The 64703-nt window shown below is 34.6% G+C and overlaps 6 protein-coding genes across 6 annotated transcripts; 2 read left to right on the top strand and 4 right to left on the bottom strand.

Moving 5' to 3' along the window:
- Nucleotides 1-22814: 22814 nt before the first annotated feature.
- On the bottom strand, nt 22815-23267 carry LOC111377882. The gene has a single exon (XM_023001028.1). The coding sequence runs from the start codon at nt 23265-23267 to the stop codon at nt 22815-22817; it is 453 nt and encodes a 150-aa protein (XP_022856796.1).
- A 6324-nt stretch (nt 23268-29591) lies between these two features.
- Nucleotides 29592-31535, top strand: LOC111377865 (AAA-ATPase ASD, mitochondrial-like). Its single transcript, XM_023001001.1, has one exon. It carries the CDS (start codon nt 29798-29800, stop codon nt 31385-31387), a length of 1590 nt encoding a protein of 529 aa, XP_022856769.1. The 5' UTR covers nt 29592-29797; the 3' UTR covers nt 31388-31535.
- Nucleotides 31536-31637: 102 nt separating this feature from the next.
- Nucleotides 31638-37018, bottom strand: LOC111377866 (calcium-dependent protein kinase SK5-like). The gene is made up of 7 exons (XM_023001003.1): nt 36160-37018; nt 35234-35377; nt 34953-35105; nt 34728-34843; nt 32928-33095; nt 32612-32836; nt 31638-32059 (listed from the first exon to the last, which is right to left on the bottom strand). The coding sequence occupies exons 1-7, from the start codon at nt 36776-36778 to the stop codon at nt 31919-31921; spliced, it is 1566 nt and encodes a 521-aa protein (XP_022856771.1). The 5' UTR covers nt 36779-37018; the 3' UTR covers nt 31638-31918.
- A 1974-nt stretch (nt 37019-38992) lies between these two features.
- LOC111377864 (VHS domain-containing protein At3g16270-like) lies at nt 38993-45272 on the bottom strand. The gene is made up of 5 exons (XM_023001000.1): nt 44757-45272; nt 42224-42976; nt 41900-42055; nt 40673-41608; nt 38993-39381 (listed from the first exon to the last, which is right to left on the bottom strand). The coding sequence occupies exons 1-5, from the start codon at nt 44961-44963 to the stop codon at nt 39340-39342; spliced, it is 2094 nt and encodes a 697-aa protein (XP_022856768.1). The 5' UTR covers nt 44964-45272; the 3' UTR covers nt 38993-39339.
- Nucleotides 45273-47753: 2481 nt separating this feature from the next.
- Nucleotides 47754-50672, top strand: LOC111377863 (serine/threonine-protein kinase SAPK7-like). Its single transcript, XM_023000999.1, has 9 exons — nt 47754-48204; nt 48283-48357; nt 48620-48721; nt 48863-48916; nt 49341-49433; nt 49548-49640; nt 49922-50026; nt 50107-50205; nt 50284-50672. The coding sequence occupies exons 1-9, from the start codon at nt 48085-48087 to the stop codon at nt 50587-50589; spliced, it is 1047 nt and encodes a 348-aa protein (XP_022856767.1). The 5' UTR covers nt 47754-48084; the 3' UTR covers nt 50590-50672.
- LOC111377881 (TOM1-like protein 5) lies at nt 50670-59994 on the bottom strand. Its single transcript, XM_023001027.1, has 9 exons — nt 58583-59994; nt 58086-58164; nt 57851-57949; nt 57661-57774; nt 56274-56425; nt 56049-56124; nt 55318-55404; nt 51444-51506; nt 50670-51355 (listed from the first exon to the last, which is right to left on the bottom strand). The coding sequence occupies exons 1-9, from the start codon at nt 58705-58707 to the stop codon at nt 50942-50944; spliced, it is 1209 nt and encodes a 402-aa protein (XP_022856795.1). The 5' UTR covers nt 58708-59994; the 3' UTR covers nt 50670-50941.
- Nucleotides 59995-64703: the final 4709 nt, after the last annotated feature.

Below are 64703 nucleotides of genomic sequence, written 5' to 3'. Positions count from 1 at the left end.
GATGGATCATTGGAAGGCAGCCAAAAGGGTTATGAGGTATCTAAAGAGGACAAAGGATTATATGCTCACATATAGCAGATCAGATCAGTTAGAGATCATAGGGTACTCCGATTCTGATTTTGCTGGATGCCAAGATAGTAGAAGATCCACATCAGGTTATATTTTTCTGCTAGCTGGAGGAGCTATTTCCTGGAAGAGTACCAAACAGACACTCATAGCTTCTTCTACCATGGCAGCAGAGTTTGTAGCATGCTATGAGGCATCTAATCATGGAATATGGCTGCGAAATTTTGTCACTGGGCTGCGCATTCTGAATGGCATAGAAAGACCACTAAAGTTGTATTGTGACAACAACTCAGCAGTTCTATATTCTAACAACAACAGGAGCTCATCTAAGTTAAAATACATTGACATTAAGTTCCTGGTTGTGAAGGAAAGAGTACAGAGTGGACAGATTTCTATAGAGCACATTGGAACAAACTCCATGATTGCGGATCCGCTTACTAAAGGATTACCACCCAAGGTCTTTCATGAGCACACCGCTCATATGGGTGTTGCATTTTTTGAGGATATCATGTTTTAGTGGGAGTTTGTATTCTTATTGCTTTATATATGTTTAGTTCTTTGAACACATTTATGTATTTGGATATTTTCTGTACAGAAGTAAAGTATTCAGTTCATTCCACTCTGTTATTATATTCAATATTGATCTCACTTATGAAATAAGGTTGGACCAATTGGAAATAGACATGTTCGGATCACATAACATGTAATTTCCATGCTACACTCCCATAATTGATCTATGTCATTTGGTTGTATGGGTGTACGTGACCATTGATGGATTTAGTCACGCTAAATGTGACGAAAATCGCTTTGATCCTACATCGATGTAACTAATGGACGAGATTGTTTGGAAATACCTTTAATAACTATAGCACAATTTTGAGCTCATAAGTCTGTGCATATTTATAATGTAACATGTTTGGCCCAGTGGAAGATTGTTGGAAAAAATTCCAACTTTGGGGCCACACATGTACATTTATTAGAATGTGTATATATATGTTTAGTTCTTTGAACACATTTATGTATTTGGATATTTTCTGTACAGAAATAAAGTATTCAGTTCATTCCACTCTGTTATTATGTTCAGTACTGATCTCACTTAAGAAATAAGGTTGGACCAGTTGGAAATAGATATGTTCGGATCACATAACATGTAATTTCCATGCTACACTCCCATAATTGATCTATGTCATTTGGTTGTATGGGTGTACGTGACCATTGATGGATTTAGTCACGCTAAATGTGACGAAAATCGCTTTGATCCTACATCGATGTAACTAATGGACGAGATTGTTTGGAAATACCTTTAATAACTATAGCACAATTTTGAGCTCATAAGTCTGTGCACATTTATAATGTAACATGTTTGTCCCAGTGGAAGATTGTTGGAAAAAATTCCAACTTTGTGGCCACACATGTACATTTATTAGAATGTGTGGTGCTATTTTAAAGTAAATATAGTCGATAAAGTGATCCATTGGATTTAATTTTGGACTAATGGGTATTAAATTTTATGGGATTAAAGTGTAGAGACCAGAATGTGTTATTTTGAATTGATGAGGGGCCGATTTGAAATAACTTAAAGTTAATAACTGCCAATAGCAGTTATTTTAAAAGTGGTTATGGTTCCCAATTTGAACGTGATTTTCTTTTGATGATATCTCTGCATCCCCATCAACAGAGATTTTTCAAGAAAACCAAAAGGAAGGAAAATCACGTATCAATTGGAAGATCAAAACCCAATTAAAGCAGTAAAATTCATGGATCAAGGTATGTTTCCGCACTTTTTGTTGTCTCTTTGATTTCAACATGGAATTTATGATTTTATGAATATGGTTCCTTTCAAATTTATGCAACAGGTTTTTCATAGATCAACCCACAACCCGACCCGCTTCCCTATAAAACAAAGCGAACCCAACAGTTTTTTAAGAGAAAATCGACCCAAACCGGTCGGTTCGGTTTGGGTTGGTTCGATTTTTGCCCACCTCTACATCTATACTTCCCGTTATGTAATCTAGGACATTGGCTCGCAGTTGAGATTGACTTTTGCAAAGTGACAATATTTGTGTACGATCCTAATAAGGGTTATATTATGAGCGATCAGCTCAGCAACAAACTTTCTTGGCTTTATCAACAATCTTACGCAATTTCTCTTCAATTATTGGAGTTAGAGTACTTGTACAATTTTGTGTAGGGGTGGGTGCGGATCGGTTCGGTTCAGTTTTTTTTGTTCAGTTTTCTTTAGAACTGAACCGAACAAAACTTTTCGGGTATCTAGTAAATGGAACCGTCGGGTCCAAATATAATTATGGAACCGTTCGGGTTCGATTTCGTTCGGTTCGGTTCGGTACTATAATTAAATTTTTTAACATTTATAACAACGTTATATAAATACGACTAATGATACATTCAATAATTTTGGAATGCCAGATATTAGTAAACTACCTTGTTCAAATGATCGCTACGATCCAAGTTTCGGTCGGCGGAAGTCACAGTTTCGATCGAAAGTCAGAGTGTCGGCCGACGATTGTATAGGTTTTGAAATATTAGCGAGGCTGTGAGAGTGAGTGCGAGAGTCGAGACAACGTTATACATTTTAGTGTAGGTGTTTAGGGTTATTTAGTGGATTTGATCTTGTTTGGCTAAGAAATGAAACAATAAAATGGGTAATTGGGCCAAAAATTAAAAAATTAGAAATGAAACAAATTATTGGGCCAAAAATTTGGATTTAGAAATCATTAATTTGTTAATTTGTTTAGAAAAAAATTAAAATAAAAATAATTTGATTTACTCAATATAAAAAAAAATTAGAAAGATTCGGTTCTTTGGTTCTTGGTCTAGAACCGAGAATCGAACCGTACCCGTCGGTTCTCAATTCAGATACCCGTTCGGGTATTTAATTTGACAAGAACCGTCGGGTTTGGTTTGGGTTCGGTTCGGTTCGGGAGATTTGCCCAGCCCTAGTTCTGTGCATTCACACGCCTCTCCTAAAACCATTTATGCAATCTTTTTCTAATACTATCAATCAACGCAGGTATCGAATTTTGTTGATCTTTCTTAAACACCAAATTCAGTGACTCTACATTATTCGATGTCATGATATTGTAACGGTTCCTCTGAAAGTGTGACCTGGCGCAAGTATGGAAGTGTACTTTGACTAAATAATTCCAAGCTCTAATATCAATTATCTCAATTTTGCTCATATATTTTCCAAACTCTTCTAAAGTATATATTTCTGCTGATTTCTTAAGAAGTAAGAAAATCTTAGTTTTTCGAGTTACCATCCTTAAGTTACCTTTTATATGATATATGCAATGACCATAATGGACATTTTGATAGACAGCTTGAACTCCATTGAAAATACTTGGATGTCGATCAGATATAACAACAAGATCTTCGGTATCCCCCATTACTTTTTCAACTTCATAAAAACCCAAGTTCACGATGCATCATTCTCAAAATCAACTATATCCTAAGAAAGAAGATAAATCATAATATTTGTATCTTAACAAGTAGCAACAATTAGTGTTCTTCTATATTTCACGGTAAAAAATGTTCAATCAACGACAACTACCTTCCACATTGAAGAGCAAAATCTGCGAATGCAAGGTCCGAGAGCTATAAAAAAGTACTCGAAGCGGTTCTCACTGTCAATCTCTAAGGACAATGCTGTTCCAGGATTAGTTCTAACCAAATTATGCGAATATAAGCCCAATTTAGCTTAACTATCCTCAGGGGAACCTTTTAAAACTTCTAAAGCAAATTTCGTGACTTTTGTGCCCTATGATAACCCATTTTTATACCAAATTTTCGATTCATGTCATTAATGACGTCTGCAGGTCTATATACACTGTTGGGATTTTGGAATTTAGGCATTATATGTCTTCCAACAACCCACAATCTTGCCTTTTTATGATCATTTCGATGAATATTCACAGAGCAAGTATGTTCCCGTACATACTTGCAATTTGAAAATAATCACAATATTTGAATTTAGTAGCTCGTAAATACCATTTGCAATTTTCATCTATGCAAATAATTGTATGGACATCCTTATTTGATTTCTTCACTCGAAATTCAAAGTTTTACTTTATTGCAAGCATGTGGACTTCCATCATAAGATTTTTTTGGTGTTGAAAATTTGACTATATTCTAAATCTGCATCTTCGGGAATCACATGTGATGAAAGAATTGAAGTTGCAATATGCTCATTATTTAAAAAAAATTATTCTCTATTGTTTTGAAGCATCTCAGATCCATGTGTAGAAAAAACAATTGTGTTATATCCACATTATTGTCTTCGACTATTTCCAACTCATCCCAATTAATATTCTCAGTCAGATCCACTTTATCGTTGTCATCTACTTGCATTTCACACTGAAGATTGCTGCCTTCATTTTGTATTTCACAATGAACTTCACCGTCTTCCACTTCCTAAAATGAATCATTGTCTTCTTCTTGTGGATGGTGCCACGCGATTATATAACGTGATTTAACCGTAAGTGTAAGGTGTCAAGTTTGTAATATAGTAAAGAATTTAAAAGTGTCGAACCCACAAGGATTGATATTCAAATTCAACTGAGTACTATAATTGTTTCGATTTTCACTTTATTTAGACAATCCCAAGTTTTAAATGATGTTTTTATGATAACCTAATTTAAATGGAATAAAGAATGCAAGTAAAGTGAGACAATTTCTAAGTGAGACAATTTCTAAAAATCAAATCAAATTATGGATATCTAGGGATTGATTGTACCATATTATCAACATGATCTCAACTTCTATAGCCATTTCCATCGAATTTTCCCAATTTGTAGGCAAAAACCCTAATTTAATTCTATCCCTCCTCTCGAGTGCCAATTGAACCTATCTTTATATTTATACTCCTATAACTCTATTCCGAATTAAACTTATGAAGATTATTAAAGCTCTTGGTTCTTGTTTTACCCCTCAAAGATTTGTACTTTCTCTCAAAACCTACAAATCTAAGTTATGTTGTTCAAGATAATGTCTAAATTTCCCTCTCTAGAGCATCAAATTTAAAGCGTCGATTCATTCAATTTTTGATCAGGCAATTAAAAGCATTAAATACAAAATAACACAAATAAATTCTGGAAAACTGAAAGAAACAACTATATTAAAATCAAATCACGTCTCAAATAGGTTACATCAACCATAGATCTACAAATTTAGTTCATAACTGAATTGATTGACATAATGAAATACATAATAAAAAACATGGAGAAGAAGTAGAGAATAAGAGAAAAAACCAGTTGTGTTGCGTGAATTCTTCCCCCAATTGTTGTTAATCTTCTTGCAATTCCTTATTGATTTTTGCCTCTTAGAGTTTCTCTCCTTACAAGCCTCTTTTTTTGTCCAGCAATTGAAGGAAGCGTTCTGGTAATCACCCTAGGTTAAATAGCATGATGAATTTTGTTTCCATAAGGGTTTGTGTCAAAAAAGGAATCTGCCCATTTTTTCTTCGAAAAGTACCTGCGCGAACGGGGTATGTTTCATTGTGCGCGCGTCACCTATGGGTTTTATGTTCTACTTATGAAATTCAACCCCTTGCGTGTACGAGAGTTTTGGCTTGCTCTCGCGCGCGCGATGTTATGAAACATTTCCATGTGTTGCACTTTGGTCCCTACATTTCATTCTTCGTTCCTTTTGATCCATATCTTACCTCTTCTCGGTCATTTATCTTTTAACATCATTTAATTGCCTCTTGCTCTTCTTCAATCATTAACATCATGTTCAAATCAACTTTTAGTACTTTGCGATTTAGTCCCCAAACTTTTGCTTAGGCCCAAATTAGCAAAATTTTCGCTCTTCTATCCAATTTCGTTGTTTTACCTCGAGTTATACCTAACAAATGAAATATGTATGAAATTAAGCATCAATTCATCCTAAATAATAAAAATTGCTCTAGTTTAATAAATGAGATAAGTGTATAAAATACACATATCAAATACCCCCAAACTTGAATAATTGTTTTTCCTCAAACAAAAGTTAGGTTGAATAAATCATTAACATTTACACAAACACAACTAAAACACACAAAATTACTTAAAACAAATTTCGTTAGATATCTTGCCTATATAGCTCGGGATTGAAACCATAACATCGACTCTATCAATCACTTCAAAGTTATAATGTACAAGCTAGAATTATTATGTATTCAATGTAAAATGGGTGCGTATGTGTAGAGAGAGGTGCAACGCTGTACAAGAATGAGTTAATCCAATTCCCAACCTTAAAAGCCAACTATTTCCTTACTTCGCTTGTGGGATTCACGCATCCCCCAAACTTATTTAATTTTCTCTTTCCCATGGTGTAATCTAAGGTTAATCTTCAGTACTAGTCTCTTATACCACTCAAATTTGGTTAGATTTTACTGATTGTAGTTCCACATGTTAACAAATGATGATTCTTCTTATTTTTGACTGCTTCAATCTCTAGGAATTAACCAAGTTACTAACCTCTCGTTAAAGGATCAAATTCTCTAAAATGAATGTTCGGGGCTTAAGCAATGCTTTTTTTTTTCTTTTTTTTTTTACCCTTGTGCGGACGTCCCTTCCTTAAACTTTCTATATGACCCCTGTAGCGAGTTTTAGACCGATGACTCCTAAATCAGATGACTTTAGGGCATCAAGTTTTAAACCCTTACATGTTTAATCATTCGAGTCATAAAGGCTACGAATAGATGATTCACAATGAGATTATTAAAGCTGTCCTCATTGGGAATATATATTCAATGCTTAGTGCAATATCCCTTATTAAACACGCATTCTCGAAAATCGACTTCTAACTTAAGGTTTTCATCCAATTTTCATCATCTCAGTCTCAGACAGTCCATGCAGTAATCGACACACACAGAATCCACATTTATCTCCAAGTTTCTCCACAATAGTACGATCTTCCAAACATCTTAGATTTGGTTTAAAGATATACTAATGTTTAATGGTTGTTTGGGTTTGACAAATCTAAGTTCTCTAGTCCAACCTATAAGCATGATCCACCCATTCATGCACAACGCTACAACCAACTCACGTGCAAAATAATTTTCGCTTCACATGAATACGTAAAAAATTCGGCTCACACAGATAACTTGTCCACAATTCATAGACTCATGCATGTTCTCAATAATAAACATCATCACCGGCAAGGCTATCTAACACACACAAGCATGTAAAATCGATAAATATAATTTTTTTTAAACACACAAACAAAAGAGAAGTTGCACACAAATCACACAAACGAAATTGAATTTAGGCAAATGGACAATATACAATACACTCTAATACCTCCCAAACTTGAACTAAACATTGTCCCCAGCGTTAAGAAATAATGCAACTAAAAATGAGAAGTGACGAAAAGGAATTAGAGACTCCCCTAGTATCAATCTGCGGACGGTGGATGGAATGGCATGAACGCTCCTGAACCAGACGGGTCTGATGTAGATGGTGGCTGATGAGTGGATCTAGAGAGGTCTTTCATCAAAGCACATAACTGATCAATTTGTCTATGTGTATCCTCTGACCTGCTATACATTACCTCGTCCCTTGTATTCATGTCTTCCAATATGCTATATATGGCCTCATTTCTAATGTGCATATCCTCAACTCGTCCTGTGCATCTGTCTAATTGTCTCCCCATGAAGTCATGTTCCCTACGCAATGTCAACATGTCACCTGAGAGCCTACTGATATCTCGCTCCATAGCCTGCAGCCTGATATTCCTAGCATGCTCTTTATCATCTCGGGCTTGCTCTCTGGCTTGTAAAGCAGTCATCATCTGCTCTAGACGCTGCAATATCCAGTTAGTCTCTGGCTTGCAAATTAGGTGTGGGCTTTGGCTCTACGGGGTGTGGAATATGATCATCTGCCTCTGGATCCTCCTAGTTATGTTGCTGCACGCTTCGCTGTCTCTGCAGCCTAATCGATTTCCATGTCTTGGTAGCCAACGATACATTAATCGGAGCAACAACTCTTATCGATAATTTCCCTAGTAAAAATTGAATCCCCAACGCACGACATATGCCAGTAATAAGACTAGGGAAGATCAAAGTATGTCTAGGGTCGGGATTCGTGGCCACAAAGCATATGAGATCATAAATCAGGGATCCTAAGTCAATCTTAAACCCACGTACAAGATGATAAAGTTGGGTGGCTTTGGGTTAACTGATAGTGGTGCGATGAGAACTTGGATTAATGTTGTTATTGATGAATTTATACAACATCATAATGGAATCTGTTAGGTGTCGGTACTTAAAGTCCTGTCCTAAGAGTGGCCATGCATCTTCTCTCCCATATGGCAGCTGCGCGACGACTGACATGTCTGCATCCATTGGCACTGGCACAATATTATCTCGAGTGAGTTCGTAGTAGGTCAATCACTTTGGGAGAGAACATTATCCATTTTTCTCGAATCCATGTCTGATGCATGTGCTCAGTCTCCTGAGTGTCCAAATCTACATAAAAATTGGCATAGAACTCCTACACCAAAGTAGGATATATCTTCTGAGATTCGCCTGCAACTTTCTCCCAACCTGCTAACCAAATTAACCAGGTCAATTCAAACCCCCAAAGTCTTCCAATATCACTTGGCATTCTGGCCAAACATTCCATCTTGAGACCACGTTGTCAAATCTGGCTTTATGCTCAATTGTTAGAAACCTTCTCAAACCCCCTTCATCAAGTCGTGTTAAGGCTATGCTAGAAGATCCTGTAACCCTTCCCTTGTCTTTGGAGGTGAAAGGAGCAGTCTTTCGTTTTGGAGCCATATCTGTCAACATGTTGGAAAAATCGCAATTAGTAACATGATTTAGTAAAACAAACAGGAAGGAGCAACATATGTTGGTGTTTAGTAGCCCTCATGCTTCATAACATACCCACAAGATGAAGAGTGCAACAATAGGAAGTGTTAAAGTGTATAAGAAGTACATGAGGTATTAAAATCATGCCAAAATTGAAATAGAATGCCATTAAGGCAATCAGTTGAACACCTTACGTGCATAGGTCTAAAAAGTGGTGAAAATTTCAATGTACTTATGCACACTCCACATATTCCACAAGCAAATCATCGACCACCATATAACAATGATTATATTCCAATAAAACTCAACAATCTCCAACAAAATGCAAGAGTGTAACAATAGTTCGAAATGGTAAAGACATAACAAACTTGCTCTTGAGGAGTGTAGGTGGGGTAACAACACGAAAGTGGTAATGTATATGTAGTCTATGTGGAACACGAAATTCAGGCCAAAATTAAGACAACAATGCCTTAGGGACAATTTATTAAACACATTATGGGTGAACCTTAAGACACAGTCAACATGGAAGTGTCCGCAAAATTATTTCTTTCGATTTAAAACTACCGCAAGTGTACGGTTCGTTAACAAGTAATAAAGTGTATTAAATGAGACCGAATATCGTTCCACAGAGATTGATTAGTTCAATTTTACCTATCGTCTCCTTAACCGAAACAATAGAAATTCTTGATATTTTCACTAACTAAATTATGATTTAATAACCTACTTATAAATATAAAGCCTAAATTAACTAGATTAAATGCGTGATTATAACTAAATGCAAGTTTTATAAAAATATGATAACGAAATGCGTACTAGAATCCCGAATCCCCTTATATCAATCCTCTTTAATCCGAATTTTATAAAATTGACAACACGATTCAGTTATAAAGACCAATATTCCTAATTTGTTTAACAATCTCTCTCGAGTAGAATTAAACCTATTTTCACATGCGATCCAACTATATTTCTATGACGGATGCGAACATATAAAAATGCATTAAAGATTTATGAATACTTAAAGATCACGTAAAACATAGCGGTATATCTCTATCCCTTATCGAACTTTACGACAATTAACATAATGTCTAACTTATTTTCCATCTCTCGAGGGTAAAACAAGCCACAAAGCTCATACAACTACTGCGCACATAATTGTAGAGAAAATAAAATCTATGCCAATCATTCAATAATTAAAAACATGTTTTAACGTCAAATTAATAAAATTCAAGATTAAGGGTTCAGACTATAAGGTTCATCGCAAATCCTAGAATATGAAAATCAAGCCTAACATAATGAGAAATAAAGAAAAACAATAATTAAAACCAAGGAAGAACATCACCTAATTGATTCTTGAAGTGAAATCTTGAATCTTGGATTGCCTTGTTGTTCCTCTCCAAATCCTACAAAATTCAGTATATTCCCCCCTCTTTATGTTTCAGGGTCGTCTGGTATTTATTGGGGGCGGAATTAGGTCAAGGAAGTCGCCCAAAACCTTACTAAATCGTGTTGAGTCGAATAAGGAAACCTGAGATTTCGTCACATTTTTATACCATGTGACCGCATGGTATAAAGCCATGCTACTGCATGGTTCAAAAGTTTCAGCCCAGATTTTTCCCTGTATTGCCTTGTGCAACCGCAAGAAATTATAAACATGCGACCGCATGGTTATAGAAATTTTTCCGTCGGATAGCTTTTAGTATTTTGATCATATCTTCCTATCATGATATTCGATTGAGATAATTCAAAGTGTGTTGGAAAGAGAACTCACAGATCTATATTTTGATAGAAATAGGCTTCCTCAAATTCTGATGTTTACTATACCAAAAATGGATCTCAAGTAGAGACTAAAAATCACGAGCATAGCTTTTTCGCCTGAAAGTTGATACTTGATAAAACTTTGATCATATTTCACCTCTTGAATCCTTTTCTCATCCGATTGACCTTTAACACTCTTGAATCTTCATTTCATTTCCTGTCTCATCTATGGATTATTTGTAACTTGGTCCCTGAGCTATCACTTTGCTCCATTTTAGTCATTTTTCGCGTCTTTTCTCCTAAACTTCACCATGTTCATCGGTGTTCCCTACAATTTTCAATTGTAGCGAGATTAAGTCACAATTCAATCATTTTTCTCATTATTAAGTCATGTTTGTGACCTAAATAAGTGTACAAAAACACACTTATCAAACCCCCCAAATTTGAACTATTGTTTGTCCTCAAACAAGTTAGTGACTTAATTCTGAACAAACATGGCTTAATACCCTGCTGTGGCTCAGGATTGGACTAAGCATTTGACTTTATGAGAATTTATCAGTGCAAACATGACATCAACCTTTACATGTTAAATGCAAATTGACGTGTGTGTGTGAATTCATGCCAACATACCAGGTTCATGATGGATTCGAGTCTCGACCCGGAGTGGTCAATTATATCCTTACTTGCTCGAGAGATACAAAACCGCCTAAACTTATTCTTTTCACTCAATTACCCTGGGGTTGTGTTTGAAAATTAGGAATTTACATAGTTATAGTCCTCATCCTCTCGTAGTTTGGATTAATCTCACTATTACAAGTTTACATTTCAACAAGTGAAGGCTCTCCTAAGTTTGATTGTTTCGACACTCAAGATTAAACTAGGTTACTTGCCTCGCATCAAAGGTATAGTTTCTTCAACCAAATGTCCAAGGGTTTTTCTTCATGTTATTGTCTCTCTTTTGTTTTTCTCACTTTTCTCTAATTTTTCTGATTATTATTATTATTATTATTATTATTATTATTATTATTATTATTATTATCATCATCATCATCATCTTCTCATTTGCTTTCTATATAACCCATGTAACGAGCTTTAGGTCGGTGACCCCCAAACCAGTTGGCTTTAGGGCACCAGGTTTTAAACCCTTGCAGGCTTATTCACTCGAGTTATAAAGGCTCGATCAGATGACTTTTTATTAACCTCTTTCCCTCTTGCTTTCTATATGACCCTTTAGCGAGCCTTAGGCCGGTGACTCCCAAACCAGTTGACATTAGGGTACCAGATTTTGAAATATCCTTACAGGCTTACTTGCTCGAGTCATAAAGGCATGAAAAGAAGTGTCTTATTCTCACAAATTTATTTTATGCCCTTATTGTTCTAGACATTTAGTTTCCAAAATCAACCCCTAATTTAAGATTTTCACCTAATCTTCACCTCACTGTTCTAGGCAATCTACACAATAAAATTTTATGCACGGAGCCCCCGCTTATCTTAATGCTCTCCTATAATAGTTCAACTATCACCAAACTGTCTTAAGATAGTTTATGGGTTAATTCAATGGAGGGTTATCATTCTTTTCCTACTTTATGCTCGAAATCCAGTTATTCTCCTAATATGTCAAGCATGAATAGCATGCATAGATAATGTCAAGTGTTGTATCAACAAATATCAGTTAGTCTAATTAACACCAGATCAAAAGTTTTATAGTTTAAACTAGTCCAATAATATCATCATAGCTAACAAGGTTATCAAGCTCACACAAGCATGTATGAGGAGAATTAAAACAAACTGAATAAAATGTAATTTTTTTACACTCATCATGCATACATTATGCAATAATGGAAAATAGATAATGATGAACACAGATAGAGATTTAAAATTATGTCACCCTCTCCAAACTTAGTTAATACATTGTCCTCAATATAAGATTAACAAAAGTTTAAAGACATAATTTTAAGGATAAAATGAAGAAGAAAAATCAAAATGGGGTAAACAATACTTCCCTGATCAAAATGGTGGCTGTGATAAAATGTTGGATCCTGCAGCATCATATGTGGAGCCGACCTTCTCTTTTCCTGTTGAGGTATTTCTGGCGACATCCTACGAAAGTCCAAAGTATGTGTATTATATCTTATGGTGATAATTGATAAACCTGGGTGTGCATGAAGGAATCCATGTAATGCACCATTCCCCCAAACTTATTTCAAGGTGCATGTGTACACTGTTGGCGTGTAGGATGCATAAATTATGTTTCAATATAAAGTTCATATCACAAAAATGTGAATCAACAGCAGAGTTTAGCTCAAAACATGCACTTTGTTCAATTTGACCCATGACTGACTAAAATAGGACTCTAACCTTATGACTCATGCTCAATGCATTGGGACTCGTGTGGATTGTACTTAGGCTATTTATTGACATGCATGGATGATCGATGACCTAAACTATAAAAAATGTTTAAAAATTGAAAAACTCCTAGACTAATGCAAAATGAAATAAATAAAGGGTAGAGACATTGGGTTGCCTCCCAATCAGCGCTATTTTATAGTCGATAGCTCGACTTTTGGCATAGGTATTTTATGACACTTTAAATATGGCTCTAGAGGTCCTGCATAGTTTGCTCAATATGGTCTTGTTCAGCACTGCAGTTATCCTCCGAATTTCATCCCTGTCTTTCTCCAAGTGGTTTGTCATTCTCTCCTGATCTGTATGAAATCCCACATTGAATGCCTTAATCTCCTTTGAATCGATAAGAACGGATGGAGAGTGTACTATACAGGCCTCATGAATGTTTAGTTGTTTCTTCACCTCAAAATTATAGGGGATTCCTATGTCAAGCACTTCAATTTGGAAGCAGCTTTTAGGCTCGTTGGGGTATTCCATTTCCTTGAAAACATTAAAAGAGACTTGTTCCTCCCCCAACCTCAGAGTTAATTGTCCTTGCTGCACATCTATGAGGGCTCTTGTAGTAGCCAAAAATGGACGTCCCAATATAATAGGCACATCCTTGTCTTCTTCCATATCCAAAATCAAGAAGTCTGCTGGGAATATGAGTTTATCCACTTTGACCAATACATCTTCAATAATCCCTCGTGGATGTGTAAGTGATCGATCAGCTAGCTGTAGAGTTACTGTGGTTGCCTTAGGCTTTCCCAATCCTAGTTTCCTGAAAACAGAGAGTGGCATCAAGTTAATACTCGCACCAAGATCACACAATGCTTTATCAAAATAAAAAAACACCAATTGTGCAAGGGACAGTGAAACTCCTTGGATCTTTCAGTTTTGGTGGGAGCTTTTTCTGAATTCTGGCATTGCATTCCTCCGTAAGCATTACTGTCTCATGGTCCTCCAACTTACGTTTGTTTGCTATAATTTCTTTGAGAAACTTCGTGCAGCTAGGCATCTGAAATAGTGTATCGGCTAATGGGATGTTGATATGGAGTTTTTTGAAGACTTCTAGGAATCTTTTGTACCGTTGCTCCAATTTTTGCTTCTTCAATCATTGTGGAAAGGGAATCGGAGGCTCGTATGGGTTGACTGTGACTTTGGCCTTATTGTGTGACTTTTTTGAATTTTCCTTTGGAGCTGATTCTTTTACAACAGTCTCTTCTTCAGCAGGGGAAGATGTCTCTCCAATCACACCCGGTCTCTTGACATGGATTTCAGGTAATTACACTCCACTTCGAGTTGTCATAGCCTTGGCTTGCTCTTTGGGATTGATTTTTGTGTTGCTCGGCAAGTTACCTGGCGTTCTACCAGTCAATGCGATGGCCAACTGCCCCATTTGAGTTTCCAAATTTTTGATTGCTACATTTTGATTTTGAAGTGTAGCTTCGATTTTCTCCAGGAATTTTCCTATCATATCTTCCAATTGAGGCCTCTTCTCTTATTGTTGAAATTGTCTCTGTGGCTTATTTTTATTCTGGTTGCTCCAAGAGAAGTTGGGATGCTTCATCCAACTGGGATTGAAAGTTTTTCCATATTGATTGTGTTGTTGGCGTTGTTCCTACTGTGCATAGTCTGCTTGCTCAATTCCTTGCATGAGTATTGGGCATTCCGATGTTTTATGCTCAGCTCCACATTCCTCACAATTACTTTTCTTAGCTTGTGCTGCTTGTGCTATGCTTTTCACCTTGTGATACAGAGAGTTAATTTTTGCAGATATTGCTGAATAAGTATCTTCCTAGTAGACACCTAGAGTTTTCATTGGAATCGCCCTTTCAGAAGACCACATGGCTGACGTGGTAGTCATTCTCTCAAATAATTCCAATGTCCCATCAACTGTTCGTGTGGATATCGATCCATCTGACGCTGAATCTACCATGCTCTTGTAGTATGAAAATAATCGAATTTGGGTCTTTTTATCAAACCCATGTTGAGGGCACTTCCGGAGCATGTTTTTGAATCTGTTCTAAGCTTCATCAAATGATTCGGTTTCTCCTTGACTGAATACTGATATGTCATGTCTCAACTTCGCTATCTTGGTTGGGGAGAAAAACATTGTGCAGAATTTGTGTGCTAAATCATTCCATGTAGTGAAACTTGCAACCTTTATCCTGTGATTTGCCTGGTTTTTCAGCTGGTTTAGATTTCTCTATCTGCTCATCATGCTCTCTAGGCTTTTCTATCGCAGGAGATTTTGTTTCTTGATTTACACCTGGCCTTTTTACATGTATTTCAGGTAGCTGCTTTCTACTTCGAGTTGTAATTGCCTTAGCATGTTCTTTCAGATTTATTTCTGTGTTACTTCGTAAGTTATCTGGTGATCTGCCGGTCAAAGCAACTGCCATCTATCCCATTAGAGTCTCTAGATTTTTAATGGCAGTATTCTGGTCTTGAAGAGTGGCCTCGGTTTTCCTCATGAATTGATTATTAGCCTCAATGTACTGGTTGGTCTTCTCCATAAATTTGTCGTACATCTCTTCCAGTTGAGGCTTTTTCTCTGGCTGTTGATACTGACCCTGTGGCCTATTCTGGTTTTGATTGCTCCAAGAGAAATTTGTGTGCTTTTTCCAACTCGAATTGTATGTTTCCCAAATGTATTATTCTGTTGACGTTGTCCCAATTGAGCAAAATCTGCATGTTCTACTCCTTGTGCCAAGATTGGACATTCTGCTGTTATATGTTCGACTCCACATTCGTCACAACTGGTCTTCTTTGGCTGTACCGCGTTGGATGATTGTGACATGTTTTTCACTTTGTGAAATAATAAGTCAATTTTTGCAGACAAGCCAGAGTAAACGTCCACTTCATAAATCCCCGATGTCTTCTTCTGAACTATTCGTTCTCATGTCCACATTGCTGATGTAATGGCCATAGTCTCAAAAAGTTTCAGTGCTTCATCAATTGTCTTTGTGGATAGTGATCCATTTGAAGACGAGTCAACCATGCTCTTGAAGGCTGGAAGCAATCCCACATAAAACTATTGGACCTGAAGTCCCTTGGTAATCTCATGATGTGGACACTTCCGCAGCATATTTTTAAACCTATTCCAGGCATCATCAAAGTTCTCGGAGTCGCCCTGATGAAAGACAGATATGTCATGCTTGAGTTTTGCAATCTTGGTGGATGGGAAGAACTTGGTGTAGAATTTCTGAGCTAGATCATTCCATGTAGTGATGCTTACGATTGGTTGCAAATCTGGCCATTCGATTGCCTTGTCTTGTAGTGTTTGTGGGAACAGCCTTAATCTGATTGCATCGTCTGAGATTCCTTGATATCTGAAGTGTTGGCACATCTCCAAAAAGTGAGAGACGTGAGTGTGTGGATTTTCTTCAATCCTTCCATAGAATTGATGCTCGTTTTGAAATAGTTATATCACGTTGGTCTTCAATTGGAAGTTAGGCTGTCCAAACGGTGGATACACGATGCTTGACTGGCTTTGAATTATTTGAGGGGTCTTGAAATCTCCTACGAGTATATTTCCTTCATCCGCTGCCTCTTCTTCATTGGCCTGAAAAATTGGATTGTTCTGTACGTTAGTCATTTGTTGTTGTGCCTCTCTATTTTGTCGCTGCCTTCGATGTAGAGTTCGTTCAATTTCTGGATCAGCTGGGATCAATTCTCTTTCAGCAGACCTTAATGTGCAAATCTACGAGTAGAGTCAATAGGAGTGCTTAAATGCTAAAATGAAATAATGAATAAACAATTCAAAAAGAAATCAAATAAAGTGAAATGAAACAAGACAAAATAACAAAAATTGTAAATGTGGATGTTCGATTTAGTGCCAATGTAAATAAAATTAAACAAGTACTCAATCCCCGGCAACAACGTCAAAAACTTGTTCATGAGATTATTTCTTTCGATTTAAAACTACCGCAAGTGTATGGTTCGTTAACAAGTAATAAAGTGGATTAAATGAGTCTGAATATCGTCCCACAGAGATTGATTAGTTCAATTTTACCTATCCTCACCTTAACCGAAACAATAGAAATTCTTAATATTTTCACTAACTAAATTATGATTTAATAACCTACTTATAAATATAAAACCTAAATTAACTAGATTAAATGCGTGATTATAACTAAATGCAAGTTTTATAAAAATATGATAACGAAATGCGTACTAGGATCCCGAATCCCCTTATATCAATTCCCTTTAATCCGAATTTTATAAAATTGACAACACGATTCAATTATGAAGACCAATATTCCTAATTTGTTTAACAATCTCTCTTGAGTAGAATTAAACCTACTTTCACATGCGATCGGACTATATTTCTATGACGGATGCGAACATATAAAAATGCATTAATGATTTATGAATACTTAAAGATCACGTAAAGTATAGCGGTATATTTCTATCCCCTATCGAACTTTACGACAATTAACATAATGTCTAACTTATTTTCCATCTCTCGAGGGTAAAACAAGCCACAAAACTCATACAACTATTGCGCACATAATTGTAGAGAAAATAAAATCCATGCCAATCATTCAATAATGTTTTAACGTCAAATTAATAAAATTCAAGATTAAGGGTTCATAATATAAGGTTCATCGCAAATCTTAGCACACGAAAATCTAACTTAACATAATGGGAAATAAAGAAAAACAATAATTAAAACCAAGGAAGAACATCGCCCAATTGATTCTTAAAGTGAAATCTTGAATCTTGAAGTGGATTGCCTTGTTCTTCCTCTCTAAATCCTCTGAAATTCTGTATATTCCCCTCTCTTTATGTTTCAGGGCTGTCTGGTATTTATTGGGGACGGAATTAGGTCAAGGAAGTCGCCCAAAACCTTACTAAATCGTGTTTGAGACGAATAAGGAAACCTAAGATTTCGTCACATTTTTATACCATGCGACCGCATGGTATGAAGCCATGCTACTGCACAGTTCAGAAGTTTCAGCCCAGATTTTTCCCTATATTGCCTTGTGCGACCACAAGGAATTATAATCATGCGACCGCTTGGTTATATAAATTTTTTCGTCGGACAGCTTTCAATATTTTGATCATATCTTCCTCTCCTGATATTTGATTGAGATGATTCAAAGTGTGTTGGAAAGAGAAATCACATATCTATACTTTTGATAGAAATAGACTTCCTCAAATTCTGATATTTACTATACCAAAAATGGATCTAAAATATAGACTAAAAATCACTAGCATAGCTTTTTCGCCTGAAAGTTGATACTTGATAATACTTCGATCATATTTCACCTCTTGAATCCTTTCCTCATCTGATTGACCTCTAACACTCTTGAATCTTCATTCCATTTCCCGTCTCATCTATAGATTACTTGCAACTTGGTCCCTGAGCTATCACTTTGCTCCATTTTAGTCATTTTTCGCATCTTTTCTCCTAAACTTCACCATGTTCATCGGTGTTCTCTACAATTCACAATTGTAGCGAGATTAAGTCACAATTCAATCATTTTGCTCGTTATTAAGTCATGTTTGTGATCTAAATAAGTGTGCAAAAACACACTTATCAGGAAGCTAGTTATACTCCAATTCCTCCAAAATACTCAAGCAAACCAAGGTTTATCTAAGCCCACATCCAAGTTAATCAAGAATGGTGAGAAAGTGCAAGAATAGAAGGCAAGTAGCAAAACACACGCACCCTTGAAGATGTAGCAATGTACCTTGAGTTCTCGAAAATTTGTAGATAGATCGTGAAATATTCGACTAAGAGTCTTGTATGTTGTTAGAATGTATGATGCCCACAAGAATTTGGGAAAAAAATTAGGTGAGAATTTGTTGAAGCCATCGAAATTGTCAAGAGAGAGGCACCGACTCGTGTTGTTTATGTGTGGAGAGTGAGGGATTGGGTTAGATTTTAAAAACCCAACACTCGTATAGTCGCGCGCGAGTGCCACTTTGTTAGTCGTGCGCACTCGGCTGGGGCATTTTAGCCCTTGCTCGTTTGAATAGTGGCCTTGCGTGCACGAGGCCGCAAGCTGGTGCTCGCGCACCAACTTAACTAATTTTGCCTTGCAAGCTGGTGCTTGCGCGCCAGCTTAATTAAATTTTTTTTTTATATAAAAAGAGACGCGCTCAACACACAAAATAACGAAAAATTTAAGTTAGGCATTTAGAAAATTTCTCTGTCCCACCCCCAAACTTAAAATAAAAAATTATTCTCAATGTGAAATTAGAAAAAATGAGGGACAACTTCCCTAAATTATTTGAATTGCCAATGACGATTCGGTACAATTATGCTGAATATGAATCGACCTCATTTACCCTTTCTCCAAACTTGATGTATGCTTCATTTTCTCATGTTGCTCTTGGTTTGATTTGTCCGGGATGTCATGTTCCTACAAAGTCAAATTTTAAATGTTAAGTATCTGGAACAAGTGTTACTTAATTCAAAAATCTAATAACTAACTGAAGTACTAAGAGACCATAGGGCTATGGATAATGGTTCCTAAACACTATAAACCAAATTATCCGATATTAAAACAATAATAATAAGAAAATAAATAACATAAAATAAATAAGAGGGAAGAAAGCTTAGGTTGCCTCCTAAGAAGCGCTTCTTTTACGTCTTTAGCTGGACGTGGATGTGGATTTAAGTAGGTTCTTCAAGGATAGTTTCTTTCACATCTCGGTTGTCCCCTTAATAGTAATGCTTAAGGCGTTATCCATTTGCCTGGTAGGTAGACTCATCCTTGCTCACTAGTTCCACTGCACCATAAGGGAGCACTCTACGAATCACAAATGGTCCCGACCACCGTGATTTAAGCTTGCCCGAAAAGAGTCTCAAGCGAGAGTTAAATAAAAAGACTTGTTTTCCTGGCTTAAGCTCCCTCCTTAAGATTCTCTTGTCATGCCACATTTTTGTTCGTTCCTTGTATATTTTTGCATTTTCGTAGGTATCATTCTGAAATTCCTCTAATTCATCGAGCTGTAACAAGCGTTGTGGCCCAGCCAATTTCATATCCAAATTCAATTTCTTCACAGCCCAGTAAGCTCTATACTCCAATTCCACCAGTACATGACAAGCTTTTTCGATTACTAGACGGTAGGGTGACATTCCAATTGGTGTTTTAAAGGCAGTTCAATGTGCCCAAAGAACATCATCTAATTTGAGGGACCAGTCCTTACGGTTAGTGTTGACTGTCTTTTCTAAAATCTGCTTAATCTCTCTGTTGGATACTTCTGCTTACCCATTTGATTGTGGGTGATACCTAAGTGCCAATTTGTGCTTGACATCGTATTTAGCCAAAAGAGAATTGAACAGCTTATTACAAAAATGTGTACCTTCATCACTTACTATCATCTTAGGCGTGCCAAACCGAGTGAAGATATGTTTCTGTAGAAACTTCAAAACTATCTTTGCGTCATTTATTGGTGTGGCAATGGCTTCAACCCATTTGGATACATAGTCCACTGCAAGAAGAATGTATACCTGACCGAAGGATGGCTGAAACAAACCCATGAAGTCTATAGCCCATACTTTAAATAACTCCATCTCAAGCATATTAGTTAGTGGCAGCTCATGATGTTTTGAAATGTTTCCAGTACGCTGACAACGATCACATGTCTTCACAAACGCATAACAGTGTTTGAACATGTTTGGCCAATAGAATCCAAATTGTAACACTTTGGAAGCCGTGCGTGTAGGACCGAAATGACCTCCATAAGGTGAGGAATGACAACGGTCGATAATAATGCGTGTCTCTTTCATAGGGACACATCGCCAGATTATTCTATCCGAACACCTCTTAAAGAGTATCGGATCATCCCATAAATATGACTTGACATTGTGTAGGAATTTCTTCTTTTGATGGGAGGTCAAGTCAGGTGGCAATCTTCAAGATACCAAATAGATAACAAAATCAGCATACCATGGGATCTTTGATGACACCGCTAACAAGATCTTGTTAGGAAAAGTCTCTCAAATTTGGCTCTCATCTCTCATCCACCACCTTTTCATTCTCTAATTGTGAGAGATGATCTGCGACGACATTCTCACTACCTTTCTTATCTTGAATCTCTACATCAAATTCCTTTAGTAGTAATATCCATCGAATTAGGCATGGCTTGGCATCTTTTTTCTCAAATAGGTATCGAATTGCAGCATGGTCAGTGTAAATGATCACTTTGGTGCCAATGAGGTAGGATCTGAATTTGTCACATGCAAACACTACTGCTAGCATTTCTTTCTCTGTTGTGGTGTAATTTAGTTGAGCTCCATTAAGGGTTTTACTGGCACAGTGGATTGCTTGAAAAATCTTATTATGCCTTTGTCCCAAAACCGCCCTACTGCTTAGTCACTAGCATCACACATAACCTCAAATGGCTGATCCCAATCTGGCACTACCATCACTGGAGCAGTAACCAATTTTGACTTTATAGTTTCAAATGCCCTTAACCATTCGTCATCAAATACAAATGTTGTGTCCTTCTCCAAAAGGTTGCATAGGGGTTTAGGTACTTTTGAAAAGTCTTTGATGAACCTCCTGTAGAATCCAGCATGGCCCAAGAAACTTTGAATGCCTTTGACATTGGTTGGCGGTGGTAACTTTGCAATTGTATCAATTTTTGCCTTGTCAACTTCAAGTCCCCTCGCTGAAATATAGTGGCTTAGTACAATTCCTTCTTTGTACCGTGAAGTGGCACTTTTTCCAGTTAAGAACCAAGTTCTTTTCCTCACAGCGTTGTAACACCAAGGAAAGATTGTGAACGCAGTTGTCAAAAGAAGTACCAAACACTGAAAAGTCATCCATAAATACCTCCATAATGTCCTCAACCATGTCTGCAAAGATCGCCATCATACATCTCTGAAAGGTGGCCGTTGTATTGCATAACCTGAATGGCATCCGTCTGTAGGCAAAAGTCCCGTAAAGATAGGTGAAGATTATCTTTTCTTGATCTTCTGGTGCTATAGAAATCTGATTGTAGCCCGAATACCCGTCAAGAAAACAATAATAAGGTAGCCCGCTAATCTGCCAACATTTGATCAATGAAAGAGAGTGGGAAATGATCATTTCTAGTTTCTTTGTTTAGCTTCCTGTAGTCAATGGACACCCTCCAGCCAGTTACTGTTCTAGTTGGAATCAACTCATTTTGTCGTTCTTAACTACTGTCATCCCTTCTTTCTTTGGTACCACCTACACTAGTCTGACTCATTCACTGTCTGAAATGGCAAATAGGATCTCTGCCTTCAGTAGCTTTAATATCTCCACTCGAACTACTTCTTTCATGGCTGGATTTAACCTTCTTTGATGTTCAATGGATGGCTTGAATGAATCTTCCATAAGAATTTTATGCATGCAAATTGTAGGACTTATTCCCTTGATGTCAGTTATGGACCATCCCAAAGCAGCCTTGTGTTCCATTAACACTTTCAATAATCTTTCTTCTTCATCCCTTGTGAGTGATGAAGAAATGATAATTGGAGATGTAGAATTATCCTCTAAGAATGCATAGCGAAGGTGATTTGATAATTGCTTCAGCTCAATCTTACTGCTTTCTTTGTCATCTGATTCCTCTGATTGCTGAATATCTTCACATTGTGACAAGTTGTCTTCAACTGGTGCAGACTCTAGAGCCAATATGCAATCAAACAAGTCTTTGCTCCCTGCATATTCTCCAGAAGTACTGATTTCATCCTTTGTTGAACTAAACATCATACATTGCACCAAGGGATCCTTAATGTATAATTTCTCATCTCTCACAGCAGAATCAATGAAGTCAATCAGGTGGTAAGTGTTAATGTCGTTCGAATACTTCATTGCTTGGTAGATGTTGACTTCACCTCTTCTTGATTCACTCTCAATGTCAAATGTCCTCCTTGCACATTAATTAATGTCCTCCTAGTTGCTAAAAATGGCCTGCCTAAAATCAGTAGGATTTCTTGATCTTCTTCTATATCCAATACCACAAAATCAGCTGGGAAGATGAATTTGCCAACCTTTACTAACACATCTTCAATAATCCCTCGTAGGTATGTGAGGGACCTATCAGCTATTTGTAGGGTCACTGTTGTTGGCTCGACTTCCCCGAGGCCCAACTTCTTGAATACTGATAACGGCATTAGGTTAATGCTTGCTCCAAGATCACAGAGGGCCTTATCAAAAGAAGAGCTTCCAATTGTGCAGAGAATAATTAAACTGCCTGGATCTTTTCTCTTCTGGGAAAGTTTCTTTTGAAGGACAGCACTGCATTGTTCTGTCAATTTCATTGTTTCATACTCCTCTAACTTTCATTTCTTTAACATCACTTCCTTCATAAACTTCGCGTAGTTTGGCATTTGTTCCAAATCATCTGCAAAAGGAATATTAATGTGAATTTTCTTGAAAATTTCCAAAAATTTAGCAAATTGATCATTAATTTTTTTCTTTTGAAAACGTTGTGGGAATGGAAGTGCCGGTTTGATGATTGGTGGGTTGTCAGGGAACGATATGGAATAAGGTCTGTGAGCCTTTTGTGTTCCCTTGGCTTGATTTTCTTGCTCTGCTACTTCTTGTTCTTCTTCCTTGGCAGAATTGGAAATGCTTTCTTCTGTGGGTCCAATTCCTCCAGCTTGCTTGCCACTCCTCAATACAACAGCCTTACAGTGTTATTTCGGATTGACTTTTGTATCACTTGGAAATTTTCCTTGTTGCTGAGATTTCATTGATGTAGCCAACTAACCAATTTGAATTTCAAGATTCTTCATCGTAGCTCCCATGTTGGACACATGTGTTTCGATGTTGTCTAAATGTGACTCATCTTTGTTGAAGCGCGATTTTGTTTCAGAGATAAAGGTCCCAAGGATGTCTTCTAAGGATGGTTTCTCTTTAGAATTCTAAGTGTTGAATCCAGGTGGAGGTTGAAGTGTGTTTTTGTTGTTGCCATAAGATAGATTTTCATGATTTCTCAACCTAGGATGATAGTGATTAGAGGGGTAGTTTTTTCTCTAATTGTAGTTCCTGTTGTTGACATATTGAGCTTGCTCATTTGCTATCTCTATTTCCTGGTGTGATGAAGAGGCAGCCATAACTGAATCTGCTTTCTGTTGGTTTCCTTGAGTGGTAAGTGTTGCTATCTGATTTGTGAGTGATGAAACCTGAGCTGCTAATGCTGTGATGGGATCCACTTCATGAAGTCCTACCGCTCTCTTTACACTTGACCTCTCACTTGGCCATTGGTAACTATTTGTGACTATGTCATCCAATAAGGAGTATGCTACATTTGCTGTTTTAGCCATTAAAGTGCCTCCTGCAGCTGCATCTACTATAGTTCTTGTCTGCCCATTTAATCCATTATAGAAGATTTCAATTTGCATCCAGCTTTGAAATCCATGTTGAGGACATCTTCTAAGGACGTTTTTGAATCTTTCCCAAGCTTCATAAAATGGTTCGAAGTCAAGTTGTCGGAACATTCCAATTTCACTTTGAAGTTGAGCTGATTTGGACGGTGGAAAGTACTTGGTAAGAAATTTCTGAACCAAGTCATCCCAAGTTGTGATTGACCCGTACGGTAATGACTGGAACCAGGCTTTTTCCTTATCCCTCAAGGAGAAAGAGAATAGACGGAGTTTGATTGCATCTTCAGTAACCTCGTTCATTTTCACTGTATGACAAATTTCCATAAATGAGCCCAGGTGAGCATTTGGGTCCTCCGTTGGACCTCCTCCAAATTGGTTCTGCTGCACCATATGTATAAGTCTTGGCTTCAATTCGAAATTGTTTGCAGCAATTGCTGGGTGTGCGATGCCGGAGTAATTGTCATTGACAATGGGTCTGACATAGTCACGAATAACTCTTTGTTGATTACCTTCATTAGCTGTTCTTACTTCCTGTTCTGCCATAATTTCACGTTCGCCTCTCTGTATACGCCTTAGAAAGTGGAATGTATGTTCTCGTTCAGGATCAATAGGTAGTAAGTCAAGATTTCTCACTTTTCGCATAAACAACTGAAAATAGAAACAAATGAGCTATTAGAAATAAACACAAAATAAGTAAAATAAATAAATAAAAATAAAAATTAATGTTAAGACAGAAATTCAAATTAAAATGAAAGCCAATTCGTAATAATATCAATCGAATTCAAATGAATCAATCCTCGACAATGATGCCAAAAACATGCCACGCGATTATATAACTTGATTTAACAGCAAGTGTACGGTGTCAAGTTTTGTGTTATAGTAAAGAATTTAAAAGTGTCGAACCCACAAGGATTGATATTCAAATTCAACTGAGTACTATAATTGTTTCGATTTTCACTTTATTTAGACAATCCCAAGTTTTAAATGATGTTTTCATGATAACCTAGTTTAAATGGAATAGAGAATGCAAGTAAAGTGAGACAATTTCTAAAAATCAAATCAAATTATGGATATCTAGGGATTGATTTCTCCATATTATCAACATGTTCTGAACTTCTACAGCCATTTCCATCGAATTTTCCCAATTTATAGACAAGAACCCTAATTTAATTCTATCCCCTCTCTCGAGCGCCAATAGAACCTATCTTAATGTTTTAACTCCAATATCTCTATTCCGAATTAAACATATAAAGATTATTAAAGTTCTTGGTTCTTGTTTTACCCCTCAAAGATTTGCACTTTCTCTCGAAACCTACAAATTTAAGTTATATTGTTTCAGATCATGTCTAAATTTTCCTCTCTCGAGCATCAAATTTAAAACATCGATTCATTCAATTATTGATTAGGCAATTGAAAGCATTAAGTACAAAACAATACAAATAAATTTTGGAAAACTGAAAGAAATAACTATATTAGAATCAAATCACGTCTCAAATAGGTTACATCAACCCTAGATCTACGAATTAAGTTCATAACTAAATTGATTAACATAATGAAATACACAATAAAAAACATGGAGAAGAAGTAGGGAATAAGAGAAAAAACTAGTTGTGTTGCGTGAATTCTCCCCCCAATTATTGTCAATCTTCTTGCAATTCCTTGTTATTTTTTGCCTTTTAGAGTTTCCCTCCTTGCAAGCCTCTTTTTTCATCCAGCAGTCAAAGAAAGCGTTCTTGTCGTCGCCCTAGGTTAAATAGCATGATGAATTTTGTTTTCATAAGGGTTTGTGTCAAAAAAAAAAAAAAGAATCTGCCTAATTTTTCTCCTAAAAATGCCTATGCGCGGGGCCTATGGGTTTTACGTTTTGCTTATGAAATTCAACCCCTTGAGCACGCGAGAGTTTTGGCCTGCGCGTGCGTCGTTATGAAACTTTTCCATGTGTTGCACTTTGGTCCCTATACTTCTATCTTCATTCCTTTTTATCCATATCTTACCTCTTCTCGGTCATTCATCTTCTAACACCATTTAATTGCCTCTTGCTCTTCTTCAATCATTAACATCATGTTCAAATCAACTTTTAATATTTTACGATTTAGTCCCAAACTTTTGCTAAGGCCCAAATTAGCAAATTTCTCGCTCTTCTGTCCAATTTCATTGTTTTGCCTTGAGTTACACCTAACAAACGAAATATGTATGAAATTAAGCATTAATTCATCCTAAATAATAAAAATTGCTCTAGTTTAATAAATTAGATAAGTGTATTTTATCATATGGTCAACTGGATCTTTGGTCAATAGAGTTACACAAATTAGATAATGAAAATTTCTTTTGTTGAGAGATAGCAACCACTGCACTTACCTGTCTGAAGTAATTTTAATTGGAACTGAAAACTGTCAATTTCCAGGTAGAAGAAATCTCATCTCAATTTCATATAAAGATGAATCAATTTTGCAAATGTTTAGCACTTCACAATACAAATCATGATATGAAGTATTTGAAGATATTGGAACTCCTTCTACCATCTCATCATCCCCGCTTCGTTTCCATATCCATTTTCCTTCATCATCATTAATAAAATTACCAAAATAAAATATGGCAATCTATGTTGTAGAATCCATATATGTAATTAGAATAGTAAGATTTTAAAAAGTTAGCAGATAATCAATTATTGTAATCTAAAGTGACTATAGACATTTCTATTATCGTTTTTTAAACGACTAAACTACCATAGTTGTTTAAAACGGCTATTTAGTCATTTTAAACGATCGCTGTCTTTTTAAATGTCCATTACGATTCTATAACTAAAATACATGAGATTCTACTTTTCAAAGCCACTTGATATTGAAAAATGAACTCAAATAATTTAATAAACAGAAATGGTAATGAATATATGTACAAATAAAAAACAAAAGATTAAAAAAATTAATAAAAGTGAGAAAAATATCTTACCAATATAAAATATAGAAATATAAGGGTTCGTTGTTTGAATGTGTTTCTTTATACTTCGAATAAAACTAGAAAAGGAAAAAAAAAAAACAAAAACAAAGAAGTAGAGGATTGTAGATAAACTGAAGAGGAAGAAGAAGCTAGAATTTCAAAAAAGTAAACTAACGGTTATAATATGAAAATTGGGCATTTTGGTCATTATATACTAACGGTATTTGAGATATTTCAATAATATGTAGAAGGATAAATTGGATATTTTCAGATAAAAAAAGCTTCAAAAACTTTTTATAGCAAGTTGGGCCTAAAAAAGTTGTGAATGATGATAAGTGTGTTTAGTTCACAAACATGACTTAATTATGATAAAAAAGTTTGAACTATGGCTTAATTCTATGTAATTATGTTTTGTAGGACTATATTGATGAATGTGGTAGAATTCAAGAGAAAAGAAAAGAAAAAGAACTAAAATGAAGAAAATTCAAAGTATGAGGACTAAGTTGCAACATTTCAATAGTTGATTCGGATCACAAAATGAAGATTAAAGATGTTTCGGGTTCAATTGGATACAATTAAAAGTCAAAGGATTGAAAATGCAAGAGAAAGGACTTGAAAGAATAAAAAATCGACTTCGGGGGCTAAAATGCAACATATGGAAGAAATTTTGACCGGGTTACAGCCCAGTTATAAATACCGGGAGATCGCTCAACATGATTTTTTAATTATCGAGCAGAAATTCTTGGCCTGAACGACTGCCCGAATTTTGCCTGGGCGACAGCCCAAGCCAATCACGTTGAGAAAACCTGGTTTCCTTTTCTGAATGAAATTCTTATGGAAACAAATCTTAGGGAGTCTTTTAAAGCCCTAGGGACGTCAAAAACATAGACCACGCATTATACATTATTTTGGAAGATTTGAAGAGAAAGGAGAAGGAAGAACAAGAAGATTCAATTCAAGATTCAAGGTCTCACTTCAAGAATTTCAATAGGGTGATGTCTTTTCTTGATTTTTATTGTTATGTTCTTCTTCCCATCATGTTAGGCTAGAAAAATCTATACTAGGAGATCGATGAATCTTGTAATGTGATATTTAATTCTTTGTTTCATATTTTGACATTAAAATACGTATTGATTGTTTGAATGATTTATATACATTTAATTGCTTCTATGATTATGAGCCCGTAATTGTGTGAGTTTTGGTGGTTTGTTTCATCTATTCGAAAGAATAGGAATAAATTCGACAAGGTATAAATCATCGTAGGGTCCGATAGAGGATAGAAATATACCCCTATACCTTGCGTGAATCTTTAAGTACTCACAAAACTACATGCATTCTCGTATATTTGCATCCGTCATAGAGATATAGGCTGGTGATGTATGAAAATAGGTTCAATTTATCTCGAAAGAGAGTGTTGGATAAATTTAGGAGTAATGATTCTTCAAAATGTTATCGTGTTGTCAAAGTGTGGAATTAAGGTTAAATTGAACATTACTTGGGAATTCGTGATCCTAGTATATCTCACATTCATTAAATACATTTAACTTGCGTCTCAAACATCAAATTGCATTTTAGTTAATTTAAACGTTGTGTTGCATAGCATACCATCCAATTCATAATATTGGTACTTTAACTTAGATTTAAGATTTCTTTGGATAAAAACTCATAATTGATCATTTAGATTCGGTTAAGGCCGAGATAAATACAATTGAACTACTCAATCTCTGTGGGACGATATTCAGATTCTTAAAATCCACTTTATTACTTGTTAACGAACCATACACTTGCGGTGATCTAAATCGAAAGAAAATATTTCGTAAAAAAATGATTTGACTAAGCCATACATAAAAATACCCCATCAAATTTCATAGTTTTCTTTCTACAGAGCTGGATCTATTCTGTGTACCAAAAAACAGATAAGTCAATCGGATTTTGCCAGGATCAGGTTTCTCTACTCCTACCGATGATTTCGAAGAAAAGGAAGATGACGATTACTAACCAACCACTCAAGATTTATAAATTCACAGCAATGTAATGATGATGATGTCAATGCTTGTCTCTATTACTATGAAGTGTTCAATTGGGTTCGAAATACTCACAATGAGATCATGAGATAACGAAGTTTATAGGAATCTGAATAGTTTAATATCTGATATAGAATTTTAAGCATATGGGATGGGATGGGTTAAGATTCATTTGAAAAATACACATATTCGTTCTGTTGTATATCTTTCACGAAACGGGGTCCCAATGTGCATGAAAAGCACCTTCTCTTCATCTCGGATGGCCACTGGTGACTGGTCGGCACTAGGAACAATATATGACGTATGCTCACCAACAACATATAATGGTAGAGAGAGAAAACAAATGATTCTTGATAATTTTCGTCTTTGCATGTAACCAATATTAAAAAAAGACCAATATGAAGACTTAGGCTCCAACTGATGCAGCAGAAGCAGCTCCTATATGTACCGGCAAAAAACGAAGCTCGTGAATCAGATATTTAAGAGTATTTGGGGAAAAAAATGAAAAAGAACACAAACGCTATAATGTTGTTTACAATTAGAGAAATGATGGCAGGAGCAGGCTCTACACTTGCAGGCCTAATGGTGGCTAAAGCCATGTTTCAGAATTATTTCCCCTATGACCTCCGAAGGCTAATCAAGCGTTACATCTACAAAATCATGAATTTAGTTTACCCTTATATCAACATAAGATTTCCTGAATATCAAGGTGATGGATTTCATCGCAGCAAAGCATTTGCCACCATCGAAAGGTACCTGAATGAAAATTCTTCAAAGCAGGCAAAGCATCTCAAGGCCAACATTGTACACGACAACCAGGTTATAGTTCTTAGCATGGCGGATCACGAGGAGGTCACCGATGAATTTCAGGGCATCAAGCTTTGGTGGACTTCCAACTGTGTCACTCCCAACAGGCAATCCATTTCATTCTATCCGACGGAGGATGCCAAAAGGAATTTAATGCTCACTTTCCACAAGAAGCACATGGATATCGTTTCCAGTTCTTATCTGAAACATGTTTTAGAAGAGGGAAAGGCTATTACTGTAAAGGAAAGGCAGAGGAAATTGTATACAAATAATAAGAATGAGAATTGGAACAGATTCGCGAGAAGCAACTGGAGCCATGTGGCGTTCGAACATCCAGCAACTTTTGACACTCTAGCTTTGGAGCCAAACAAGAAGGAAGAAATTACAAAAGATCTGATCAGGTTTACTGAGGCGAAAGATTATTACGCCAAGATTGGCAAGGCATGGAAGCGAGGGTATCTCCTCTACGGTCCACCTGGAACCGGAAAGTCCACCATGATCGCTGCCATGGCTAATCTTTTGAAATATGACGTTTATGATCTTGAATTGACGTCCGTTAAAGACAACACGGAGCTGAGAAAATTGCTGATAGACACGTCGAGTAAATCTATTATTGTCATAGAAGATATTGATTGTTCTCTTGATCTTACAGGCCAAAGGGAGAAAAAGGAGGAGAAGAAGACGGAAGCAGAAAAGAAAGAAGAGAAGGCACATCCAGTTAAGGCAGAGATGAAGAAAAGGGAGGAAAATAACAACAGTCAGGTTACATTATCCGGACTTCTGAACTTCATTGATGGGCTTTGGTCGGCTTGCGGTGGAGAAAAATTAATTGTGTTTACAACTAATTATGTGGAAAAGCTAGATCCTGCTTTGATTCGGAGAGGAAGAATGGATATGCATATAGAATTATCATACTGTAGCTTTGAGGCATTCAAAATTTTAGCAAAGAATTATTTGGACCTTGAATCTCATAATCTGTTTGCCAGGATTGATAACCTCTTAAATGAAACCAAAATGACTCCTGCAGATGTTGCAGAAAACTTGATGCCCAAATCAACTGAAGATGATGAGGAAGCTTGTTTGGGGAGATTGATCAATGCTCTGGAGGATGCAAAAACAAAGGCCGAGGAAGAAGCAAAGGCGAGAGCAGAGGAAGAAGCAAAAGCCAAGGAAGAAGAGAAGCTAAAGGCTGAGAAAGAGAAAGATAAGGAGAAAGAAGCAAATGGCAAAGAAGGTGTTGAAATTACTAATAGTGTGAAAGAAAATGGAGATGCCTCCCATTGAAGATATGATGTGATGATGATCATGTGGTAGAAATGTTCTTTTCTTGCCCTGAAAATGAACTAAAAATAATGCTAATTGTGTCATTTGCAGTCGGGGATCTGGATCAGGCATCATTGCAATCTAATTCTATTCTAAATATTATGCTCAAGTCATCATTTAGTCACTTCAATAACAAAATATAACCAACTAGTTGTAATTTGTTTCAAATTTACCAAGAAGGCAACTAACAGAAGGTCAATACAACCAAAAGTACTAGAAATAACAGAATAATCAATATCAATATTAACAATTCAGAAAGTAACACATTCACAAGCACAAATGTAACAAACTTGGGAGGATTAGTAAACATGCGCTGCTGGATATATTTTGCCTCGCATCAAAATGGCAACCTTTTCAAAGGGAAGGCAGCTGTTCGAAGGGATAACGTAAGCCTTCTGGATTAGAATATTGATTGAGTCTTCACATAGCAAATAAAAACTTAAAAGAAAAACAGAACAGGGAAAATCAGAGTTGAATTTAGTATCAGCATTCTCAGCTGCGTTCTTTACTTTCTAAAAGTCCTAGTCCAAGGGCATCTCCCAAGTTTACTGTGTTTCTCATGGTTCTCCTTCCAATGCCTCCATTGCCTTTTCTCATCATTGCTGCAAATTCACCATAATCTATTTGTCCATCCTGCAATCACGGAGCTTTTTTAAAGTAAAAGCAAAAACAAGAATACACAAATTTTGATTACACGGGAAAAATACTGCTGTAACAGATCCACTTATTGATAAAAGCAGCATGGCGGGTTATTGAAAGGCAACCTGGAGTTGATAAAGACATAGGAAAGCCCACTAAGACACCGATTTGTTTTTCCTTTTTAATATAGAAGACTGTATCAAACGTTTTTGCTCCTAAATCCATATCATATGCCCCCAATCATATCTAAGCTTGTAACTTTGACTTCCATAATGAAAAACTGACAGAAATGGTTGATGTGGACTGGATTGAATAATTTTTACATCAACTTCATTAACACATCATCTGGTGAAAGGAAATAGGAGATTTGATTCCACCCTTTTTTCTCTGACCTAAATAAAATCGTCTCAAAAGTTTTAAGATATGATTTCGAGTCAGTTGTTTCAGCATTTTAACGCAGAATCCAACAATGCTCCCAAGTCTTATATATAGAGATTTAGAGAGATATCCAATTCAGAGAAGAAATACAGGGAGTGCACAACTTACATTATCTTGATCAATCTCTCTTATCATCTCATCAAGGTCAAGCTCACTCAAACCAAATTCTTTGCAGGCATGTTGAAGCTCGTCAATGGTTATGTAACCACTACCATCTTTGTCGAAGAAAGAGAAGGCTGAAACTAGATTCTCCTCTCTCTCTAACTTGTTCAAGTGAACTGTAGCTGCTAGAAACTCCCCATAATCTATTGTTCCACTGTTGTCAATGTCTGCCTGCCAATACCAAGACAGATTCGTTTTATACTAATTTGAAATAGAAGATGACAGTCATGAAAATGAAAACAAAGCAGCAGAGAGTTCTCACAGCATTCATGAGATCTTTAATCTCAGACTCCATCAGCTCAGAGCCTACACGGCTTAAACCTTCTTTAAGTTCATCGAAAGTTATAGTTCCACTATCGTCTGTATCTATCATTTTGAACAACTCCTTAAGACCACCAATTTCTTCTTCAGATAATCTCTCTGCAATGACCTGCAGAAGAGCAAAAGAAAATTTGTATATGTGGAAATTAGGCATGAAATTGAGGTAGAATAGTTCAGCTCTATCATTTATGTGACTATGAAAGCAAGAGACTAACAATGAGTGTTAACATCAATTGGTAGCAAGGAAAAAAAAACGAAGGAAAGAAAGAAAAACAAACTGGATGCTCAAACGTATTATTGAGTAGCTAACTTTTAAACCATCAGCATCGGTTACTGTTCTAAAGATGAGAACTCAACTTCTGTTTAATGAAAAGAAGAAAAAAATTAATTTATTTCCATGGCCTAATTAGACATCTTGATTCGAACATCGGAGTTGCTACGAGTAAAATTCGGACAAAAGATGATTAATTTTTGTTCCAGTTAAATAAAATACAGAATATGTATTCTCGTTGACTTGAACTCTTAAAAACTAGATGGTCTTATTACTAATTAAAGCATATAACTCAAAAATGTTCAATTTCCTCAAGGGATAGGAAAATCATGGACGGGGAAAGCTAACTAAAGCTTGATATGATTCTCTAAGAATTATAAAAGTCCAAAGCCCTAAGCCACAACTACTATATTTACCCACCATTTGGGCTCCATTAAAATTAGTTTTTAGGGAAAAATGTATTTTGGAATAGTGATTTTTTAAAAAATGTGTGATTAAAAAAGAGGGAAAAGTTTTGAATTTACGTGAAATATTATTTTATTGACGAATGTGTGGTTGAAAAGAAGAAATGGAAAAATAGATTAAAATTAAAATGGAGCAAAAATCAGGGCTTATGATAAAATTAACAAGATATGCCTTCCTTCTCAACTTTATTTTTTTTCCTGTTTTCAAAATTGACATAGGACATAATTACAGCGTTCAAATATTGGTACACTAATTTCATACAGAACACAAACATACTTACATCTAAGGTTGAGATATTTTTTACCATATCCCAAGTCATAAATTTTGACTATTCATCTAGATTCAGTGGCATCAAGCAAGACAGCAAGTGTTGTGATTATAGTTTGCTTATGTAGATATAAAAAAGATCTGAAGTTAAATCCACATTTATAAAAATTAGAGAAAGCCATAAAACGTCAGCATTTTTGTACTTCATAAGATTTAGCCCATGTTTTGACAACCATTACTTGGGTAAAATGAAGTTTTGAATAGTGATTTTTTTGGAGAATGTGTGGTTAAAAAGTGGGGAAAAATTTTGAATTTACTTGCAGGATATTTATCGTGTAAGTGTGGTTGAAAATGATTATACAAAAAAAGAGTTTTGAAATAATAGTTATCAAACAAGGGCTTAAGTGTCTCTGCCAGAATCCCATCAGCATTACTTTACTGAAACAATATCTTTGTTCTCTACTATGTCTAAACAAATTTTAAGGAACAAGCAATTAAAATGATTTTTGCCCCTGTTTGCTGTTACTCTTTCAGGAATGGAATAGATTCCTCAAAATTATTCTTAGCAACAAATCTCTGTTCTCGTTATTTGTGATAAGTTTGGTGTTAATTCTTAACGAACAAATGAAATACCTATGGTTTCACACACAATAAATTATCCATCATTTTTTTGCAGAGAAACGAATGAGTTTGATAATTAATATATATTATTTATTAAAAAAAAAAAAAAGCCCTTACACGTAAAGCCATCTTCTTGAGTTTGTTCATCGCAGAGAACTGTTTGAGGCGTGAAAGAACTGCAGAATCAAGTGGCTTATCAGGAGCCATTCTGTCGTCAACAATCCATGGATGGCCTGAAAAGGAAAAGGAAAACAGTCAGATCATTGTGATAAACATGTAGAACAAGAATCGCTTCCATGGTGCCAGGGCAGATTTTATCATCTCCTCAGGAAAGATTCTTACACAGAACTTCATGTGCTGTTAACCTTGTCTTTGGATTCCTATCCAGCATCTTCTGTATCAAATCTTTAGCACTACCTGAAATGCCAGGCCATGGTTCGGATTCAAAATCCAATTTTCCCTTCAATATCTCGCGAAAAATCCCCTTCTCAGTCTCTGGAGTTGGAAACAGTATGAAAAGTTAAGAGGCGTTAGTTATTGGTAGGAATTAGGATTATAGAAACTGAATTCTTAAAAGACTTTCTAATCCAAAATATAAATGAATGAACCAAGAAGGAACACACCTGCCCAGAAAGGTGGAACACCACTGAGCAAAATGTATAAAATGACCCCAGCACTCCATACATCTGCTTCATGTCCATAATGCTTGCGCAAAACCTCAGGTGCAACATAATAAGGGCTTCCCACTACATCACTGAAAGTTTCATCTGGGGAGGGAAAAAAAAAAACAGAAGAAGAATTTGAATCTTGTAATTTCATTTTAGAAAGACTGAAATGTAGGAAACACCGACATGGAAATTCCAACACGCAATTTTTCAAAAAAGTACCGAGACACATCCCCAACTTGCAGAATTAAATAATATTGTTAGTAAAGAAATGGTGATCATTGACTGGAGCACCGTTGGTGATTATTGACAACATTACTGTCGGTAATCACCAATGGATGTGCGTCAATAATCACTGATGGTATTGCTGTTGATCATTCCGTACCTATCACCAACACATACAAGGTTTTCATTACCATGGATGATTTTGACGGTGATCACAGATGATGTTACTATCAATAATTCTATACGAATAGGTGACACATACTGATTTTCGTCAGATACCATTGGTGATTTTGTCGCTGGTCATTTTTCTATTTTAATTATTTTTTAATGATCACTTTAATACCATAATACCAAGATCGGAAACAAATGACTAGAAACAGGGGAGATCCCAAGTTGAAACCAAAGTTCCTAGAAAAGGAAGAATCATGTCTTGTACCCGTGAAAACTAAAGTAATGTACAGACATCAAATGAGCAATCAATCACAAACAAAAGATAATATATCACATCCAAACCTAAATGTGGATTGTACAAAACTCGGATTACCCAGCAATTCAAACACAATAAAAAATAAAAAATAAAAATAAAAATAAATCTTCAGATCAAATCTTACAAAAATTAATGAAGAATTATAAGTTACTAAAATGATTCCCATATATACCTGGCTTGTAGAAGACAGAGAGGCCAAAATCAGTTGCCTTGAGAGCAGCATCCTCATCAGCGCTAGTAAACAAGAAATTTTCAGGCTTGAGGTCCCTATGCATAACCCCTAGAGAATGACAAGCCTCAACCACCCCAACAATAGTTTTGATCAATTTGGCAGCCTCTCTTTCACTATAATGCCCTTTCTGCACAATCCTATCAAAGAGCTCCCCACCTGCACACAATTCCATTACTATGTGCACAAATAGGACATCCTCGTACGTTCCCTTTATTCTCACAACATTTGGGTGCTCAGACAAGTGGTGCATTATTTGAATCTCCCTCCACACGTCCTCGTAGTCCTCTTTACAAATCAGCTTCTTCTTGGGTATGGACTTGCAGGCATAAGGACTGTTGCTTGATTTCTCAGTGCACAGAAAGGTTGTCCCAAACTGGCCTTGGCCTAGCTTCTTGCCTATGGTGTATAGACTTTGAAGGGTTTGGGTTCTGTATGGGAGGACCCATGCTGGCTTCTGCATATGTTGTGATATGAAAGTTGGTTTCTTGATCTCTACTGTGGGCTTTGATGTCTCAGCGCTATTATTTTTATGTGAAGGTGATTGAGTAGATGAAGACATGATTATCGTTTATGGGTATTTTCTGATGAATCTTGAATTGAATTGGGGAAGAGATAAAGGGGGAGGATGAGTAATACAGGCTGAATCTTGACTTGAGTTTGCTTTCTCTGATCTTTCCTTTTTCTTGAAATCTCGTTACAGATCTTCTCTCTAGATTCACTCGATTTCTCCTTTTCTTGGTTGGTTCATTTTCGACCGTGTCCCGAAAATATTTGCTTTCACTCTCTTTTTTTTTTTTTTTTTTTTTTTCCTACTTGGAAATATATACAGAGGCATAGAGGAAAGTTTAAGGAAATGGAAATTTCCTGGGTTGGACTTTCAACCTTCCACGCATTGTGATTGCAGTTCTCCAACTTATTAAAATCTGTGAATCTAAATTTTTAAGGATTGAATCGAGTTAAAATTGCATACAACTTTTAGTTGAATTGAAGGATAAGACTCGTTTGATATGACTTTTCAAGAGTCAAAAGAAAGTTATTTAATTGGCTAATTTATGAAAGTTCTTCTTCTGTTTAGAAGAGCTTTTAGAAGAAGTTGATCCAATGTGACTTTTTCAAAATATAATTCTAAAATATGAAATGTTTTTAAAAATTAATTTTCAAACAAAAATTAAATAGTTTCTTTCAAAGACTTTTCTATGAGAAGCAAAAGTAAGTCATGCAAAATGGGCACTTAATGTTTTTGTCCTCTACTGTTAGACACATGAAAGTCGTATAAACGGTTCTAAACGTCATTTTTTAAAGTTGAGAACTCATAATCACATCCTCGTGAAGCTTGGGGAGTCTCACCCATAATTTTCCCTAAAACGTTTTTTAGACAAAAAAAACAATGGTGAAAATATAGCAGCACAATTTTTACCTAGTCAATATTCATCATAGGTACTGTTTGAGCCACGTTATTTTAAAAAAAATGTATTTTTAAACAGTGATTTGACATCATTTCAATCATATTTTTCAATAAAATAATATTACACGCAAATCAAAAAATTTTTCTTATTTTTTTACCACACATTTTTCATCAATACATTATTTAAAAATGTATTATTGTCAAAATAATGTGGCTCAAATACCTTTTGGCGTTGGGAGTGGAAATACAGATAAATATCCCTTCACATCACATGCCTGTTTTGTTTTGTTTTTAAATCTATAAAAATATTCCAGACAAAACTGGCAGTGCAAGAGGCACATCATGAGACCAATTAAGCACAACCTTGTTAAATGAATCATACCCATCTCGTCGTACGTTAATGCAAGGTTCGAGGGACCAGCACATTTTTAATTCGTAAGCTATAATGTGTACAATTAATCTAGTTATATAAAACAAGTTGACAAAAATGATTGACAAAATAATTGTTGGCGGAATTTTGACTTTTGATTTCAAATGATTTAAAAAACTATTTTGGAAATAATTGGTGTAGATGTTGTTTTGTAAACCAACTATGTCAATCAATTTTATACAAGTTGCATGACTCTAATGTGTATACTGTATAAGTTTTGCCGTGGAGTTCCAATTCATAATCATATCGATGGAAGCTTTATTCTAATTATTCATTTCAAACTTGAGTCTTGACTATCCAACATTTACCTGGACATGATAACGAGTACATCAAAAATGTTTTCTTCCCGATCCTCTCGTATCAGGAAAAGATACTTCTCAATACTCTAACGTCCACACCGAATATGATACATTAAAAGAGTCAATTGGATCTTTCAATATAAATAAGTTGATTGTTTTACTCCTATATCTTCCAAAGGGAACAACGTCCACTTTTTATCGTTCCTACACAAATTTTGAATTTGTAAATGTAACAAGAGTCGGTTGATTAAATCAGGACTTTTAGAATTAATATAATGCAAGCCAAGAGTCTTTTTATATGGTTATTAGGATCGTGGCTTCATCCTCGAAGTTGACCCCATCCCAGGCTACCAGACCATTTTCAGATTTGACGCCTTGAATCTAGGCCAATATTGAGTGATTGGTTGAATATTCAGTTAAGTCAGCTTGTGGTTCTATTTGGGATTGACTTTAGGTGGTAGACTTTTGACTTATAAACTGGAAATATAAATATAGATTTTAACACAATTTTTAATATCATGCTGGATAATTTACAGTTTCAAAGAGCAGTAACCACTACTTTTTATATGGTCAGTATAGCCAAAATTGTAATATCATGCGATGAGGAAAACTCTTGTTTGAGTACTGAAAGGAATTAGAGATTCCAAGGAAGACCCATATTCAGTAATTACCTTCTTCACTGGTCCTTGAAGAACAGTTGCAACAACAAATTTGAAAGTCTAATACAAAACTTGGAATAAATCTAGTGAAGCACGTTGAGCAAATCAAAATCATTACAGAGATCTACATTTTATTACAAGAAACCACAATTATGAACACTGCCTCATCCTCTAAGTCGATATGCAATTTCCGAAAAACATAAATCTTTAACTTACCCAATAGAACATTTCTTTCAAAGAAAATCTACTCCTTTTTGCTTCAAGGTCTATGCTTCCATAGTAAAAAAGTGCTTTCATGGGAGAATCAGGACTAATGAGAAATAAAACTCAAACCATCCGCTTTGGATCGCGAGCTGCAGTCAGATGGTCCTACAATAGCGACAAAATGGTAAATTCCAAGCATGAACCCTCAGAAGGATGCAAATCATCAATGAAGGAATGAAAAAATTGTTTATGTTGCTATTTCTCAAATATGCATGATATAGAAGCGTCATCCCAACATTCCCCTTTACGAAACAACCGCACCCAATCCACCAAGATGTAACAAAGATTCATTCATACAAAGCGTGCAAGACATTTTATTGCCCTAAAATAGAAAACAAGACTTCAAGTACCACCAGATATGCTGTTCATGCAATTGTAATAATGAATGCAACATACAATGCAAGAGGCATCAATCTAAATGCACTTCAGCAGATATAAAAGTCACAAATGCAAATTGAAAATACATCCAGTTTTAATATAAAATGGACTATGACAAACAAAACCCAAGTGAACCACTATAAGTTCATCTATAAGTGATGGTTCTCCTGACGTCACTAACTGTGGGGAACAGACCTCCTATGGTGAAAATCTGGTTTTGACACTTATTAGACATTGAAAAACTTCGGACAGCGTTCATTATTCCATGAGGTGTGCCCTATTTTTCAATATCTTTTAATTCTGACACACAAGGTCATGTTGCCAATAGCTTGCATGTTGGTCATATAAGATCATCGTACTATTTTTAATTTCTTAATTCGATCACGAGACTGGACACACACAACAAAACAAGGGCATCCACCATACACACAATGCAAGTGCCTGTGACCTGTTAGAATATTTAGATAACAGCAATGCCATAAGCCTTTTTATTCACTTTCAATGCACAATTTGCATACAAATCTTGCCACGTCTATGATAAATAAATTGTGTTTTTTTTATTTTAAGTATTTAATAATAAAAAATTTAAGTGATTTGACTCTAATTGCAATATTACTATTGACTATCGGTTACTTTCATAGTTGAGCATCACTTTCCTAAGAAGTTATTGCATTTCCTGTTCCCACTCTATCCTTGCTCAGCATTAAAAATAATTAATACTTCAGTACCCAACTACCACATGAACCCAATCTATATGCCTATGAACCTAAAGCTATATCAAAGCATAGATATCTTTCATAGTTAGAATGCATTGTGGAGATTATGAAAATGGAGGGATCTCCAAGAAAAGGAGGCATCTCCTACACTTGAAGAGTTCCTATAGGTGCATCTTTGACGAACTAATCACAGAATCCTGACAATGTACTTGGTAAATTTGACTCTTATCTTTAGTTGGCATCAACCATCACAACGATGTACTGCAAACAAAGAGACAAATAAAGCATACAGGCCAACTCACCGAGATAAAATCAAATGCTTTAGTCTCCTCTTTCTTTGAACCATTCATTATGGAGGATGGAACTGGAGTAGCAGTACTAGGATTAAAAATATCTGGAAAGGGTGAAGAAAACCCTCCGTTATATCCAGCCGCATTGCTAACACTTGCACTTGTTTGCAGGTTCCCTAGATGCTGAAAGTTGGACATTGTCGCGAGAAACTGTTGCTGAGTGAAAAGATTACCCATGGCACTGTTATCCATTGGCTGAGAAACTAATGATGGATTGAACATCAAGCCAGGGGGAAAATTATCTGCCATGGCGCCCAAAGGGAACATAGGATTAGCATTCACCCCATTAGCTTGAGAATTGAGTGTGTTGAAAACATCATTGGACTTTGAGCCTACATTTCCAGCATGCTTCTCAGCAGAGCTTCCACTTTGCTTGGCAAATGGGTCATTACCATTTATAGACAAGCCAGTCATCAAATCATGAACATCTTTTCTAGAATTACCTTGATCCTGGGAAGCTTTGGAATTAAAACTTAAAATATCAAATGGTTCAGGTCCAGTTTTATGAGTTGCTACATGGGCTTCAGAAGCTCCCGACTTATCGACAGTCATCCCAGAAAAGAGATCAAGTGTGTGGTCCATATTGTCATTGGTGTGAAACGAGACATCTGCAAAAGGATCATCACCATATTTATGTTCAGTGGTGCTTTCACTGACTCTGAAACTGTCTCCAAATATGTCATCAATCAGAGGAGCAGCAGATGTTGCCGGATTTTCAATTCTTTGATCACTCTGCGTTTTAGTAGAATTTTGCACTCCAAGAAGGTCATTGGAATCACCAGTATCTATTAAATCCGGCATCGGAAATGCAACCGTCTCAGCCTTCATTGATTTATCTAGCTGACGGACTCCGCTACCAACTTGTTCACCACCCAGAAGACTCAACACCTGTCCATAAATGACCACATATTGACTAAAATTACTTGGAAGTACTACTTAATCTAATAATAATTGTCGCCAAGCCATATATTGCATTCAGTTCTTCAAGGAAAAGAAAAATTGGTAACGAGTAGTAAAAGCAAAGAAATCCCAGCAATGTTCCTCCCCCACCCGTTCTACTTCTTCTTTTTTCCCTGATAACTTCTTTCCTTCCCTTTTGACCATGAGTGTTTTCTTTTTCTTTGTTTTTTCCTCATGATGAGGGGATTCATTTGCAAAGTGCAAATTATGAAATATTACCTTATTTGCTTTCTCCCTCAAAGATGCTTGTGGAGATTCTGAACATTTCACCACAACATCCTTGTTATCACTGAAATAAGATGCTATAACAGAAAAATGTTCATCATCTGTCTTTCGTAAAATTGCCTCAAGGACGGAAATGGCTTTCATGCAAACCTGACACAAATAGCAATGTTTAAATATATAAGCGGAAATCTCCATTATAGCATTTTGTTAGATTAACATATCATTTACGGAAAAATATCAAATTATATCTCCATAACTGTGTAGGTGGTCACCCTCCTATACATGCATAAACAGAACAGTAACTGAGAGAGAGAGAACCTGCCACAGAGGTGATTGAAGTTTTGATTCAAGAGCCTGTCCTAAAGACAAAGCATCCAATTTTAATGCTTCCACAAGGAAAACATGAAGTGCATCTCGAGTTGGCTGTAGACGGACACCACCAGACGTCACAATGGTCTCTAACAATTTCTCCTCACGAGTCTTTTCACCGTAACCTAAATGAGAATTGCCATTAGTTGTTTCTGCCTGGGATGCACTGAAATCTGAACCCCAATTTCCAGAACCAACATTTTTCAAGACACGCACGCTGCTCTGAGTTTCACCATAAGAGCCAATTCCTTCATATCGATCAGAGTTATCGTTTTCCCTAGTCAATGATCTCCGAAGATTTGGGCTCCTGTAACTCCCAGTCTCAATACTCTTTTTGAGGGATGGAGATTGTGCTAAATTACTTAAACCCTGCTTGATAGTAGAACTTCCAATATCAACCATCTCACTAAGGAAGGTCTTCTTATCTTCTGATGGCATTTCAAAGTTGGTATTCCCGAAACCCTGTATACGGCTACCAATACTATTCTCTGCAGGTGCAGGCTTGTGGTCATCTGAAGAAAATATGGCAGATAATGCTTCCTGCGAAGTTTCACGCACAGCCTTGTTCAATGCATCAGCTTTCAAAGGATCTGGCTCTCCCTTGTAATGAATTAACTGACGTACAGCTACAGAGTTCCTCTGCATCTCCCTTCTGAACTCTGGCCCTGACTTTCCCACTGCATATTTGATCACCCTAAGTGCCTAAATAAAACAGTTAAATCAGATTGCCACTACATGATTATTTGCACTGATACAAATTAAAGAACACAGTCACTATACTTTTTTACTTGAATAAAAAATTGTAGAGACGAATGCAGAAACAAATAGTTCCGCCCATCAACTGTTCAAACCAGCAGGAGTCAGAAAGTTTCACTTTGATGGCTGAACTAATGACAAGCTCTGAACTGTCCACAAATTTGGAGCTAGAATAGAACTAACAAATTACCCAGACAAAACTATAATGACTAGGTTCTCGGTTCTCCATGGCATGTTCTTAAATGTATTTACTCATTTCTCAGTAAGAAATCAGGCCAATCATTGTCCAAGAATTTTTCATAAACCAATAAAAAACTTTCCATTAATATTTGTATTCACTTAGGGCCTGTATGATACAAGCCAATTCCATGGACCCAAATGTCTTGTTTGATAGGCAAATTTTTCCATGGAATTGATTTTCCAATATAGCCCTTACATGATGCCATTTTCTAGGTTTTGAAGGAATTGATTTGCCTTTGGTTTTGGTGGGAATTGGAATTTTTTATTTTTTATTTTTTATTATTATTATTATTATTTTTTGCAATGAAAACAAATTCTATCAACAATTGTAACAAATTTTATTCCTTTAATTGATAATTTTCATGAAAAGCAAAACGAAATGAACACTAAAAGATTCAAAATTTCAACATTTTTTAGGTGGAAAATTATACCAATTAAACACATTTAATTAACAATTTTCAGTAAAATAAGTTCTAGCAATTCAATTCACTGGAATTCGTTTTCTTTCCACCCAAATTTCATTCTTGCAATCAAACGGACTCTTAGTGCTAGCTAATAGTGTTTTTAAGTGTTTATAAGTTGTGGGTTCCATGGTAAGTAAGTAAAAGTTGTGGTTCAAACGAAATGTGTTAATAAAAAGTATGTTTGACCATCTTTAAAAAATTAAGCTTTGCCAAATCATGCACTTAAACAATTCTGTCCTTTTATTCGTGTCCATTCCATTTAATTATGTTTCAAAGGAACATATTAAGTAAACCCAAAATATATTGAATCTAACCCACTCCAAAATATAAATCAATCAACTAATTCATCCTTTTGGACCAATCATCCGTTCAACAACATGAATCCAATAGCTTTATAACATCTGTTACTTCTGATTGATCTTTAGAGTGTTTTTCTAAAGGTGAGCTCATAGAACCTCTGTTTAGGAGAGAAGAACAAGACTGATTGACTTCCACAATTCACACAAACATAGAATTTCTTACAAGCCAACATGAAATCCTTACACAGTTAACCCATACACCACACTGAGACCCACTGGATAAATTGAGTATACATTTTAACTCACTAAAAAAAAATTAAATAAATAAAAAAAGTGCGCCCAAATAGTAAAACAAAATGGTCGAAAAGAAAAACACAAATATTAATGGAAATGCCATGCATAGAAAAAGAGAGTCGGTGAGTGACTTCCTAATAAGCCGGGTTCAAATCAAGTACAATGTATTTCATTTATTCTAGCAACTCAATTTGCAAAAGAAGCAGATATATTTTATCCTACATAATGCAATTGAATGGGAAAAAAAAATCCTAGAATTAAAGATAACTCAATTTTTTACATCATACAGCTTTTGGATAGCCCAGGGTCAAAAATTCTTATAATACGTCCAATTTCACAGTGAAATCAAATGGATTAAATGATTAAAAAGCAAGTATTTCATCTCAACTCCATTAAAAGAATAACAAAAAAGATGGGGGCAGGACGAACTTTCTGTTTGACAATGGGGGATTTATGCTGGAGGCGTTTGAGGATAAATTGGGAGACTTCCTTAACGATGCTGACGTGGGATGACCTCAGAAGCTCGCATATCTCCTCCAATTTGTAGACCGGAGTAACCTTGTCCTCATCCGACGTCGCACCGTCTATCATCTTCGACCTCCAGTAAGACTCCACCGCCCTCTTGCTCTGCTCCATCCTTTCTGATATATCTCTTACTATTTATCAATAATCGATCAAAAAAGTTCCACCAATAGATCGATCGATTAATCCAGAAAATATGATAAATTGACCAATTAATCAAAATTAATGATTGATCGACCGATCCAACTGAGGCCGATTTGAATACTGGATTTGAGAAATGCAAAGGAATTTGGATGAACGGTTGAGGGATTTTTTAAAGGAATTTTGTTCTTTTATTTTTATTTTTGCAGGAGGAGAAAATTAAATTAATTGTCATGTAAAAATCGTGGAACACTGTCCTGAAGAAGAACGTTAAATGCTGTATTTCCTAACATTCTGACGTGTCATAAATAAAAACAAAAATGGATACAAATTAAAAATAAAAACCAGAACGAAGACAATTGTTAATAATAGTAATTTTTATGTTGATATTAATGAAATTATTAATTAAAGGGAAAAGAAGGCTGCGGTTGGAGAACCAGCGAGGCAGCGGTGCCACCCTTGGGTTGGAAATGCCCAATTGTTTTTCTATAAATTTAACTAATAATTTTTTGAATGACGAGACGTCTGAAGAGTCCCAGGAATACTATTAGTCTCCTGAGTTGTTAATGTTGACTCCCATCACTTTATTTTCTTCTATTAAACATCATCAACAGCTATGGATAAAACTTATCTATCTAAGATACGTAATGACTTAAAATTTGATCATATCAACGATACTGATATTTGAATTGGTCGTGCATATGAAGAAGGGTTGCTATGCATGTATACATGATTGATTGGAAAAATGATAGGTAATATGCTAGTTTGAAAGAGGCTCGAATTAGAAGATTGACTATCGAATTCAGATTGAAGCAAAATGTTCAAATAATCTTTGTCTTCTACTTTGGTAGCAGAATAAGTTTATTCGGTTGGCTTTGGACGTTTTAACAAAACAATTCATTGCTTTAGTTAAGCCTTCAAGGTTAGGCAATATGGTGACGGCGATTTTATGAATGTCTTTTTGAGTTCAGATTTATAATGTTCTTTTTGTACTCAAGAGTGTGGTATATGCACAGAAGTGAGGAGAGGTTAGAATTTAAAAGGCTCCTGCATGTGTGTCTAGGTATGCGTGGATATCTCAAAATTATTTAGGTGATATATACACTCGAGTTTCATTCCAAATTAAATATGGTGCTAATGTATTACTAGCTCCCTAATTTTTCTCATATATGCAGGGATTGTTCACAAGATAGGGGACCGTCTGATGATTTGTCCTTTAGAGTCGGAGTTCTATGGATAACATTATGTTGATTGGCTTTGTGCGCTAGTTTTGGGCCCAAGGATTCGAGCCTCTCATGAATCGTGTGAAATTAGTAGTGATGGAGGCAACAATAATGGAAATAGAGTCTCAATCCTTATTATTGATTAGAATTCTAGAAATCTTATTGCTTTTATCTCAAGTATTTCCACGTGTGATGTGTTGTTTTGATCAAAATTTGGTCCTCATATAGAGGGTTAATTACTCTGAAAGTCATGTAAAGTGTACTCGATATTTCTTCATGAACGGGTCTCATAAAGACCGCATTACTCATCTTTTTGTGGTCTCAGACAGAACAACAGCTAATAATTTTGGCCTCCATTGGAACACTATTACACTAGCGCGGTCAAAGTCCCTAATTTTCCATATCCGCACAATTTGGTCCCTAGTTCCAAGTTTTTGTACGTGTTTAGTCTCTCAACTTTAAATCATCCAGATCCGGTCCTACCACTTGCAAATGCTTCTGGATTGGTCCCCCTCTTTCAAACTCATACACTTAAGTCTTTCAACTTTTATCTCCTTCAACTTTGATCCTTCATAGTGTTGATAATGTTCAAGTTGGTCTACAAACTTCTCCAAAAGTTGAATTTGGTCCCCAAACTTGTGAATTCATTCAATTATCAATTCCAGAAGTTTATAATTAAATCCAAACTACCCAGTAACTTTTCAATTTCATCTTTTTGTCCAAATTAAGCTCCAAATCACTTTCTTTTTCTCAATTTATCTTCAAATAGGGGATTTAACCTTAAAAAAAACACTATGTAGAAATCCCTCGATTATTCTAAATCAAACTTTATTTTAGGACATAGATAAGCATGTAAAATATTATTGTCAAAGATCAATCACATGCAAACAAGGAACTTGACTTGGTGATGCTAACTTGTGTCATACGGTAAGGAGGAACTCATTTAAAAAGTCTTGGTTGAATGTGGTTATAAGGTCAAGGGTGAAGTATGAGGCGCTACCCTAGAGGTTGAGATGTAGACCTACGGTAAATATGGCAGTATCTATATGAAAGTTTTTAATATCGATCTTGAGTTAGTGACCCCTAAAGGCCATGTTACTTATCACTAGGAGGCAAAGTGAAAGCCTCGAGTACATGAAGTTCATAGTCGAATTCGAAGTGATGAATTTTGACCTCATAAAACTTGATAATAAGAGTCGATCAATATATTCCTAAGATGTTCAAATACTAATTGAAGTGTCATAACTTATAGAAATCACGTCAAAGTCATTAATTTAAAATTATAAAGTTGCAAACTTCATAACATCTCCTTTGAAAAAAGGAAAAAAGAAAAAAGTATACTCAAAATAGAAAACCAACTCATAAATCAATGCTCTGAGTAACAAAAAGTCAAAACTCGTACCGCTCCCTCCTCGCATGGCGGCGTTTTTGGAGATCCAACCTCCTCACTCGGAACAGCATATGAATGGCAATAAATTAATAGAAATGAAAAAGAAAACCAAGTGGAAACTTCATTAATCAATGTAAACTGATTTGGGAATTCAAACTCACCCACATGGAATCCCATATCTACGTCCATCTCTCCATTAAACTTCACCATGTGCTCTCCATTCACACTCCAACTAATTAATTAATGAGAGCCTTCTCTCTTTTTCGGTCTGTCAGTCTGTGTATCAGTGTGCGTGGGAGAGAGATAACTGGGTCAGGGTGGGGGAGCTGGGGCCTTGTCATCTAAGTGCGACTATAAATACATCCAATAATTGATCAGTTTGGTGCATGCATATATGCATGCATATGTATCTATCTATAAACATATCTAAGTTGTCTTCCCAATTTGATTCATAATTAAGGATACTGAAAAATATCCTAAAATGGACAAGTACGAGGTTGTGAAAGAGTTGGGATCTGGAAATTTTGGCGTAGCCAGGCTCATGAGACACAAAGAAACCAAGGAGCTCGTCGCCATGAAATACATCGAGCGTGGACACAAGGTGCCAGAATAATTCTTACATTAGTTTTTTATGATCAGTTGTAAGTTAAGGATCTGATCTATGGTATTTGGTTGGCAGATTGATGAAAATGTAGCCAGGGAAATTATTAACCACAGATCACTAAGACATCCCAATATAATTCGTTTCAAAGAGGTGGTTAACTGCGTTTTAAAGTCTTGATCTTCTTTGTGAATTATTATTTGTGATGTTTTTATGCCTATAAGTAAAAATTTATGGATAAAGATACTTGTACATAATTTTTTATATATAAGGGTATCCACCCTCTCACATGACGTGAGAACACTCGAATATTTTATTCAAGTGGACCCCACCCACATGGGAGGGTGGACACTCCTATGCATCAAAAATTATGTACCCCAGGCATTTCCCATAATTTAATGATAAAAATTTGTAGGTTGTTTTGACGCCAACACATTTGGGTATTGTTATGGAGTATGCAGCTGGTGGTGAGCTTTTCGATCGAATTTGCACTGCCAGTAGATTTAGCGAAGATGAGGTCAATCTGCATCATTGTTTTATTAATTTCGATCCAAAAATAACTAATCAACATGCATAAGAAACTTCATATTATTTTTTTATTTTCTGTCCAAATTTACAAGTTATAATTATATCCTTGTATTTAAATTTTTTGTTTCAGGCTAGGTATTTCTTTCAGCAGTTGATCTCTGGAGTCTGTTATTGTCACTTCATGGTATTTCATACTTCAATATGCTTTTCTTCCACCACTAATACATGTATATATTTTACGAAAGAATGTGTATTCGTAAGAATAATGTTATTATAGTCGCTCATTATTGGTAGTCGCCCTACGTTGCAATTTGTTAATTTAGGCATTAATTTCTTGTAATTTTATTATCTTAAATAGCATGTCAATTCTTAAATAACAAACTGCCATGTAGTAAGATTACCGATTGTGAGCCACCATGAATAGCATTATTCGTGGTTGGAAATGTGTTTTGGATGAATGGAACCCAAACAGGGGCTATATATATGTCTAGAACTCGTGTGAAATGTGGGTCCACTGCCACTTAAACTGTCGTTACAAGACTAGCTACGTAAAATTGCTTGCAAATTTTAGATTAATTATTGTTTGAAATGATGATTTTGGGTGGCAGCAAATATGTCACAGGGATTTGAAATTGGAGAATACACTGTTAGATGGAAATCCAGCACCCCGCCTCAAAATCTGTGATTTTGGTTACTCCAAGGTACAGTTACCAATTAATATTTCCGAATTAATTCTTTTCACAATATTAATCAAGTTTTGTATTTATCATTAACTAATTAATTAAAATGGTATTTACATTGTGGTGGTGGTATAGTCATCAGTGCTGCATTCAAGACCAAAATCCACAGTTGGAACTCCAGCTTACATAGCACCAGAAGTTCTCTCCCGCCAAGAATATGATGGCAAAGTAATTCTTTCCTATAGCCCTTTTCCATTTAAGTCATTAAACTTACATCCAATTTTATTATTATTATTATTTTTTTCCCCTGATGGTCGCCTAATCTAAAATCTCCTAGCTCTTCTTTGAAATATACGGAATAAATAACAATATGATATAGCACGTCAATGTGGAGTTCGATAATTAATGTGAAACTTTATTGTAAGATATGTGACCAAGTGTTCTTTTTACCCATTTTAAGTTTTTAAACATTCTATGACTGACAAATTATCACAAATGCAATGAAATAGTTGGCAGATGTATGGTCTTGTGGAGTGACTCTATATGTGATGTTGGTGGGAGCTTACCCTTTTGAAGATCCAGATGATCCCAAGAATTTTAGGAAAACTATTTCAGTAAGTTCCTTTTGATTCTACATTAAAATCTCATAATAACAGGTTTCTTCTTTGTTTCTTAATTTATTCTCATTTTGCAGAGAATAATGGCTGTTCAATACAAAATCCCAGATTATGTTCATATATCTCAAGATTGCAGACACTTACTTTCTCGTATTTTTGTTGCAAATTCCTCCATGGTAACTTTTTTTCTCCTTCAATACTGTTTGCTGTCTGTTAATGTAGAGGTTAACATGTCTGTAATTGATGGCTCGCAGAGGCTTACAATAAAAGATATTAAGAACCACCCATGGTTCTTGAAGAACTTGCCAAAGGAACTCACCGAGTCGGCTCAGGCTATCTACTATCAGAGAGATAATCCAAGCTTTTCCATTCAAAGCATTGAAGAGATAATGAAGATTGTAGGAGAGGCTAGAAACCCTCCTCCGGCGTCAAGGCCGGTTGCTGGATTTGGATGGGGAGACGAAGGAGCAGCGGCAGAAGAAGAGGTGGAGGAAGGAGACGATGAGTATGAAAGGCAAGTGAAGGAAGTACGTGCAAGTGGAGAATTTTATGTCAATTGAATCTTGGATTTAGCAGTCACAACACTGAATTTGAATTTTGTGATTGTGTAGGATGCATAATTGTACGACATATAAGCACAGAACAAAACTTGGATCCAGTAACTTAGTATAACCCGAAAGTTTGAAATGAAAATTCATGTCTAACTTGATATACAAATTCAGCATTCATGATTTTGATAAAACACTATGTACCTCTTAAATCACACCTATCATCTCAGAACTTTCAGCTATCAGATCCTCCTTGTAATCAGCAATCTAAGCAATGGAAACCTTGAAAACCTCAAACCTCCATGCATGTAAAATACTATGGCCTTCAACCTCCTGAAAGCATTTTTCTCACAGAAAACTTCATTCAGTCGCTATAATCTAAACTTCCACTGCGAGAGCTGCTGGCATTTCGGCTGTGTAGTGAGAGGCTCCTCACATGCCCATCAAGCGAAGAAACGTCTGCCTTTTTCTCCTTGAAAAATCTCTCTCTCTCAACATGTTTAGCTGGTGGTGGTGGAATTGCAACTACTGGTCGACCTCCATTAGCTTCTTGATCGGGCTCCATAGTTGGTGGCCGTACAAACTCTTGCTTTGGCTCCATAATTAGCGGCTGAACAAGTTGCTGCTTTGGCTCCACAGTTAGTGGTCGAATGAGTGGGCGATGAAGCATTTCCCCAGGAACAGGGCAACCCAGAAATCCCAACGGCCGCTCTATTTGGCAGGCTTCATCTTCTGGTCGTAGACAAGCTTTCCCTTTTCTTATCCTGTCCAACAACAGTTAAGTGACCATATTAGATACAAGATGGAAACCAAACCTGAAGTTAACAAACAAAGATGATAATAATAACATAACAAGCTCTAATAACATTGGAACCGAGACAAGAAAAGCAGAATCCCTTATCTATGTGGCNATCTAACGCCAGGGCATACTGAAATCAAAGTGCATCATATCCATTAATAACATTCAAGGGGATAAAATCATATATAATAAAAAATCTGTTGCAAAATTTCACAAAATACTAGCTTTCACACTATTCTTTCATGTATAAAAATCATTTAACAGCCCATTATGCTTTCAATGTTATCAAGAAACTAAAACCTTTGGCGAATTTAACAATTCATGATTCACTTTATATTATCCCTCTTTTTTTTTTCTTTTTTTTCCAAATCATTTACAAAAAAGATTTGGCGATTACTCATTTTAGCTCCTCTGTTCTTCGCTCTCTCTTCGGTCACCACAAAAAACATAATAATAATAATAATAATAATAATAATAATAATAATAATAATAATAATAATAATAATAATAATATCGTCTTTTCATATTACAAAAAGATTCCAACTTTACTTCAGATCTCAAGCAAGCATTTAAAAAGGGGATACAAGCCTACAATTGATCTCAATATAAATGTGATTATGTTTTTATTCGTCACAAAAATCCTAGAAACAAAATTAATTTATCCTTAAGCAAAAAAATTCACGGGAAGAGCAAAGTAAGATGATAAATCCGTACCTGGAGAGTCAGCAAAGAGTAAAACCGCTGCTTCAATGGTCCAATTGTATGTATAGTTTTAATCATAGGATACACATACTACAGCTGTGCTGAGTATAATATATATGTATATGCGTGTATGGTACGAATAAATTAATGGAGATAAAGAAAGCAAATAAATTGAGAACCCTTTCTTAATTACTTTACCATTATACTGTGCAGTGGGCTTTACATTCAATAGAAAATTATACGTTTTCCAATTTTTTTCGAATAATCTAATCAGATAATAAACAAAAACAAAGAAGAGCAATCGAGAATCTCTGTCGCTCTGTCTACTAATTTTTTATCACTCTCTTCTCTCTATAAATTAATGGAGATAAAGAAAGCAAATAAATTGAGAACCCTTTCTTAATTACTTTACCATTATACTGTGCAGTGGGCTTTACATTCAATAGAAAATTATACGTTTTCCAATTTTTTTCGAATAATCTAATCAGATAATAAACAAAAACAAAGAAGAGCAATCGAGAATCTCTGTCGCTCTGTCTACTAATTTTTTATCACTCTCTTCTCTCTATGTATGTATATGTATATATGTAAGTATACGCGGGTGAGGCGCTGTGCTTATTTATTTATTTTTTTTATTGTTTGATTGAAAAGATTTTAATCATTTAGATCAATAGCGGCGGCGCCATCTTATGCTTCCGGCTTCAAGATATTGGCTTGGTTCACACCGCATTTTAGCCCCGTGACAATCATTATTGAAAAGAGAAAAATTGAAAATACTTATTTTCAATTATATATTTACACAATAAAATATTTTACATGTCAATTTAATTTTTTTTATTTTTTAACCATATATTCTCTTAAAAATGACTATTCAAAGTATTATCTTTTTCAAATATTGATTGTCAAGCAAAAGCTTATTTAAAGGGTATTTGGAAGATATTTTTATGTAAAAATGCATTTTTGAATAATAAATTGATGGAAAACGTGGGGTTAAAAAATAAGAATTTTTTTTATTTACGTGTAATATTATTTTAATAAAGAATATGTGATTGAAAAGAAAAGAGAAAGAAATGCATTTTCAAAAAAATAGGTACCAAACGAACCTTAGCATGTTTGATTCTCAATCTTTTGGGAAAAAATGCATTCTAAATAGTATTTTTTAACATCATTTCAATCACACATTTTTTAATAAAATAATATCACATGTGAATTTAAAAAAATTTCTTATTCTTTAACTACACATTTTCTATCAATTTACTATTCAAAAATGTATTCTTTTATAAAAAATGGGGCTCAAACAAGAGTTTAAACATAATGTTCTTAACCCTCTACTTGATTAACCAAAAAAAAACAATAAAAATTTGGGAAAAATAAGTTCTAAATTAGAGATTTTTTGGAAAATGCATTATCAAAGAATAGGAAAAAAAATGAATTTCAATTCAAAATATTTTATTATGAAAATTTATGGGTGAAAATGAGTTTTACAAAAAAATTGAGAACCTTCATTACAATTAAAATGTGCTGACGATAATAAAATTTGTAATTCTAACACTCATCCAAAAAAATCTTTGGTAAACAATTTTTTTGGAATTTTTCCCTTTGAAAGAGTTTAAGCCATATATTAATTTTAAGTAGAGAATTTAAAAGAATAATTGACACAAAAAGTTCTCATCGTTTGCACTCATTTGCAAATCGTTCATATCATTTCAAACTTGTCATTTGCACTTTATTTTAACCTTTTTTTTAAGTAGTTGGTCATTTTTGTCTCATTTCATTAATTTCTTTTGTCAAATATAGACAATTGAGGCAAAACATCCATATCATTTATCTTCATTGTGCAAATTGAACTTATCGTTTCAGTTTTGACATTTAACCCTCGACCTTTCTTTATATAAAAGGTTCTTACCATCTATTTTTTCTTTATCAAAGCATTGTGAAATGACTAATTTAGCCCTATCTTTAAATAAACAAATCGAAAAGAAAAAAATAATATATAAGCAAAGAAATAATTATAGCTAGATTTCTAAGTTTTTGAAAAAGTATGAACGAACCTCACATAATGTAATTTAAAACATTCTAAAAAAATAAAAATATTTCATCTTCCCAATTAATCTCACCCAACCGCATTCCAATCCCCACCACCACCATCAAAATAATTGAAAAGAGAATTAAAATTATAAAAGAAAAAGTAAGAAAAGAATTAAAAATGAATAAACTAAAAAACTAAAAACAAAAAACAAATAAATGGTTTTTCTTCACCATCTAATTCAGCACCCTACCAACGAGCACCCCCACTCATTCACCCTATTGTTTCAAATTTGACAATTGCAACCTCATTTTAACTTTTTATTGTAGAGTTTGTCCTTTTCGTTTCCTTCCATCAAATAAAAGTAATTGGTATAAAATGTCTCTACTATCATTTTAATGGGAAAATTGCAGTTGAGGTACCAAACATTTCGTTTATTAGCAAACTTTGCTCAAACCTTTAGTTTGTGCCACCGGAGGTACCAAACCTTCAAAAAATTCGCACCCAGAGTCCAAATTGACAGAAATCGTTAGTTTGACCATCAAAACAGTTAGTTGACCCCAAAATTGACATTGACCAAAATTTTGATTTTAGACCCAAAACAATGGCACTGAGAAAATTGCAAGCTCAATTTGTTACACAACCTTTGACTGCCACTGCCATTTTTTTCTCACATTCAATCATTGTGACTCACTTCGCTCATCAAACACACTCCACAACACCAGTATATTTACATCAACTAAAATATTATTTTTTTTACGCCAAATTTAGTTTTGGGTGGAACGTTGGCTGCATACATGATTCCTCCAACCATATAGCTTTTCACCATCACATGACATATGATACATTTGAATGCAAAACATTCAAGTTCAGAACAAATACGGAAGTACAATAACCCTGCAGACGGTCATTTGTCTCGAAATTCATGTAGTTAACCTGACGTTTGATTATTGGAAATAAGGCTTAGCTTGATGTAAGAAGCAACTTAAATATTGTATGACTTTATGTTTTGCATACTCCTGCTCTCACATCACGTGATCAAAATCTAGTAAATAAATACAATTCAAGGCGATGCAATAACTAGGAAGCTTAAGTGACTAAAATAAATTGAGTTCGACAAGCATATAAACTACCAGTCTTATAAGCGAGCCATTACGAGATACATCAATTGTGAGATTATTTTAATGGAAGTAAAAAATGTGTGAAGGTCTTACCGAGAAGTCATTGCAAGTTGCATTATTCGTTGCTTTTGAAAAGAACATTGTTCCACAAGATCAAGTGTGAACTCCTCTTTCGCTCCCTAAAAGAACAATAAAGTTTTACAAATGCTAAGGTAAAATGAACAAGGGAACAGTTCAGAAGCTCCACAAAGTGGCGGATAAGTCAATCACCAATTGCACACAAATCTTGAAATTGTTCATTTACCAATTGCACATAAATCTCAAAATTGTTGAATTAAGACATCGTAAGTTATTGATACTTTTTTCCTCTTTCCATTTTAAAATTACAATATTCATATGCTGCTGATGCTTGCACAAGTTTTTGGTACTAAGGCTTGAGGAGGTTTACCATATTATGGAGGATACAAAATATTAAACGACAGATGAACTCCGAACAGTGAAACTTGGGGGGGGGGGGTTGGAAATTCTATTAAAATATTTCAATTTTTTCTTATCTTTTCTTTTATTTTCTTGTGATTTAATTGTTTCATGGCAAATTAGGTTTTTCTTCCTATGTTTTACTAATTTAAGCTCAAGTTATAGCTTTGTCATCATTTAGTATAGCATTCGTCAAGGATCGACAACTACCCCACCTCTCTAATATTCAACCTTTTTCTCCCATATTGTTCAAGACTGCTTCTTGTTTGCTATTACTATCTACATCTTTATCATGTCTATTATTCATTACGCTCAGCAGAATAGAGAATACTACACCAGTAAATACCTCAGGATGTTGAGCATCGACAGCATTAAGGACATCCTTCAAGACCTCCAGTGCAGTGCTAGCTTTCTCAAGAATACTGTGAATAATTGAACTTTTATGGCAAGGAAAACTAGGATAATAACCACAAGAGAGCCAAAAAAAAGATACAAAGCTCGTCTTCTTTTTCTTCTATAGATAAAAGAAGTACACATAGATACCAAGTCATATATAGAGCAACGATGATACCTGTATTCAGAAACCTTCCGAGGTTGTGTCTTTGGTGCACTTTCACATTTAGTAGCAGATTCCTTATCAAGTGAATTATTCACGTTGGTGTTTGATGTAGCATGAGGTTTGGGGATATCACGAGGCCTCTGAGCAAATTGCACTCCTGCACTCTGCGCACATAGTATCCAAGGTTAACCTAGTCTGCAACATTAAGAGTATTTTCGCCACAATATATGCAACAGAAAAAATTTTATACAGTAAACTAAGAAATCTTTATTACAATTGAAAGAAAAACTCTCCAAGCAGGGAATGTTTACGATTAGTATACATCTCCAAGGAATGCATAATTTTCTTACAGATAATTCCATCATTTTAAAATGGGGTCCATAAAAGTCTAACTATATATGCAGTTAAAAGCATAATACAACCAAATAATATCTGGAAGGTTTCACTTTCATATACCTCAGACCCAATTATCCAAAAATGATTATATTTTATCTGGAAATTAATGTATACATTTGATTTTTATTATATTTGTCAATCATCAATAAATGTGGTGAAAAGGAATTGACTTATCCTACCCCAAAGTGATTGGGAATAAGACTCTATTTGTTATTGGTGTTATTTAGAGGTGTAGGGACCGTTTGGTGGAGCTTTTAAAAATCAAAAGCTGCTTTTGAAACTAAGAAACTGTTTTGGGGCCTTATTCAATAATTATTTTAAAATGCTCTGTCTTCATATAAAAGTTTTTAAAGAAAGTTGGCCTAAGGTCACTTCTTTAGAAAACTCTATTACAAAATGTAAAAACAGAAGCCAAAACTATCCCAAATAGGCCCATAATCTTACATAACTTTTTTTTATTTTTATTTTTATTTTTTATTTTTATTAGTGTCATAATCTTACATATCTATATCAATTTTATATTCCTTGGGAGGAAAATATTTAAAATAAGGTTTTCTGGTAATACGTGGAAGGCATGGAACCAACAAATGTAAAAAAATGCTTTTCTTACAGGTAAGCATTTAAAACAACCAATATTAAAAATATTTTCTAAACATTGTTTGTTTACACTTTCGAAACCAAAAATCTGACGTATAAATTGTACATGGTTTACATACTTGTCACTTTTCTGGTACACTAACAAATATCATAATATTTCCAAAACATTATCAGGTGTTGAAAATTTTGAGAAGACCATATTATTTACAAAGTAGACATGGCCACGATTCTCCATCTTCATTTTGGGTGCTAAACAATACAAATAACCCCATTAAAGTACAGATGATGAGGATATCCAAGGATTACAACATATCATCTCCACGGTTTAAAACTATAAAGCTTCAGAGAATAATGGAATACAGTCATATACTTGATAAATCAAATATTCAACATGCTGAGTACCTACCACCAATTCATAATATGCAGAATAATATTGAGGGAACCTCCCAGAAGCTCCACCTACAGATGTCTGAGCTGCATCTAAGAGAAGAAAAATCTTTTCCCGAACAGGAAGATCTGACTGTAAAAAGGACATAAATTATTTGTCACTCGATCAAATAAGCTTGTGATTGAGAGTCAAATGGAGAAGCATCAACCTTTTTCTTAACTATTTTCACAAGTATGGGAAGAATTCCTGTCTCCGTAACCTGCTTATGAACAGGTTCTCCAATATTATTCATTAACATCTCCAGCAACTGTATGATTTGATCACCAGAAAGAACAATAAGTTGGGTTATTGATTCTTCCAGTCGAGGAACATGACATATCATGCAATGCCAACAACAGGAACATAACCGAGGTAAAAATATTTTGCACCCTAGAAGTACTCACCATTACTGCAAATAGTTGTGTGTTTGAGTGTTTGCTTTGCAAGCGTTTTTTAATGGCTTTTATGACATCTTTAGCTTGCCTGTATTAATAAAACGCCCCAAAATTAATAAACTGATAGTGATGATAACATCAAGGTGCAAAAATTTGTTAAATCACACACAACAGCCATGCCTTAAAAATCAGCTCTATGACAACCTATATTCTCTCGATTTTACCGATTTCCAAGGAACTTATCTAATGTTATAAATAGCCAGGAGAAAGAAAAAGGTGCAGATTGAATTTTACTTTCTACATCTAGCGTGTAGAAGAAACAATTATCAACCACTAATTAATAGCAAAATAAAAATTCATTAAATTGTATAAAACAAGATAAATATTTTACAAAAACCTTCCAACAAAATACTAAACACCTAACCATGTTGGAGCCCTATCAATGCCAGAAAGTATAAATATAATGTCTGCATTTAACTTGGTAAAAAGTAAGGGCGGAATCTTACCTGTGATCATGTGCAACTAATTCACAAATCTCAATGTTTTTCATCCAATCCATTTCAGTAAGTTTATCACTTGTTGCAGAAATAACAAGTTCAGATGCCATATTTACCATCTCTGCCGTAGACATGAAGAACAAGTAAACAGAGTGTCAATAAAAATTTACCTAAAAGAACGGTGCCAACATGTTTCCATAGAAAACCTTTAGGGCTACCTAGTCATATAAGCAATGTATTGTGTGATGTGCGCAACTAATAAGATTTCTCTTACATGTGCACTTTAGATCTATCAGACATTTGACAAAAAGTACAAAACAAACTTAAGGCAACAGACCTACAGCTTGAAGATGCTAGACTGCAACAGGTCATTATTGTTGTGTGATAGATTGAGATGGAAGCATCCACTGCTTATAGTAAGATATCAGATATTCTTTGGAACAGAATGCATTTAATATGTGACACGTTTCTTCTGCTTTTCAATTTGCAATATATCACAATGAAAAATTCATTGATAGATGACAATATTCCATTTCCTTTAAGCTTCAAAGCAGCATAGACTAAACAGAATTAGTTTAAATTCATGTGATTTACTAAACCTCTTCTTGTTGAGAGAATTTTTGGGTCATAACTGCATGACCTTCAGCAAAATTTGTCCCCGCAACATAATAAATACAAGCAGACAACGGAAAAGCGTAGGTATATGAATACGTTATTGGGATCTCAATATGACTATGTATTCCAAGTATGTATCTTTTAGAGATGGAATAACATGCTTACATAGATAAGATCACTTTTTTCAACTGTATATTCTAATCTTCCACAATTATCTAACGCCAGGGCATACTGAAATCAAAGTGCATCATATCCATTAATAACATTCAAGGGGATAAAATCATATATAATAAAAATTCTGTAGCAAAATTTCACAAAATACTAGCTTTCACACTATTCTTTCATGTATAAAAATCATTTAACAGCCCATTATGCTTTCAATGATATCAAGAAACTACAAACTTTGGCGAATTTAACAATTCATGATTCACTTTATATTATCCCTCTTTTTTTCTTTTTTCTTTTTTTTTTCCAAATCATTTACAAAAAAGATATGGCGATTACTCATTTTAGCTCCTCTGTTCTTCGCTCTCTCTTCGGTCACCACAAAAAACATAATAATAATAATAATAATAATAATAATAATAATAATAATAATAATAATAATAATATCGTCTTTTCATATTACAAAAACATTCCAACTTTACTACAGATCTCAAGCAAGCATTTAAAAAGGGGATACAAGCCTACAATTGATCTCAATATAAATGTGATTATGTTTTTATTCGTCACAAAAATCCTAGAAACAAAATTAATTTATCCTTAAGCAAAAAAATTCACGGGAAGAGCAAAGTAAGATGATAAATCCGTACCTGGAGAGTCAGCAAAGAGTAAAACCGCTGCTTCAATGGTCCAATTGTATGTATAGTTTTAATCATAGGATACACATACTACAGCTGTGCTGAGTATAATATATATGTATATGCGTGTATGGTACGAATAAATTAATGGAGATAAAGAAAGCAAATAAATTGAGAACCCTTTCTTAATTACTTTACCATTATACTGTGCAGTGGGCTTTACATTCAATAGAAAATTATACGTTTTCCAATTTTTTTCGAATAATCTAATCAGATAATAAACAAAAACAAAGAAGAGCAATCGAGAATCTCTGTCGCTCTGTCTACTAATTTTTTATCACTCTCTTCTCTCTGTGTATGTATATGTATATATGTAAGTATACGCGGGTGAGGCGCTGTGCTTATTTATTTATTTTTTTTATTGTTTGATTGAAAAGATTTTAATCATTTAGATCAATAGCGGCGGCGCCATCTTATGCTTCCGGCTTCAAGATATTGGCTTGGTTCACACCGCATTTTAGCCCCGTGACAATCATTATTGAAAAGAGAAAAATTGAAAATACTTATTTTCAATTATATATTTACACAATAAAATATTTTACATGTCAATTTAATTTTTTTTATTTTTTAACCATATATTCTCTTAAAAATGACTATTCAAAGTATTATCTTTTTCAAATATTGATTGTCAAGCAAAAGCTTATTTAAAGGGTATTTGGAAGATATTTTTATGTAAAAATGCATTTTTGAATAATAAATTGATGGAAAACGTGGGGTTAAAAAATAAGAATTTTTTTTATTTACGTGTAATATTATTTTAATAAAGAATATGTGATTGAAAAGAAAAGAGAAAGAAATGCATTTTCAAAAAAATAGGTACCAAACGAACCTTAGCATGTTTGATTCTCAATCTTTTGGGAAAAAATGCATTCTAAATAGTATTTTTTAACATCATTTCAATCACACATTTTTTAATAAAATAATATCACATGTGAATTTAAAAAAATTTCTTATTCTTTAACTACACATTTTCTATCAATTTACTATTCAAAAATGTATTCTTTTATAAAAAATGGGGCTCAAACAAGAGTTTAAACATAATGTTCTTAACCCTCTACTTGATTAACCAAAAAAAAACAATAAAAATTTGGGAAAAATAAGTTCTAAATTAGAGATTTTTTGGAAAATGCATTATCAAAGAATAGGAAAAAAAATGAATTTCAATTCAAAATATTTTATTATGAAAATTTATGGGTGAAAATGAGTTTTACAAAAAAATTGAGAACCTTCATTACAATTAAAATGTGCTGACGATAATAAAATTTGTAATTCTAACACTCATCCAAAAAAATCTTTGGTAAACAATTTTTTTGGAATTTTTCCCTTTGAAAGAGTTTAAGCCATATATTAATTTTAAGTAGAGAATTTAAAAGAATAATTGACACAAAAAGTTCTCATCGTTTGCACTCATTTGCAAATCGTTCATATCATTTCAAACTTGTCATTTGCACTTTATTTTAACCTTTTTTTTAAGTAGTTGGTCATTTTTGTCTCATTTCATTAATTTCTTTTGTCAAATATAGACAATTGAGGCAAAACATCCATATCATTTATCTTCATTGTGCAAATTGAACTTATCGTTTCAGTTTTGACATTTAACCCTCGACCTTTCTTTATATAAAAGGTTCTTACCATCTATTTTTTCTTTATCAAAGCATTGTGAAATGACTAATTTAGCCCTATCTTTAAATAAACAAATCGAAAAGAAAAAAATAATATATAAGCAAAGAAATAATTATAGCTAGATTTCTAAGTTTTTGAAAAAGTATGAACGAACCTCACATAATGTAATTTAAAACATTCTAAAAAAATAAAAATATTTCATCTTCCCAATTAATCTCACCCAACCGCATTCCAATCCCCACCACCACCATCAAAATAATTGAAAAGAGAATTTAAAGTATATGAAAAAAATTAAAAATAGAAAGACAATACTTTTTTCTTGCAAATTCTCGTTGACATTACAATACTCTAGGACATGGTTTGTCAAAAGTCCATTATGAATTGAAAAATGATTTCAAAATGACATTGTTTTGGGTTGTTGCGTCTTAGTGATTGGACTCGATGCACTTTGTATTTTCTTGTTCCATGAAATGTTTGGGAGACATTTTTATGTAAAAATGCATTTTTGAATAATAAATTGATGGAAAACATGTGGTTAAAAAATAAGAAATTTTTTTTGATTTACGTGTAATATTATTTTAATAAAGAATATATGATTGAAAAGAAAAGAGAGAAAAATGCATTTTCAAAAAAAATAGGTACCAAACGAGACCTTAGCATGTTTGATTCTCATTCTTTTGGAAAAAAAATGCATTCTAAATAGTATTTTTTAACATCATTTCAATCACACATTCTTCAATAAAATAATATCACATGTGAATTTAAAAAAAATTCTTATTCTTTCACTACACATTTTCTATAAATTTACTGTTCAAAAATGTATTCTTATATAAAAAATGGGGCTCAAACAAGAGTTTAAACATAATGTTCTTAACCCTCTACTTGATTAACCAAAAAAAAAAAAATGGGAAAAATAAGTTCTAAATTAGAGATTTTTTGGAAAATGCATTATCAAAGAATAGAAAAAAAAATTGAATTTCAATTCAAAATATTTTATTATGAAAATTTATGGGTGAAAATGAGTTTTACAAAAAAAAAAGTCCTGAAAAAACAGATGACAAACGGGGGCTAATTTTGCTTATTTACATATTTATGTTCTTAAATTTTTTCTGTGCATTTTTATTTTTAACTATTTATTGATTTGTGCATTTTTGTCTCCAATAATTATTTCCGTCCAAAAAGTTTTTAAGAGGGTGTTAAAAAATTATTTGCTTCTCCTAATTTTATATAAGCAAAATTAACAACAAATAGAATATTTTGATAAAATATTTGCTCCTCATTTCAATACATATTAGTAGAATATTTGGATAAAAATTATCATCAAAGATAATATATGTTAAATATTTGGAGGCTAAAATAAGAATATGGCAAAAAATTTGACAACATAAATGAAAAAAAAATTAAAAAAAATTGAGAAACTTCATTACAATTAAAATGTGGTGACGATAATAAAATTTGTAATTCTAACACTCGTCCTAAAAAATCTTTGGTAAACAATTTTTTTGGAATTTTTCCCTTTGAAAGAGTTTAAGCCATCTATTAATTTTAAGTAGAGAATTTAAAAGAATAATTGACACAAAAAGTTCTCATCGTTTGCACTCATTTGCAAATCATTCATATCATTTCAAACTTGTCATTTGCACTTTATTTTAACCCTTTTTTACGTAGTTGATCATTTTTGTCTCATTTCATTAATTTCTTTTGTCAAATATAGACAATTGAGGCAAAACATCCATATCATTTATCTTCATTGTGCAAATTGAACTTATCGTTTCAGTTTTGACATTTAAACCCTCGACCTTTCTTTATATAAAAGGTTCTTACCATCTATTTTTTCTTTATCAAAGCATTGTAAAATCACTAATTTAGCCCCATCTTTAAATAAACAAATAGAAAAGAAAAAAATAATATATAAGAAAAGAAATAATTATAGCTAGATTTCTAAGTTTTTGAAAAAGTATGAACGAACCTCACATAATATAATTTAAAACATTCTAAAAAAATAAAAATATTTCATCTTCCCAATTAATCTCACCCAACCGCATTCCAATCCCCACCACCACCATCAAAATAATTGAAAAGAGAATTAAAAGTATATGAAAAAAAATTAAAAATAGAAAGACAATACTTTTTTCTTGCAAATTCTCGTTGACATTACAATACTCTAGGACATGGTTTGTCAAAAGTCCATTATGAATTGAAAGATGATTTCAAAATGACATTGTTTTGGGTTGTTGCGTCTTAGTGATTGGACTCGATGCACTTTGTATTTTCTTGTTCCATGAAATGTAAAATATGATATTGCAACTTAAATTTCGTGTCGTCCTCGTTTCCATGTTTTTGACTTGATGGAACACCAATTAAAAATTAATTTTTCGTTTATCAATTATTTATTTAGCTATAGTATTTGATCCTTGTATGAAGTTACGTAGAGCTGATTTTCAAAATGATTTAAATTTGAGTAATGATATTTATAGTCGGTCATTGAGATAGTCGTTCTACGTGACATCTTACATAACGATTTGCGATTTGACCAGAGACAGATATAAGGGGGACTACGCTGGGCTGTAGTCCCCCCCCAAGGCCCAAGAAATTTATTTTTTTTAATGTATTTTTTCATTTTTTTTTTTTTGAAAAAAAAGTTTTTTGTGTGTAATTTTTTTTTTTTTTGTGTATTAGCCCGGCTTGAAATTTTATAGCTCGGTTTTGGATCCAATTCTGAATCTGCCCCTAGATTTGATGTATTAATATGATAGTTTTTTCTTACTTCATATATAAATTACTAATCATTACATGTATGTCACGTAAAATAACAATGATAATAAGTAACTGCTAATACCATTATTTTTTAAATTTTGCAACAAACTAACAAGTTGGTGAAACAAGCCAACTCATGCTCAGCTCATTCCAAGACAAGCACGAACGAGCGCGGCCATTAACATTCCTATCGTAAAATTTTAATTGCGAAGTCCCATGTCCCATCGCCTATGACAGAAGAAGTACACGTAGCACAGTCAAAATTGCTAAAGTCA

The sequence above is a fragment of the Olea europaea genome, unplaced genomic scaffold (assembly GCF_002742605.1).
Source record: "Olea europaea var. sylvestris unplaced genomic scaffold, O_europaea_v1 scaffold1737, whole genome shotgun sequence".
NCBI classification, from domain to species: domain Eukaryota; kingdom Viridiplantae; phylum Streptophyta; class Magnoliopsida; order Lamiales; family Oleaceae; genus Olea; species Olea europaea.
Note: the sequence above shows the minus strand (reverse complement) of the source record. Positions and strands in the feature narration are given on the sequence as shown.

Bases quoted from the DNA above. Each gene is read 5' to 3' on its own strand.
- LOC111377864 (XM_023001000.1), bottom strand. From the start codon at position 44,963: ATGGAGCAGAGCAAGAGGGCGGTGGAGTCTTACTGGAGGTCGAAGATG. The intron at 42,977-44,756 runs GTTCGTCCTGCC...TGTTTTATTTAG, and splicing joins CCCCCATTGTCAAACAGAAA to GCACTTAGGGTGATCAAATA. The intron at 41,609-41,899 runs GTAATATTTCAT...ATTTATGGACAG, and splicing joins TGAGGGAGAAAGCAAATAAG to GTGTTGAGTCTTCTGGGTGG.
- LOC111377865 (XM_023001001.1), top strand. From the start codon at position 29,798: ATGAAAAAGAACACAAACGCTATAATGTTGTTTACAATTAGAGAAATG.
- LOC111377882 (XM_023001028.1), bottom strand. From the start codon at position 23,267: ATGAAATTGACAGAACAATGCAGTGCTGTCCTTCAAAAGAAACTTTCC.
- LOC111377863 (XM_023000999.1), top strand. From the start codon at position 48,085: ATGGACAAGTACGAGGTTGTGAAAGAGTTGGGATCTGGAAATTTTGGC. The intron at 48,205-48,282 runs GTGCCAGAATAA...TTTGGTTGGCAG, and splicing joins ACATCGAGCGTGGACACAAG to ATTGATGAAAATGTAGCCAG. The intron at 49,641-49,921 runs GTAATTCTTTCC...GCAATGAAATAG, and splicing joins GCCAAGAATATGATGGCAAA to TTGGCAGATGTATGGTCTTG.
- LOC111377866 (XM_023001003.1), bottom strand. From the start codon at position 36,778: ATGTCTTCATCTACTCAATCACCTTCACATAAAAATAATAGCGCTGAG. The intron at 32,837-32,927 runs GTGAGAACTCTC...TGGTATTGGCAG, and splicing joins TTAAAGATCTCATGAATGCT to GCAGACATTGACAACAGTGG. The intron at 32,060-32,611 runs GTAAGTTGTGCA...CCGTGATTGCAG, and splicing joins GAGAGATTGATCAAGATAAT to GATGGACAAATAGATTATGG.